We start from the raw sequence: 72,089 nt of genomic DNA, 5'->3' as shown, positions 1-72,089 counted from the left end.
GTATTTGAAAAATCACACAACTTAGTGTTTTTTAGACATAGCAATGAAGCAAGCAAATGAGTAAACATGTTTTTGTGTTTTTGTAAAAAAATAGAAGTGGGGGAGATGAAAACGAGAGGTAAAGGCGAATAAAAAAGCAAATAAAAATTAGAGAAAGTAGATGATAGTTTGTGCGAAGGTACTTGATAGGTTTTGATGATGTCTCCACGGCAACGGCGCCAGAAACTCTTCGTGCTACTTGTGAGATGTGTTGGGATTTTTCCCGGGGAGGAGAGGAGATGCAACACGCTAGAGATAAGTATTTCCCTCGGTGAGAACCAAGGTATCAATCGAGTAGGAGAATCACACAAAGCCTTGAGCTGGGCAAGAGGGTTGTCAATCCCCTTGAACTGGTTACTTGCAAGAATTAATTCTCATAGTGGTAGATAGAAAAGTAAATTGCAAAACAAAATAAAAGAAATAAAATTACAGCAAGGTATTTTTGGATTTTTTAATATATGATAAAAGTAGACTCGGGGGGCATAATTTTCACTAGAGGCTTCTCTCTCGAGCACATAGCATACCATGGGTGGACAAATTACTATTGGGCAATTGATAGAAAAGCGCATAATTATGACGATATTCAAGGCAATAATCATGTATATAGGCATCACGTCCGAGACAAGTAGACCGACTCCTGCCTGCATCTACTACTATTACTCCACCCAACGACCGTTATCCAGCATGCATCTAGGGTATTAAGTTAGTGAAAAACAGAGTAACGCCTTAAGCAAGACGACATGATGTAGACAAAGTAAACCCAATCAATATGAATAAAACCCATCGTTTTACCCTTAATGGAAACAATACAAATATGTGTCATGTCCACTTCTGTCACTGGGATATAAAGCACCGCAAGATTGGACCCATTACAAAACACCTCTCCCACTTAATATAAATTAATCTAGTTGGCCAAACCAAACGGATAGATCAGTGAGAAATACAAAGCTATACCAATCATGCATAATAAAGTTCATAAAAGACTCCATTACTTACCATAAATATTCAGATCATAAACCCACAATTCATCAGATCCCAACAAACACACTGCAAAAGAAGATTACATTGGATAGAACTCCAAGAACATCGAGGAGAACACTGTATTGAAGATCAAAGAGAGAGAAGAAGCCATCTACCTACTAGCTATGGACGCGTAGGTCTGTGGTGAACTACTCACGCATCATAGAAAGGAAGAAAGGATGATGCAGAAGCCCTCCATGATCAGTTCCCCTTTCGACAGAGTGCCGAAAAAGGCCTCCAGATGGGATCGCGGAAAGAAGAAACTTGCGGCGGCGGTAAAAGTGTTTCAGGTGGGTCTCTGTTGATTTCTCAATATTTAAGAATTTATAGAAGTGAGATTCTGGCCAGACGGAGCCTCGAGGGGCCCATAAGGCATTAGGGCCTGCCCCCCTGGGCGCTCCATGTTGCCTTGTCGTCTCCTTGTACATCCTCTGGCCTCCTCCCAAAGCTACCAGGGTCTCTTATGTCCATCAAAAATCGTGAAAAAGTTTTGTAACGTTTGAACTCCGTTTGGTACTGATTTTCTGGGAAACCAAAAGGGGGCAGAAAACAGCAACTGGCACTGGGCACTAGATTAGTAGGTTACTCCTAAAAAATGATATAAAATAGCATATAATTGCATATAAAACATCCAAGATTGATACTATAATTGCATGAAACGATAAAAAATGCATACACATTGGAGACGTATTAGGTGTGTATACGTTTAAAGGAATGTGTGTACGTACGTGTTTGTCAGTATGTGCGTCTATACTTTGTTACTTGAAGGAAACACCCCTTTCCTTCCTCGCGGTGTAATGATACGTCTCCAACGTATCTATATTTTTTTATTGTTCCATGCTATTATACTATCTATCTTGGATGTTTTATATGCATTAATATGCTATTTTATATCATTTTCTAGGACTAACCTATTAACCTAGTGCCAAGTGCAAGTTGTTGTTTTTTCCTTGTTTTTGTCTTTTACAAAAAATCAATACCAAACGAAGTCCAAAAGGAACGAAACTTTTTGAGGATTTTTCTTGGACCAGAAGACAACCACGAAGCTTCAGGAAGAGGCCAGAAGACCCATGAGGTGGACACAAGCCCTAGGGGCACGCCCCTAGGCTTGTGGGCCCCTGTGGCTCTTCTAACCCTAATCTCAGCTCTATAAATACCCAAATATTCCCCTTACATCAGGGGGAGCACCAAAAATACTTTTCCGTCGCCGCAAGCTTCTGTTCTCGTGAAATCCCATCCTGGGCCCTTTTCCGGCACTCTGCGAGAGGGGGATTCGATCACGGAGGGCCTCTACACCAACCTTGTTGCCCTTCCGATATGTGTGAGTAGTTTACCACAGACCTACGTGAAGGAAATATGCCCTAGAGACAATAATAAAGTTGTTATTTATATTTCCTTATGTCATGATAAATGCTTATTATTCATGCTAGAATTGTATTAACTGGAAACTTGATACATGTGTGAATACATAGACAAAACATAGTGTCCCTAGTATGCCTCTACTTGACTAGCTCGTTAATCAAAGATGGTTAAGTTTCCTGACCATAGACATGTGTTGTCATTTGATGAATGGGATCACATCATTAGGAGAATGATGTGATGGATAAGACCCATCCGTTAGCTTAGCATAATGATCGTTAAATTTTATTGCTATTGCTTTCTTCATGACTTATACATATTCCCCTGACAATGAGATTATGCAACTCCCAAATACCAGAGGAACACCTTGTGTGCTATCAAACGTCCCAACATAACTGGGTGATTATAAAGATGCTCTACAGGTGTCTCCGAAGGTGTTTGTTGGGTCCGCATAGATTGAGATTAGGGTTTGTCACTCTGAATATCGGAGAGGTATCTCTGGGCCCTCTCGGCAATGCACATCACTATATAAGCCTTGCAAGCAATGTGACTAATGAGTTAGTTGCGGGATGATGCATTATGGAACGAGTAGAGAGACTTGCCGGTAACGAGATTGAACTAGGTATGAGGATACCGACGATCGAATATCGGGCAAGTAACATACCGATGACAAAGGGAATAACGTATGTTGTTATTGCGGTTTGACCGATAAAGATCTTCGTAGAATATGTAGGAACCAATATGAGCATCCAGGTTCCGCTGTTGGTTATTGATCGGAGATGTGTCTCGGTCGTGTCTACATAGTTCTCGAACCCATAGGGTCCGCACGCTTAACGTTCGATGACGATTTGTATTATGAGTTATGTGTTTTGGCGACCGAAGATTGTTCGGAGTCCCAAGATGAGATCATGGACATGACGAGGAGTCTCGAAATAGTTGAGAGGTAAATATTGATATATTGGACGATAGTATTTGGACAACGGAATGGTTTCAGGACGTTTCCAATATTTATCGGAGCACCGAGGGGTTACCGGAACCCCCCGGGGAAAGCAATGGGCCTACATGGGCCATAGGGGAGAGGGGAGGCAGCCCACAAGGGGTGGCCGCACCCCCCTCCCATAGGGAGTCCGAATTGGACTAGGGGAGGGGGCGCGCCCCCCTTTCCTTCTCCTCTTCCCTCTCCCTTCCCTCTTTCCCCCTCCATGAGAATGAATAAAGGGGGAGCGAATCCTACTAGGACTGGGAGTCCTAGTAGGACTCCCCCCTCTTGGCGCGGCCCCTAGGGCCGGCCTCCTCCCTCTCCCTCCTTTATATACATGGGCAGGTCACCCCTTGGAGAGACACCAATTGTTCCAATCCGTGTGCGGCGTCTATCTCCACGATTTACTCTTCCAGTCATATTCACGTAGTGCTTAGGCGAAGCCCTACGTGGATCACATCACCATCACCGTCACCACGCCATCCTGCTGATGAAACTCTCCCTCGACCCTCAGCTGGATCAAGAGTTCGAGGGATGTCATCGAGCTGAACGTGTGCTGAACTCGGAGGTGCCATAAGTTTGGTACTTGATCGGTTGGATCGCGAAGACGTTCGACTACATCAACCGTGTTAAACTAATGCTTCCGCTTTCGGTCTATGAGGGTACCTGGACACACTCTCCCCTCTCATTGCTATGCATCTCCTAGACAGATCTTGCGTGATCATAGGATTTTTTTTTTTTGAAATTGTATGATACGTTCCCCAACAGTGGCATCCGAGCTAGGTCTATGCGTAGATGATATGCACGAGTAGAACACAAAGAGTTGTGGGCGATAATAGTCATACTGCTTACCACCAACGTCTTATTTTGATTTGGTGGTATTGTTGGATGAAGCGGCCCGGACCAACCTTACATGACCACGCTCATGAGACCGGTTCCACCGACAGACATGCAACTTGTTTTGCATAAAGGTGGCTGGCGGGTGTCTGTTTCTCCAACTTTAGTTGAATCGAATTTGACTACGGCCGGTCCTTGTTGAAGGTCAAAACATCACACTTGACGAAAAATCGTTGTGGTTTTGATGCGTAGGTAAGAACGGTTCTTGCTAGAAGCCCGTAGCAGCCACGTAAAACTTGCAACAACAAAGTAGAGGATGTCTAACTTGTTTTTGCAGGGCATGTTGTGATGTGATATGGTCAAGACATGATGTGATATAAGTTATTGTATGAGATGATCATGTTTTGTAAAAGTTATCGGCAACTGGCAGGAGCCTTATGGTTGTCGTTTTATGGTATGAAATGCAATCGCCATGTAATTGCTTTAGTTTATCACTATGCGGTAGTGATAGTTGTAGAAGCAATAGTTGGCGAGACGACAACGATGCTACGATGGAGATCAAGGTGTCAAGCCGGTGACGATGGAGATCATGACGGTGCTTTGGAGATGGAGATCAAAGGCACAAGACGATGATGGCCATATCATGTCACATATTTTGGTCGCATGTGATGTTTATCTTTTATGCATCTTATTTTGCTTAGTATGGCGGTAGCATTCTAAGATGATCCCTCACTAAATTTCAAGGAATGAGTGTTCTCCCTGAGTATGCATCGTTGCTACAGTTCATCGTGCCGAGACACCACGTGATGATCGGGTGTGATAAGCTCTATGTTCACATACAACAGGTGTAAGACAGTTTTGCACGTGCAGAATACTCAGGTTAAACTTGACGAGCCTAGCATGTACAGACATGACCTCGGAACACTGAGACCGAAAGGTCGAACGTGAATCATATAGTAGATATGATCAACATAGAGATGTTCACCATTGAAAACTACTCCATCTCACGTGATGATCGGACATGGTTTAGTTGATATCGATCACGTGATCATTTAGATGACCAGAGGGATGTCTATCTAAGTGGGAGTTCTTTAGTAATATGATTAATTGAACTTAAATTTATCATGAACTTAGTCCTGATAGTTTTTGCATATCTATGTTGTTGTAGATCAATGGCCCGTGCTACCGTTCCCTTGAATTTTAATGCGTTCCTAGAGAAAGCTAAGTGGAAAGATGATGGTAGCAACTACAGACTGTGTCCGGAACTTGAGGATTATCCTCATTGCTGCATAGAAGAATTACGTCCTGGAAGCACCGCTAGGTGCAAGGCCTGCTGCAGGAGCAACTCCGGACGTTATGAACGTCTGGAAGCTAAATCTGATGACTACTCGATAGTTCAGTGTGCCATGCTTTAAGGCTTAGAATCGAGACTTCAAAGACATTTTGAACATCATGGAGCATATGAGATGTTCCAAGAGTTGAAGTTAATATTTCAAGCAAATACCCGAGTTGAGAGATATGAAGTCTCCAACAAGTTCTATAGCTGCATGCCCCAAGTATTTGGCGGATAAGAAGGATGGCAAAGTGAAAGGTATATTTGATATACATGTTATTGATGTGTACCTTACTAATGCTCGTAGTAGCGTCTGGGTATTTGATACTGGTTCTGTTACTCATATTTGCAACTCGAAATAGGGGCTACGGATTAAATGAAGATTGGCTAAGGACGAGGTGACGATGCGCGTCGGAAATGGTTCCAAGGTCGATGTGATCGCCATCGGCACGCTACCTCTAGGTCTACCTTCGGGAATAATTTTAGACCTGAATAATTGTTATTTGGTGCCAGCGTTGAGCATGAACATTATATCTGGATCTTGTTTGATGCGAGACGGTTATTCATTTAAATCAGAGAATAATGGTTGTTCCATTTATATGAGTAATATCTTTTATGGTCATGCACCCTTGATGAGTGATCTATTTTTGTTGAATCTCGATCGTAGTGATACACATATTCATAATAGTGAAGCCAAAAGATGCAAAGTTAATAATGACAGTGCAACTTATTTGTGGCACAGCCGTTTAGGTCATATTGGTGTAAAGCGCATGAAGAAACTCCATGCAGATGGGCTTTTGGAATCACTTGATTATGAATCACTTGATGCTTGCAAACCATGCCTCATGGGCAAGATGACTAAGACTCCGTTCTCCGGAACAACGGAGCGAGCCACTGACTTATTGGAAATAATGCATACTGATGTATGATGTCTGATGAGTGTTGAGGCTCGCGACTGGTATCATTATTTTCTGACCTTCATAGATGATTTGAGCAGATATGGGTATATCTACTTAATGAAACATAAGTCTGAAACATTTGAAAAGTTCAAAGAATTTTAGAGTGAAGTGGAAAATCATCATAACAAGAAAATAAAGTTTCTATGATCTGATCACGGAGCCGAATATTTGAGTTACGAGCTTGGTCTTCATTTGAAACAATGTGGAATAGTTTCGCAACTCACGCCACCTGGAACACCACAGCGTAATGGTGTGTCCGAACGTCGTAACCGTACTTTATTAGATATGGTGCGATCTATGATGTCTCTTACCGATTTACCACTATCATTTTGGGGTTATGCTTTAGAGACGGCTGCATTCATGTTAAATAGGGCACCATCTAAATCCATTGAGACGACACCAAATGAACTATGGTTTGGCAGGAAACCTAAGCTGTCGTTTCTTAAAGTTTGGGGTTGCGATGCTTATGTGAAAAAGCTTCAGCCTGATAAGCTCGAACCCAAATCGGAGAAATGTGTCTTCATAGGATACCCAAAGGAAACTGTTGGGTACACCTTCTATCACAAATCCGAAGGCAAGATATTCGTTGCTAAGAATGGATCCTTTCTAGAGAAGGAGTTTCTCTCGAAAGAAATGAGTGGGAGGAAAGTAGAACTTGATGAGGTAGTTGTACCTTCTCTCGAATTGGAAAGTAGTTCATCACAGAAATTAGTTCTAGTGATGCCTACACCAATTAGTGAGGAAGTTAATGATGATGATCATGAAACTTTAGATCAAGTTACTACCAAACCTCGTAGGTCAACCAGAGTACGTTCCGCACCACAGTGGTACGGTAATCCTATTCTGGAAGTCATGTTACTAGACCATGATGAACCTACGAACTATGAGGAAGCGACGATGAGCATAGATTCCGCGAAATGGCTTGAGGCCATGAAATCTGAGATGGGATCCATGTATGAGAACAAAGTGTGGACTTTGGTTCACTTGCCAGATGATCGGAAAATCATAGAAAATAAATGGATCTTCAAGAAGAAGACTGACGCTGACGGTAATGTTACTGTCTACAAAGCTCGACTTGCTGCGAAAGGTTTTCGACAAGTTCAAGGAGTTGACTACGATGAGACTTTCTCACCCGTAGCGATGCTTAAGTCTGTCTGAATCATGTTAGCAATTGCCGCATTTTATTATTATGAAATTTGGCAAATGGATGTCAAAACTGCATTCCTTAATGGATTTCTTAAAGAAGAGTTGTATATGATGCAACCAGAAGGTTTTGTTGATCGTAAAGGTGCTAACAAAGTGTGCAATCTCAAGTGATCCATTTATGGACTGGTGCAAGCCTCTCGGAGTTGGAATATACGCTTTGATAGTGTGATCAAAGCATATGGTTTTATACAGACTTTTGGAGAAGCCTGTATTTACAAGAAAGTGAGTGGGAGCTCTGTAGCATTTCTAATATTATATGTGCATGACATATTGTTGATTGGAAATGATATAGAATTTCTGAATAGCATAAAAGGATACTTGAATAAGAATTTTTCAATGAAAGACCTCGGTGAAGCTGCTTATATATTGGGCATCAAGATCTATAGAGATAGATCAAGACGCTTAATTGGACTTTCACAAAGCACATACCTTGATAAAGTTTTGAAGAAGTTCAAAATGGATCAGTCAAAGAGAGGTTTCTTGCCTGTGTTACAAGGTGTGAAATTGAGTCGGACTCAAAGCCCGACCACTGCAGAAGATAGAGAGAAAATGAAAGTCATTCTCGATGCCTCAGCCATAGGTTCTATCATGTATGCAATGTTGTGTACCAGACCTGATGTGTGCCTTGCTATAAGTTTAGCAGGGAGGTACCAGAGTAATCCAGGAGTGGATCACTGGACAGCGGTCAAGAGCATCCTGAAATACCTGAAAAGGACTAAGGATATGTTTCTCGTTTATGGAGGTGACAAAGAGCTTATCGTAAATGGTTACGTCGATGCTAGCTTTGACACTGATCCGGATGACTCTAAGTCACAAATCGGATACATATTTATATTGAATGATGGAGGTGTCAGTTGGTGAAGTTCCAAGCAGAGCGTCGAGGTGGGATCTACGTGTGATGCAGAGTACATAGCTGCTTCGGAAGCAGCAAATGAAGGAGTCTGGATGAAGGACTTCATATACGATCTAGGTGTAATACCTAGTGCATCGGGGCCAATGAAAATATTTTGTGACAATACTCGAGCAATTGCCTTAGCAAAGGAATCCAGATTTCACAAGAGAACCAAACACATCAAGAGACGCTTCAACTCCATCTGCGATCAAGTCAAGGAGGGAGACATAGAGATTTGCAAAATACATACGGATCTAAATGTTGCAGACCCGTTGACTAAGCCTCTTCCACGAGCAAAAAATGATCAACACCAAGACTCCATGGGTGTTAGAATCCTTACAATGTAATCTAGATTATTGACTCTAGTGCAAATGGGAGACTGAAGGAAATATGCCCAAGAGGCAATAATAAAGTTGTTATTTATATTTCCTTATATCATGATAAATGTTTATTATTCATGCTAGAATTGTATTAACCGGAAACTTGATACATGTGTGAATACATAGACAAAACATAGTGTCCCTAGTATGCCTCTACTTGACTAGCTCATTAATCAAAGATGGTTAAGTTTCCTGACCATAGACATGTGTTGTCATTTGATGAACGGGATCACATCATTAGGAGAATGATGTGATAGACAAGACCCATCCGTTAGCTTAGCATAATGATCGTTAAGTTTTATTGCTACTGCTTTCTTCATGACTTATACATATTCCTCTGACTATGAGATTATGCAACTCCCGAATACCGGAGGAACACCTTGTGTGCTATCAAACGTCACAACATAACTGGGTGATTATAAAGATACTCTATAGGTGTCTCCGAAGGTGTTTGTTGGGTTGGCATAGATCGAGGTTAGGATTTTTCACTCCGAATATCAAAGAGGTATCTCTGGGCCCTCTCGGTAATGCACATCACTATAAGCCTTGCAAGAAATGTGACTAATGAGTTAGTTGCGGGATGATGCATTACGGAACGAGTAAAAAGACCTGCCGGCAACGAGATTGAACTAGGTATGAGGATACCGACGATCGAATCTCGGGCAAGTCACATACCGATGGCGTATGTTGTTATTGCGGTTTGACCGATAAAGATCTTCGTAGAATATGTAGGAACCAATATGAGCATCCAGGTTTCGTTGTTGGTTATTGATCGGAGATGTGTCTCGGTCATGTCTACATAGTTCTCAAACCCGTAGGGTCCGCACGCTTAACGTTCGATGATGATTTGTATTATGAGTTATGTGTTTTGGTGACCGAAGATTGTTCGGAGTCCCCGGATGATATCACGGACATGACGAGGAGTCTCGAAATAGTAAAGAGGTAAAGACTGACATATTGTACAATAGTATTTGGACACCGGAATGGTTTCGGGGCATTTCGGATATTTATCGGAGTACCGAGGGATTACCGGAACCCCCGGGGAAAGTAATGGGCCTACATGGGCCATAGGGGAGAGGGGAGGAAGCCCACAAGGGGTGGTCGCGCCCCCTCCCATAGGGAGTCCGAATTGGACTAGGGGAGGGGGTGTGCCCCCTTTCCTTCTCCTCTTCCCTCTCCCTTCCATTTTCCCCCTCCATGAGAAGGAATAAAGGGGGGGGCGAATCCTACTAGGACTGGGAGTCCTAGTAGGACTCCCCCTCTTTGCGCGCCCCCTAGGGCTGGCCTCCTCCCTCTCCCTCCTTTATATACGTGGGCAGGGCACCCCTTTGGAGACACACCAATTTTTCCAAGCCATGTGCGGTGTCTCTCTCCATGGTTTACTACTCCGGTCATATTCATGTAGTGCTTAGGCGAAGCCCTGCGCGGATCACATCACCATCACCGTCACCACGCTGTCATGCTGATGAAACTCTCCCTCGACCCTCTGCTAGATCAAGAGTTCGAGGGACGTCATTGAGCTGAACGTGTGCTGAACTCGGAGGTGCCGTACGTTCGGTACTTGATCAGTTGGATCGCGAAGACGTTCGACTACATCAACCACATTAAACTAACTCTTCCGCTTTCGGTCTACGAGGGTACGTGGACACACTCTCCCTCTCTTGTTGCTATGCATCTCCTAGACAGATCTTGCGTGATCGTAGGAAATTTTTTGAAATTGCATGCTACGTTCCCCGACACCACGGGTCCATAGCTAGTAGCTAGATGGCTTCTTCTCTCTCTCTCTTTGATCTTCAATACAATGTTCTCCTCGATGTTTTTTGAGATCTACTCGATGTAATCTTATTTTGCAGTACGTTTGTGGAGATCCGATGAATTGTGGATTTATGATAAGATTATTTATGAATATTATTTGAGTCTTCTCTAAAATCTTTTATGCATGATTAAGATAGCTTTGTATTTCTCTCCGATCTATCGATTTGTTTGGCCAACTAGATTGGTATTTCTTGCAATGGAAGAGGTGCTTTGTGATGGGTTCAATCTTGTGGTGTCCTCACCCAGTGACAGTAGGGGTAGCGAGGCACATAATTGTATTGTTGCCATTAAGTATAAAAAGATGTTTTTTTACCATATTGATTGGATCTATCCATCTACAACATGTCATCTTGCTTAAGGCGTTACTCCATTCTTGTTAACTTAATGCACTAGATGCATGTTGGATACCGGTTGATGTGTGGAGTAATAGTAGTAGATGCAGAATCGTTTAGGTCTACTTGTCACGGACGTCATGCCTATATTCATGATCATTGCCTTAGATATTTTCATAACTTTGTGCTTTTCTATCAATTGCTCAACAGTAATTTGTTCACCCATCATATGTGTTATTTCAAGAGAGAAGCCTCTAGTGAAAACTATGGCCCCTGGGTCTATTTCTCATCATATATATCTTCATATCTATAAAATCAAAAACCCAAAAATATCTTGCTGAAATTTATTTATATTTACTCTATTTTTCCTTTTACTTATCTTTTATATCTATATCTATTATATTGTAGCGACCCGACCTCAGACGGTCAAGTCTCTGTGCTTCAGTGTCATCCCTGGATCGGTAATGCTGACATACACAGTACTCGAATGGATTTATAACAGAGTAGCAATCACACACTTATTACATCGATAGTCTCAAGAGAGAACTTAATACAATAAATATGGCTTAAGGCCATCTAATTAAGATAACAGCGGAAGGCATGGAAGATAAAGTGAGTCCATCAACTCCAATGGCATAGCTGAGTGCACGACAACGACCTAGCGCACCTTACTCTTCGTCTGAAAAGTCTGCAACATGATATGTTGCAGCCCGAAACGGGTCAGCACATGGAATATGCTGGCAATATAACACAGTAGAGCAATGAACAGAATAAATGTTATCACTACATGCATATATGGCTGGTGGAGGCTCTATTGTTATATTGTTTTGCAAAAAGCCAATTTTTCCCTACTACAAAGGAATATATTTTATTTAACTATCATGGTGGTTGAAACATTGAGAAGGTTCCTCCAACTCAATCCCAATTAAAAGTAATTAACAACCCAAAAATTAATTTAAAGTGATGAGATCAAATCAATAATTCAAGTACCAGATACTCAAGATGTCCATAACCGGGGACACGGCTAACCATGATTAGTTTATACACTCCGCAGAGGTTTGCGCACTTTTCCCCACAAGACTCGATCTCCTCCGTTGGATTTCTTGCACTACATGGTGTTTGAGAAACGGATGACCGAGACACAGTCTTTCAAAAACATTAACTCTTTACTCTGGGTGGACAGTTACACCTACTTTCCCCTACATCTGCTAGCCCACCACTAAAAGAGGTCATGCATCATACTCAACTATGCTAGAGCCCATAATAGCTTATGGCTGGACACGGAAGTTTCTAGCATGAATAATCTTATGATCCCTTTGAGCCTGGGTGGCGAACGATAGGATGATCACACGGGTACTCTGGGATATCCTAGGACAACACTGGATTCTCCAGGTGCCCTGACAACCAATCCACCCAGATGTGTATTTAAGTAGCCACCTTAAGTTAACCATTAATTAACAATCTCACATCTGTCATGGAATACACTCAAACCCAATCCACGTCTACGAGCATAGCATGGCAATATAAGCATAACGTAGAAGTGACTCCCAAGGGTTTGATAATAAAAGGTAATAGGTTCTACCTCATCAAATACTTCCCAAACCCACATGTTAAGAGATCCTACTCATGCAATGTTTGAGGGGTGTAACTAATGCATAAAAACTGGGTATGAAAAGAGTATGATCAATGTGTTACTTGCCTTGCTGACGATCCGCAAATCCTAGAGACTCGTGCATGCTTCGCACTCCGGGAATTCTATCGCAAACAAACAATAGCATACATAAGCACTCAAGCAATGATGCATGGGTAAAACTAAAATAAGAAGATCAAATCTGAAAGTTCAACTGAAGAGATTCGATCTGCAAAAAGAACCGATTGAATCGGACCTACGGAACTGAAACTACGGTCAAAGGAACTTCAAAAACAAATCTGCTTGAAACCAAATTTTAAATTGTCAAAACCTTGTTTAAGTTGATTAAACATAAAGAGGGGCTCGATACGAAGATTTTGGAGTTGGTTTCACTTGATGTGGACAAACCGTTTAGAAACGGCGAAGGTTTGAAGATCAGGGGCTAATTTGCGATAAAAAATAATCGCGGATAGGTCCCTGGCGGAAAAAGAAAATAAAAAGAAAAGACTAACGAATGGACGTTCGCTGTCTGAACCTAACCGGCGAACAACATTCATTAAAACGAACGATCGGACGAACGTCTGCTAAATAAATAAACCGACGAAAAACCGAACCGATCTATTAAAAACATATCTAGGGTTTTTTGAAAAAAACCGAGACGGTTTTTACCTAACCGAGCGAAAAGACCGGCGACGGCTAACTCCGGCGGGGCTCCAGCGGCGGCGGCGTCGGCGGGCGGCGGCGCGGAAACCGCGGCCACGGTGGCGCGGAAAACAAGGCGCGGTGGCGGCTTGGGCTGGCGGGGCGGTCGGGCCTCGCCTTTTAAAGGGGCCGACCGGGGAAGTCCGGCTCGGGCACGGCCCGTAGGTCGGTTTGTTTTGTTTTTTTAACGGACGGAGTAAAATAAATAAAAGAAATACCAAACGAAGTCCAAAAATCCTAAAATAAATTTTCTTGGTGCTCTAATAATATTTCGGACAAAGTGAACATTTATTTGGGCTAAGAATGAAATTTTGAGAAATGCATATTTTTTCCTAATTCAAATAAAATAGCAATAAAATCCAAATAAAAATATTTATTTGATTTTAACATCCCCCCCCCCCCAATATTTCATTTATTTTGGAGAAGTCATATTATCTCCCCTCTTATATTTTAATTTGAAATATTTTTGGAGAGAAAAATAAATAAAAATCAAAATGATCCCTCTTTCAATATTTGAGAAAATTCAAATATGAAAATAATAAAATCCCCAACTCTCTCCGTGGGTCCTTGAGTTGCTTAGGATTTTTAGGATCACACCTAAAATGCAAATAAAATATGATATGCATATGATGACCTATGTATAACATTCCAAATTGAAAATTTGGGATGTTACAAACCTACCCCCCTTAAGAAGAATCTCGTCCTCGAGATTCGGGTTGGCTAGAAAATAGGTGTGGGTGGTCTTTCCATAGATCCACCTCTCGTTCCCAGGTGGCTTCATCCTCGGTATGGTGGCTCCACTGAACTTTGCAAAACTTGATAACCTTGCTGCGTGTAACTCGGCTGACAAACTCGAGGATCTTGACTGGTTTCTCCTTGTAGGTCAGATCACTATCCAACTGAATTGCTTCCAGGGGTACTATATCTCTCAGAGGAATATCGGCCATCTCAGCATGGCCCTTCTTCAACTGGAAAACATGAAACACATCATGAACTCCTGACAGTCCTTCGGGTAACTCCAACTTGTAGGCCACTTCCCCCATACGTTCCAAAACTCGGTATGGTCCTACAAATCTCGGGGCTAACTTTCCCTTGACTCCAAAACGTTTAACTCCTCGTAGAGGTGATACATGAAGATATGCTCTGTCTCCGATTTCATAGACTACCTCCTTGCATTTTGAATTTGCATAACTCTTCTGCCTGGACTGAGCTACCTTCAGTCTATCCCGAATCAACTTAACCTTCTCTTTAGACTCTTTGATCAAATCTGGTCCAAACAACTGACGGTCTCTGACTTCATCCCACATTAACGGTGTTCTGCATCTCCTTCCATACAGGGCTTCGAAAGGTGCCATCTTCAAACTGGCCTGGTAGCTATTGTTGTATGAGAACTCCTCGTAGGGCAGATTGTCATCCCAACTAGATCCATAATCTAGCACACAAGCTCTCAACATGTCCTCCAGAATCTGATTGACTCGCTCGGTCTGTCCATCTGTCTGCGGATGAAAGGTTGTACTGAACTCTAGCCTGGTACCCAAAGCCTGGTGCAGCTGATGCCAAAACTTTGAAGTAAACTATGTTCCTCTATCTGATACGATGGTCCTCGGAACTCCGTGCACACATACGATCCTGGTCATATATATCTTGGCCAACTTTGCACTTGTATAGGTGGTCTTTACTAGGATAAAGTGAGCTACTTTGGTCAGACGATCCACTACTACCCAGATAGAATCGTATCCCGGTGGGTCCTGGGTAATCCGGTGATAAAATCCATGCCAAGCTTGTCCCACTTCCATTCGGGTATAGGCATAGGCTGCAGTAATCCTGCTGGCTTCTGATGTTCTACCTTCACTCTCTGACATACATCACATACGGCTACGTACTCGGCAATATCCTTCTTCATACCAGTCCACCAGAAACGCTCCTTCAAATCCAAATACATCTTGGTGTTTCCGGGGTGTATCGAGTACGGCGAGTCATGAGCTTCCTGAAGTATCAACTTCCTGATCTCGGTATTATTGGGCACATAAACACGGTCCTCAAACCACAAGGTGTCGTGCTCATCCTCACGAAAACCTTTGGCTTTTCCTTTGCTCATTCTCTCTTTTATCTCGGCAATTTCCTTGTCATCCTTCTGAGCTTCTCGAATCTTTCCCAATAACATTGACTGAACTTCCATTGCTGCAACAAAACCTAGGAACTATCTCCAAACGAAGCTCCCTGAGATCCTCGGCTAACTCCTTCGGCAATCCTCCGCTTACGAGGGTATTGGCATAACTCTTCTGGCTCAAAGCGACTGCTACGACATTGGCCTTGCCTGGATGATAGTGCAGCTTCATATCATAATCCTTTATAAGCTCCAACCATCTCCTCTGCCTGAGATTCAGCTCCTTCTGTGTGAAAATGTACTTCAAACTCTTATGATATGTGTACACATCACAACGATTTCCAATAAGAAAATGTCTCCAGGTCTTGAGTGCATGCACTACGGCTGCTAACTCCAAATCATGTGTGGCATAATTCAACTCATGCGGTCAAAGTTGTCGTGAGGCATATGAAACAACTCTTCCGTCTTGCATAAGTACTCCTCCCAGTCCTAAGCGAGAAGCGTCGCAATACACATGGAAATCCTTGCGTATATCCGGCAGAATCAACATTGGGGCTGTAACCAAACGTTTCTTCAGCTCCTGAAAACTTGCCTCACATTCTTCAGTCCATTTGAACTTAGTGTCCTTCTTCAACAACTCTGTCATAGGTTTTGCAATCTTGGAGAAATTCTCAATGGATCTCCGATAGTATCCCGCGAGTCCAAGGAAACTGCGGATCTCTCCTACTGAGGTGGGTGCCAACCACTCAGTGACTGACTGAACCTTGGTGGGATCCACTGCTATACCTTCTCCTGATATAACATGTCCAAGAAATCCAACTTCCTTCAACCAAAACTCACATTTGCTGAACTTGGCATATAACTGATGTTCCTTGAGCTTCTCGAGAACTAGACGCAAATGCTCCTTGAGTTCCTCCTCATTCTTCGAGTATACCAAGATATCATCAATGCATACCACGACAAACTTATCCAAGAACTCCATGAACACCTTATTCATCATACTCATGAAATAGGCAGGGGCATTAGTCAATCCAAATAACATAACCGTGTATTCATATAGCCTGTACCTTGTGGTGAAAGCTGTCTCTGGTATATCCTGTTCTCGGATCTTCAGCTGGTGGTATCCCCATCGCAGATCGATCTTGGAGAATACTTTAGCTCCTTGCAACTGGTCAAACAAATCATTGATCATCGGCAGTGGGTACTTGTTCTTGATTGTCACTTCATTCAACGCACGATAATCAACAACCATTCTCAAGATCCATCCTTCTTCTCAATCAAGAGCACTGGGGCTCCCCACGGTGACGAACTTCGTCGAATGTAACCTTTCTCCAATAACTCCTTAATTTGCTTCTTAATCTCCTCCAGATCATTTGCGGGCATCCGGTATGGTCTCTTTGATATCGGTCCGGTGCCTGGCAACAGCTCTATCAAAAACTCAGTGTCTCGATCTGGCGGCATGCCTGGTAACTCCTCTGGAAATACATCTGGGTAATCCTTCACTACAGGCACTTCCTCCTGAACAACTCCTGAGAGGGAATTTACTTGGGTTCTCCTTGGCGCATGCCTGGATACATACTTGATCCTTTTTCCCTCCAGTGTAGTGAGTAAAATTTACTTACTGGCGCAATCGATGTTTCCCCTATACATCGATAGCCAATCCATGCCTAGTATCACATCCAATCCTTGTGACTCCAAAATTATCAAGTCTGAGGTGAAAACATGCCTACCTATGGTCAATGGCATCTGAAAACATCCTTGGCTTGCCATATACTCCGCTCCTAGCGAGCTTACTAACATAGGTGTCCTAAGAACTTTGGTGGGCAACTTATACTTATCCACAAATCCCCTTGAAATGTATGAATGCGATGCACCAGTATCAAAAAGAACGATTGCAGTAAATGACTTAACCAAAAACTTACCGATAACTGCATCTGGCTGCTCTTCAACCTCCTCCACGTTCACGTGGTTCACTTGTCCCCTGTTGAAAGGGTTGGGCTTCTTTCCAGAGCTTCCATTGTTGTTACCATTCTTTGCTTCAGAACACTCGGTGGCGTAATGTTCAGTCTTCCCGCACTTGAAACAAGTAATGTGACTTAGATCCTTCTTGGCGGGTGTAGAGGGGTTAGAACGGTTCTGATTGCTGCCTGCTCCATTCCTGTTTCCATTCTTGGTGCCACTGTGGTTGTGTGCACTTCCTCCATTGTGCATATAGCCTCCATGGTTATGGGTATATCCTCCCGGGTTCGGGGTAAAACGAGGCTTCTGCTGAGCTCCTGAATTGTACTTCCCTTGTCCATACTTCCTTTTGCGGTTCTCAATTTGCTGATGCTTCCCTTCAATCATAAGAGCCCTGTCTACCAACTCCTGGTAGTTAGCGAATGTCGCTACCATCAATTGCATGCTCAGCTCATCATTCAGCCCTTCCATGAACTTCTCCTGCTTCGCGGCATCAGTGGCCACATCATTTGGGGCATAGCGAGCTAACTTGCTGAACTCATCCACGTACTGCCCCACATACGGTTTCCTTGGCGTAAGTTGCGAGACTCATGCTTCTTCATGCTCATAGCTCCAGTTGAGACATGAGCAATGCAGAATGCTTGCTGAAACCGGTCCCAAGTGATATTGGCTATAGGGAAGGTGGCCGTGTAATTCTGCCACCATGAGGCTGCAGGTCCATCCAATTGATGTGCGGCAAAATGCACCTTCTCAGCATCTGTGCAACCTGCGGTGGTCAACTCCCTTCCTATCTTGTGTAGCCAGTCATCAGCAACTATCGGCTCGGTGCTACTGGAAAACACCGGCGGCTGCAACCGCAAAAAACAGGCTAAGTTGTCAACTGGAGGTGGTGGCGGTGGGGTTTTGTTGTTGTTGTTGTTGCCTTGGTTCTGGACTAGTAGCTGCATCAAGGCATTTTGTTGTTGGATCAACTGAGTGAGCTCCGGTGGGAAGACAAATCCGGTGTCACGTCTCGGAGGCATCTGATGGATTTAGAGGGGAGAGATTAGAATAGAGTGAGGTCTAGTGAGAAAGCACTACCCATATGCACATGAGACAAACACAAACATATCACACCAAAATCAATTCAAGCAAGGGCAGACAATCGGTCTAGAACTATCGTTACAAAAGTGCTCGGACTACTACTATATACATGGGGGAATACTACTAATCATATGGTGGTCTACTAGAAATTTTGATCGGTGGAAGACTCCATGATATCCGCTCCAGCTTCATCTTCATAATCATCATCACTATCGTCGGGGTCGGAGTCGGTGTCGTCGATGATGATGTAGTCCTCTGGATGGTCGTCATCTCCTCCTGGCGCAGGGTCTCCCATGAATACTCCTAGCTTCCTTGTCAGGTCGTCATTCTTCTCCACAAGTATTGCGATTTCCTCCTCATATCCGTCGCGTGTAGACTTGAGTTCCTCTTCTAGCTCCGTGTTCCTAGTCATCGCCTTCTTCAAATCCATCATGCTTGCGCACATCTGGTTCTCCTGGCGATGAATGTGCTGGTTTAACTCCTGGATGAAAGTTGCAATGGACCTGTCCCTCCTGGTGCTGATCATCTCCCATTCCTCGTCTCGGCTCCCACATATCTGGTAGATAGTGTCCTTAAGATCCTTGTGGTAAACTTCGCCAATGTATCCCATGGCGATGTGGGCTGCCATGCTCTTACCTAGACTCCAGGATGGTGCATCAAAGGAAAACTATATGGGCTCAGTGACTGGCGTGAACGTCCTTCCTGGAACTTGAACTCGAATCATCCAACGCTCCTCTTCTGGTAAAGTGGCGGTATAGGTCCCGGTGAAGCTTGGTATTCTGATGTTCAGGTACCTAGTGACTTCCTTCAAGTGTCGTCCAAAGGGTGTGTCTTCATCCGGTTGTGCAAACTTGTTCCTTGAGTCTGCCATCCTAAAGAGTAGAAAATGGAGAGGAGTCAGAAATGAGCAGAGAAGAGTGACCTATGGCTCATCTTAGTGGTCGTGTCCTACATTCAGCGTGTGCTCTGGTACCATCTTGTAGCGACCCGACCTCAGGCGGTCAAGTCCCTGTGCTTCAGTGTCATCCCTGGATCGGTAATGCTGACACACACAGTACTCGAATGGATTTATAACAAAGTAGCAATCACACACTTATTACATTAATAGTCTCAAGAGAGAACTTAATACAATAAATATGGCTTAAGGCCATCTAATTAAGAAAACAGCGGAAGGCTTGGAAGATAAAGTGAGTCCATCAACTCCAACGGCATAGCTGAGTGCACGACAACGACCTAGCGCACCTTACTCTTCGTCTGAAAAGTCTGCAACATGATATGTTGCAGCCCGAAACGGGTCAGCACATGGAATATGCTGGCAATATAACACAGTAGAGCAATGAACAGAATAAATGTTATCACTACATGCATATATGGCTGGTGGAGGCTCTATTGTTATATTGTTTTGCAAAAAGCCAATTTTTCCCTACTACAAAGGAATATATTTTATTTAACTATCATGGTGGTTGAAACATTGAGAAGGTTCCTCCAACTCAATCCCAATTAAAAGTAATTAACAACCCAAAAATTAATTTAAAGTGATGAGATCAAATCAATAATTCAAGTACCAGATACTCAAGATGTCCATAACCGGGGACACGGCTAACCATGATTAGTTTATACACTCCGCAGAGGTTTGCGCACTTTTCCCCACAAGACTCGATCTCCTCCGTTGGATTTCTTGCACTACATGGTGTTTGAGAAACGGATGACCGAGACACAGTCTTTCAAAAACATTAACTCTTTACTCTGGGTGGACAGTTACACCTACTTTCCCCTACATCTGCTAGCCCACCACTGAAAGAGGTCATGCATCATACTCAACTATGCTAGAGCCCATAATATCTTATGGCTGGACACGGAAGTTTCTAGCATGAATAATCTTATGATCCCTTTGAGCCTGGGTGGCGAACGATAGGATGATCACACGGGTACTCCGGAATACCCTAGGACAACACTGGATTCTCCAGGTGCCCTGACAACCAATCCACCCAGATGTGTATTTAAGTACCACCTTAAGTTAACCATTAATTAACAATCTCACATCTGTCATGGAATACACTCAAACCCAATCCACGTCTACGAGCATAGCATGGCAATATAAGCATAACGTAGAAGTAACTCCCAAGGGTTTGATAATAAAAAGCAATAGGTTCTACCTCATCAACTACTTCCCAAACCCACATGTTAAGAGATCCTACTCATGCAATGTTTGAGGGGTGTAACTAATGCATAAAAACTGGGTATGAAAAGAGTATGATCAATGTGTTACTTGCCTTGCTGACGATCCGCAAATCCTAGAGACTCGTAGTAGCACGCTTTGCACTCCGGGAATTCTGTCGCAAACAAACAATAGCATACATAAGCACTCAAGCAATGATGCACGGGTAAAACTCAAATAAGAAGATCAAATCTGAAAGTTCAACTGAAGAGATTCGATCTGCAAAAAGAACCAATTGAATCGGACCTGCGGAACTGAAACTACGAAAACAAATCTGCTTGAAACCAAATTTTACATTGTCAAAACCTTGCTCAAGTTGATTAAACCGAAAGAGGGGCTCGATACGAAGATTTTCGCGTTGGTTTCACTGGATTTGGACAAACCGTTTAGAAACGGTGAGGGTTTATTGATCAGGGGCTAATCTGAGATAAAAATAATCGTGGATAGGTCCCTGGCAGAAAAAGAAAATAAAAAGAAAAGACTAACGAACGAATGTTCCCTGTCTGAACCTAACCGGCGAACAACGTTTGTTAAAACGAACGATCGCACGAACGTCCGCTAAATAAATAAACCGACAAAAACCGAACCGATCTATAAAAAAACAGATCTAGAGTTTTTTGAAAAAAAACCAAGACGGTTTTTACCTAACCGAGCGAAAAGACCGGCAGCGGCGGCGGCTAACTCCGGCGGGGCTCCGGCGGCGGCGTCGGCGGGCGGCGGCGGCGTCAGCGGGCGGCATCGGCGGCGGCGTCGGCGGGCGGCGTCAGCGGCGGCGGCGCAGAAAACGAGGCGCGATGGCGGCTTGGGCTGGCGGGGCGGTCGGGCCTCGCCTTTTAAAGGGGCCAGCCGGGGAAGTCTGGCTGGGGCACGGCCCGTAGGTCGGTTCGTTTTTTTAACGGATGGAGTAAAATAAATAAAAGAAATACCAAATGAAGTCCAAAAATCCTGAAATAAATTTTCGCGGTCCTCTAATAATATTTCGGACAAAGTGAACATTTATTTGGGCTAAGAATGCAATTTAGAAAAATGCATATTTTTCCTAATTCAAATAAAATAGCAGTAAAATCCAAATAAAAATATTTATTTGATTTTAACATTTTTCCCCCAATATTTCATTTCTTTTGGATAAGTCATATTATCTCCTCTCATATATTTTAATTTGAAATATTTTTGGAGAGAAAAATAAATAAAAATCAAAATGATCCCTGTTTCAATATTTGAGAAAATTCAAATATGAAAGTAATAAAATCCCCAACTCTCTCTGTGGGTCCTTGAGTTGCTTAGGATTTTTAGGATCACACCCAAAATGCAAATAAAATATGATATGCATATGATGACCTATGTATAACATTCCAAATTGAAAATCTGGGATGTTACATATATCTGGGATGACATATGATTGACAACCCCTTTTTCGCGTTGTGTGCAAGTGTTTTGTTAGTTTGTGCAGGTGCATATATTGGGGACTTTCCTGTACCTCCTACTGGATTGATACCTTGGTTCTTAACTAAGGGAAATACTTATCTCTACTTTGATGCATCACTCGTTTCTCTTCAAGGAAAAAAATCAACGCAGGCTCAAGAAGTAGCAGGAAGAATTTCTGGTGCCGTTGACGGCGAGGTTCTACATCAAGCCTACCAAGTACCTATCATAAACTCTCATCTCTTGCACTTATATTATTTGTCATTTGCCTCTCGTTTTCCTCTCCCCCACTTCTAAAACATTTTGAGAAAAACACAAAAATATTTGCCTTTTTATTCACCTTCTTTTCATTCGTTTTTTCGTTTGCTTTTTGTTTGCTTGTGTGCTAGATTGCTTGCTTTGTCACGTTGTCTCAAGAAAATACCAAGTTGTGTGATTTTTCCAACACTTATAATAATGATTTTATTAGTACTCCAATTGCTCCCACCACTAGTGCGGAATCTTATGAAATTAATGCTGCTTTGTTAAATCTCGTTATGAAAGAACAATTTTCTGGTAGTCCTAATGAAGATGTTGCATCTCATCTAAATACTTTCGTTGAGTTTTGTGATATGCAAAAGAAAAAATATGTGGATAATGATATTGTCAAATTAAAGCTATTTCCGTTCTCACTACGACATCATGCTAAAACTTGGTTTTCATCTTGGACTAAAAATACTATTGATTCATGGAATAAGTGTAAAGATGCTTTTGTTTCCAAGTATTTTCCTCCCACCAAGATCATCTCCCTTAGGAATGATATAATGAATTTTAAGCAACTTGATCATGAACATGTTGCACAATCTTGGGAGAGGATGAAATTGATGATAAGAAATTGCCCTACTCATGGTTTAAGTTTATGGATGATCATACAAAAAATTTATACTGGATTGAATTTTGCATCTAGAAATCTTTTAGATTCCGCCGCGTGAGTTACTTTTATGGAAATAACATTAGGAGAAGCTACTAAACTCCTAGATAATATTATGGCAAATTACTCTCAATGGCAAACCGAAAGATCGTGTACTAGTAAAAAAGTGCATGCAATTGAAGAAATTAATACTTTGAGTGGAAAGATGGATGAACTTATGAAATCGATTGCTAGTAAGAATGCTCCTATTTATCCTAATGATATGTTTTTTTCCACTTTGATTGAGAATAATAATGAATCTATGGATGTGAATTTTGTTGGTAGGAACAATTTTGGTAATAACGCGTATAGAGGAAACTTCAACCCTAGGCCGTTACCTAGTAATTCCTCTAATAATTATGGTAATTCCTACAACAATTCTTATGGAAATTCTAATAATATACCCTCTGATCTTGATAACAATATTAAATAATTTATTAATTCTCAAAAGATTTTCAATGCTATGGTAGAAGAAAAATTGCTTAAGATTGATGATTTGGCTAGAAACGTTGATAGAATTTCTCATGAGATTGATTCTTTTAAGATTAGATCTATGCCACCCAAGATTGATATTAATGAAACTCTAAAAACTATTAAAATTTCTATGAATGAAAGTAGAGAGAGAACCGCTAGGATGCGTGCTAAGAGAGATTGGCTAGAAAAAGCATGTTCTTCTAGTTTTCGTGATAATAATGATGAATATCTTAAAGTGATTGGTGTGAATACTATTGAATCTTCGTTTGCTAATATAAAAATTCATAAAGAAGGGACTGGAGATGAGTCAACTTTAGCTAGAAGGCATCCCAATAATTTGGAGGGTGAAGATCTTAATGAAAAAATTGATAAAAGTGGGATTGGATGGGTAAAAACTTTAGGTAGCGATGAACCCACTCTTTTGGATTCCAAGGACTTTAATTATGATAATTCTCTTTGGTAGATTGTATTTCCTTGTTGCAATCCATTCTTAATTCACCTCATGCTTATAATCAAAATAAAACTTTTACTAAAACATATCGTTGATGCTATGATGAAATCTTTTGAAGAAAAACTTGAGTTGGAAGTTTCAATCCCTAGAAAGTTTTATGATGAATGGGAACCTACTATTAAAATTAAGATTAAAAATTCTGAGTGTTATGCTTTGTGTGATTTGGGTGCTAGCGTTTCCACTATTCCAAAAACTTTATGTGATGTGTTAGGTTTCCATGAACTTGATGATTGTTCTTTGAATTTGCACTTAGCGGATTCCACTATTAAGAAATCTATGGAAAGGATTAATGATGTTCTTATTATTGCAAATAGGAATTATGTTCCCATAGATTTTATTGTGCTTGATATGGATTGCAATCCTACATGCCCTATTATACTTGGTAGACATTTCCTTAGAATGATCAGTGCAATTATTGATATGAAAGAAGGAAACATTAGATTTCAATTTCCATTAAGGAAGGGCATGTAACACTTCCCGAGAAATAAAATAAAATTACCATATGAATCTATTATGAGGGCACTTATGGATTGAATTCCAAAGATGACAATACCTAGGGGCATAAAACAATAGTGCTTGTTGGGAGGCAACCCAATTTTATTTTGAGTTTTTTTTGCTTATGTTTTTCATTAAATACACAATATTACTTCTGTAACTAGTAAATGCGCACGTGCAATCAACGTGTAATCTTAATCCGGCTTGAAGATATACCTGAATTTTCTTTATAGAAGTAGCATCAAAAGAAATAGTTTGTGTAAGTATCACCAGCCGCAGGTCCATCTCTTCCTTCAAATGGGTTGAAAATTGTACTAATCCAACGTAGTTAATGGTATATGCAGTGACCAGGGGAGGGGGCACATACCTTGTCCTCACGCCGCTAAAAGAGAAATCCAAAAATCTAAGCACAATCCATTGAAATCAGCACACCTGATCTGCTACCCAGGTGCTACCAAAAGTTCCATATCATTGTGTAACCTAGTTGTTTCATAGCGTACATTGGTAACGAAGCTTAATAACTGTTGAATGTGTGCACACGAGGCTGCTTTTGATTCGGTTTTACGAAGCCTGATTTGGGTTCAATTTTTAGTGCATACAGGCAGCTTTTCTGTTCAGTGAAACGTGAATCAATCTTCTCCAGAAGAAAAGAAGAAAGCAGAGATGAAAAACCTCTGGCCAGGCGACCGCGTGTTTGACGGCGGCGTGTCCCCTGATGACAGCGCTGACGACCTAGGCCCGACGGATAGGGACGGGCAGGCGGTCCAGGCAGTGTCCATGATGGTCCGACGGCCCGACGCCAACGGACGGCCATGCGGTGTCCCTGACAGGTCCGACGGCGATGGGCGGTCCAGGTGGCGCCTCCGACGCACCCTCGCCGGTCAGCCAAGCGTTCTAGGCAGCGTCCCCGACAACCGCATCCTTGAAGTTGCGGCGACGTTGCTACGGCCGAGGTCACGCAAAGGCGATGGGTAGAGGCGGCACGGAGATGTGAGGGGCGGTGTCCTTGAAGCTGCTGCAGGTCGAGGTGATGGGGGCGGCATGCGTCGCTGAAGCGAGGTGATGGGGTGGCGTTGTGGGGCGGTTCGTTGTGGCAGTTTCCTTTCGTGTGAAAGGGTACGTAAGGAAGGGGACCGCACGACGGTTCGCTGTGGGAGTTTCCTTTCGTGTGGAAGGGTACGTAAGGAGGGGATCGCACGACGGTTCGTTGTGGCAGTTTCCTTTCGTGTGAAAGGGTACGTAAGGAAGGGGGTCAGGGAGAGAAAGGATTGATTAGCAGTAAATGCGTTTAGCGCTAAATGTGTTTGGTTGCTCACCATTAGGACAATAAAGACTGTCGGATTAACACTAATGGATGGCCGAGATCTGTTGGATCTGCCCCACTGGGTCTTTTTATATTGGTATAGATAATTGTGTTTTAGTGTTTTAATTAGTGTTTGAGCCAAGTAAGACCTTCGGGATGATCTATGGTGATAGTTGATTTGATTTTGCTGAAACAGAAACTTTTGCGCCCAGTAACAGAATTGATCTGAGCTGCTGGAACGTGATAAATTCATGAATTTTTTACACAAGATTTATATAAAAATTGCCTATGTTTTCCTAATTTTTCAGAATTCTTGGAGCTAGAGGCGCATATGAAATTTCCAGATTACTACAGACTGTTCTATTTTTGACAGATTTTGTTTCCATTGTGTTGTTTGCTTGTTTTGATGAATCTATGGGTAGTATCAGGGGGTATGAACCATGGAGAAGTTAGAATACAGTAGATATAATACCAATATAAATTTAGAATGAGTTCACAACAGTACCTAAAGTGGTGATTTGCTTTATCATACTAACGGATCTCATGAGTTTTGTGTTGTGAAGTTTTCAAGTTTTGGGTAAAGATTCGATGGATTATGGAATAAGGAGTGTCAAGATCCTAAGCTTGGGAATGAACAAGGCACCCTAAGGTAATATTCAAGGACAACCAATCATCTAAGCTTGGGGATGACCCGGATGGCATCCCCTCTTCTGTCTTCAATCCATCGATAATTTTAGTTGAGGCTACATTTTTATTCACCACATGGTATGTATTTTGCTTGGAGTGTCTTGTATTATATGAGTCTTTGCTTTTTAGTTTTCCACAATCATCCTTGCTGTACACACCTTTTGAGAGGGACACACATTAATCGTGAATTTATTAGAATACTCTATATGCTTCAGTTATATCTTTTGAGCTAGGCAATTGCTCTAGTGCTTCACTTATATCTTTTTAGAGCACGACGATGGTTTTATTTTGTAGAAATTGATGTAATCTCATGCTTCACTTATATTATTTTGAGAGCCTTAAAAATAGTATGCCAATTTTCTTAGGTTATGAATTTGGTTCTAATATGATGGGTATCCAAGAGGGATATAATAAAAACTTCCATAAAGAGCATTGAATATATGAGAAGTTTGATTCCTTGCATTTGTTTTGAGATATAAAGATGGTGATATTAGAGTCATGCTAGAGAGTAATTGTGGATTAGTAGAAATACTTGTGTTAAGGTTTGTGATTCCCGAAGCATGCACGTATGGTCTATCGTTATACGTTGAAGTTAGAGCATGATTTATTTTTTATTGTCTTCCTTATGAGTGGCGGTCGGGGACGAGCGATGGTCTTTTCCTACCAATCTATACCCCTAGGAGCATGAATATTAGTACTTTGCTTTGATGGCTAATAAATTTTTGCAATAAGTATGTGAGTTCTTTATGACTAATGTTGAGTCCATGGATTATACGCACTCTCACCCTTCCACCATTGCTAGCCTCTCTAGTACCGCGCAACTTTGGCCGGTGCATTAAACCCACCATATACCCTTCCTCAAAACAGTCACCATACCTACCTATTATGGCATTTCCATAGCCATTCCGAGATATATTGCCATGCAACTTCCACCGTTCTGTTTATTATGACACGCACCATCATTGTCATATTGCTTTGCATGATCATGTAGTTGGCATAGTATTTGTGGCTTGGCCACCGTTCATATTTTTTATACATGACACGCTAGATCATTGCACATCTCGGTACACCGCCTGAGGCATTCATATAGAGTCGTATCTTTGTTCTAGTATCGAATCGTAATTGTTGAATTGTAAGTAAATAAAAGTGTGATGATCATCATTATTAGAGCATTGTTCCATGTGAGGAAAGGATGATGGAAGCTATGATTCCCTCACAAGTTGGGATGAGACTCCACACTTAAAATAAAAAAGAGGCCAAAGAGCCCAAAAGAAAAAAAATGAGAGAAGGGATAATGTTACTATCCTTTTCCACACTTGTGCTTCAAAAATAGCACCACGTTCTTCATGATAGAGAGTCTCATATCTTATCACTTTCACATACTAGTGGGGATTTTTCATTATAGAACTTGGCTTGAATTTCCAATGATGGGCTTCCTCAAATTTCCCTAGGTCTTCGTGAGCAAGCAAGTTGGATGCACACCCACTTAGTCTTCTTTTAAGCTTTCATACACTTATAGCTCTAGTGCATCCGGTTGCATGGCAATCCCTACTCACTTGCATCGATATCAATCGATGGGCATCTTCATAGCCCATTAATTTGCCTAGTTGATGTGACACTTTCTCCTTTTTTGTCTTCTCCTCACAACCTCCACCATACTCTATTCCACCTATAGTGCTATATCCATGGCTCACGCTCATGTATTACGTGAAAATTGAAAAATCTTGAGAACATTAAAAGTATGAAACAATTCCTTGGCTTGTCATCGGGGTTGTGCATGATAAATACTTTGTGTGATGAAGATAGAGCATGACAAGATTATATGATTTTGTAGGGATAACTTTCTTTAGCCATGATATTTTGAGAAGACATGATTGCTTTATTAGTATGCTTGAAGTATTATTGTTTTTTTATCAATATTAAACTTTTTTTTGAATCTTATGGATCTGAACATTCATGCCACAATAAGAAAAATTACTTTGATAAATATGTTAGGTAGCATTCCGCATCAAAAATTCTGTTTTTATCATTTACCTACTCGAGGATGAGCAGGAATTAAGCTTGGGGATGCTTGATACGTCTCCAACGTATCTATAATTTTTTATTATTCCATGCTAGTATATTATCTATCTTGGATGTTTTATATGCATTAATATGCTATTTTATATCATTTTTTGGGACTAACCTATTAACCTAGTGCCAGTGCCAGTTGTTTTTTTCCTTGTTTTTGTCTTTTACAGAAAATCAATACCAAACGGAGTCCAAACGGAACGAAACTTTTTGAGGATTTTTCATGGACCAGAAGACAACCACGAAGCTTCGAGAAGAGGCCAGAAGACCCACGAGGGGGCCACAAGCCCTAGGGGTGCGCCCGGGGGGCCTAGGCTTGTGGGCCCACCGTGGCTCTTCTAACCCTAATCTCAGCTCTATAAATGCCCAAAGATTCCCCTTACGTTAGGGGGAGCACAAAAAATACTTTTTTGCCGCCGCAAGCTTTTGTTCTCGTGAGATCCCATCTTGGGCCCTGTTGGGGAACGTAGTATTTCAAAAAATTTACCTACGCACACGCAAGATCCATCTAGGTTATGCATAGCAACGAGCGGGGAGAGTGTGTCCACGTACCCTCATAGACCGAAAGCGGAAGCGTTTAGTAACGTGGTTGATGTAGTCGAACGTCTTCGTGATCCAACCGATCCAAGTACCGAACGTATGGCACCTCCGTGATCTACACATGTTCAGCTCGGTGACGTCCCTCGTACTCTTGATCCAGCTGAAGCCGAGGGAGAGTTCCGTCAGCACGACGGCATGGTGACGGTGTTGATGAAGTTACCGATGCAGGGCTTCGCCTAAGCACTACAACGATATGACCAAGGTGGAAATCTGTGGAGGGGGGCACCACACACGGCTAAGACAACTGTCAACTTGTGTGTTCTAGGGTGCCCCCTGTCCCCGTATATAAAGGAGCAAGGGGGAGGCCGGCCGGCCCTCATGGGGAGCGCCCCAAGTAGGATTCCTACTAGGAACCCTATTCCTAGTAGGTTTCCAACAAGGGAAGAGAGGGGGAAGGAAGGAGAGGGAGAGAGGGAGAAGGAAAGGAAGGGCGCCGCCCCCCCCCCTTCCCTTGTCCTATTCAGACTCCAAGGGAGGGGTGCGGCCTGCCCTGGCTGCCCTCCTCTCTCTCCACTAAGGCCCATGGTGGCCCATTAATTCCCCCGGGGGGTTCCGGTAACCCCTCCGGCACTCCGGTTTTACCCGAAGCAACCCGGAACACTTCCGGTGTCCGAATAACATGGTACAATATATCAATCTTTATGTCTCGATCATTTCGAGACTCCTCGTCATGTCCGTGATCACATCCGGGACTGCGAACAACCCTCGGTACATCAAAACACATAAACTCATAATACCGATCGTCATCGAACATTAAGCGTGCGGACCCTACGGGTTCGAGAACTATGTAGACATGACCGAGACTCACTTCCGATCAATAACCAATAGCGGAACCTAGATGCTCATATTGGTTCCTACATATTCTACGAAGATCTTTATCGGTCAAACCGCATAACAACATACGTTGTTCCCTTTGTCATCGGTATGTTACTTGCCCGAGATTCGATCGTCGGTATCTCAATACCTAGTTCAATCTCGTTACCGGCAAGTCTCTTTATTCGTTCCGTAATGCATCATCCCGTGACTAACTCATTAGTCACATTGCTTGCAAGGCTTATAGTGATGTGCATTACCGAGAGGGCCCAAAGATACCTCTCTGACAATCGGAGTGACAAATCCTAATCTCGATCTATTCCAACTCAACAAACACCATCGGAGACACCTGTAGAGCATCTTTATAATCACCCAATTACGTTGTGACGTTTGATAGCACACTAAGTGTTCCTCCGGTATTCGGGAGTTGCATAATCTCATAGTCATAAGAACATGTATAAGTTATGAAGAAAGCAATAGCAATAAACTAAACGATCATAGTGCTAAGCTAACGGATGGGTCAAGTCAATCACATCATTCTCTAATGATGTGATCCCGTTCATCAAATGACAACTCATGTCTATGGCTAGGAAACTTAACCATCTTTGATTAACGAGCTAGTCAAGTAGAGGCATACTAGTGACACTCTGTTTGTCTATGTATTCACACATGTACTAAGTTTCCGGTTAATACAATTCTAGCATGAATAATAAACATTTATCATGATATAAGGAAATATAAATAACAACTTTATTATTGCCTCTAGGGCATATTTCCTTCAGGCCCTTTTCCGGCACTCTGCCGGAGGGGGATTCGATCACGGAGGGCCTCTATACCAACCTTGTTGCGCTTCCGATGATGTGTAAGTAGTTTAACACAGACCTACGGGTCCATAGCTAGTAGCTAGATGGCTTCTTGTCTCTCTTTGATCTCCAATACAATGTTCTCCTCGATGTTCTTGGAGATCTATTCGATGTAATCTTCTTTTGCGGTACATTTGTTGAGATCCAATGAATTGTGGATTTATGATCAGATTATTTATGAATATTATTTGAGTCTTCTCTGAACTCTTTTATGCATGATTAAGATAGCTTTGTATTTCACTCCGATCTATCGATTTGGTTTGGCCAACTAGATTGGTTTTTCTTATAATGAGAGAGGTGCTTTGTGATGGGTTCAATCTTGGGGTGTCCTCACCCAGTGACAGTAGGGGTAGCGAGGCACGTATTTGTATTGTTGCCATTAAGGATAAAAAGATGGGGTTTTTATCATATTGATTGGATCTAACCCTATACATCGTGTCATCTTGCTTAAGGCGTTACTCCGTTCTTGTTAATTTAATACACTAGATGCATGCTGGATAGCGGTCGATGTGTGGAGTAGTAGTAGTACATGCAAAATCGTTTTGGTCTACTTGTCACGGACGTGATGCCTATATTCATGATCATTGCCTTAAATATCGTCATAACTTTGCGCTTTTCTATCAATTACAGTAATTTGTTCACACATCGTATGTGTTCTTTCAAGAGAGAAGTCTCAAGTAAAAACTATGCCCCCAGGTCTATTTCTCATCATATATTTTCATATCTATAAAATCAAAAACCCAAAAATACCTTGTTGCAATTTATTTATATTTACTTTATTTTTCCTTTTACTCATCTTTTATATCTATCTCTATTAGATCTCACTCTTGCAAGTGACCGTGAAGGGATTGACAACCCCTTTTCGCATTGTGTGCAAGTGTTTGTTAGTTTGTGCAGGTGCATATATTGCGGACTTGCTTATACCTCCTACTGGATTGATACGTTGGTTCTTAATTGAGAGAAATATGTATCTCTACTTTGCTCCATCACCCTTTCCTCTTCAAGGGAAAAATCAACGCAAGCTCAAGAAGTAGCATGTAAGCATGTGGTGGGGGAGTCTTGGCCCCTTTGCTGCGCTGCGTGGCGGCCGACGTCGTCGTCGATGGTTCTTCTCCAGCGGCAGGTCAAGGCGGGGTGACAGCCCCCTTCCCCTTCCCGTGCGGGCTCTCCTGGGTGGGGGCTCGAATCGGAGATCACGACTCACCAAACCTGGCCGGCGCGGTCCAAATCGGGTTCGCGTGCGTTCGTGGGACGGTCGGCTCGGCCGGGCTGTGTTATCCGGCGAGTCGTGTGGTGATGATGTGCAGCGGCTCCGTGGCAGTGCGGTAGGGCGGGCGACAGATCTGGCCGGTTGGTTAGTTTTGGCTCACCTTTGCAGGCGGTGAGGATGGAGGTCGCCTGACGTGGTTGATGTGCTTGATGTGCTCGGGGTGTGCGGGCCAGTGGCGGCACCTGTGTGGGGTTGGTGGCCACGCTGCTCAGGGCGAAGGCCGGTGGCGGCGGCGCCCATGGGCGTCGCTGTACTTCTTGGAGGCGTTGTTTGGGAGCTCAACGCTTCCTCAACTCAAACTCATGGGCAAGTTCTTCAAGCGAAAGTCTAGATCCGTTGGATCAGGCGGCGGCGGCGTCTCCATCATCACGATCCCTCTCTGGGCACAGTCTTGAAGATCATGGTCCTATTGCCATTGCTTGTAGGCTGGACGTGCACGGCATCGCGGGCGGCAGGTGTCCGATCAGCGGCGTCGAAGGTTGGAGTTGCGACTTGTGTGGCGGCGATGATGGTGGCGAGATGTGCATGGTCATGGCGTGCCTTCGTCGTTAACAGTCGACGGGTTCATGAGCGTAAAGTCGGAGCTGCGGTGTTGTAGGGCTACGCGGCGACAACGATGCCAGGCGATTGGCAGTCGGGACTCTATAGGTGCCAGGCATGCTCCTTTTCTCCTGTGAGGCTTGTTATCAAAGTCGAAGCTGTCTGGTCCTCGACGTCGCCAAACGATTGTTTGGCTTTGGTCGGCAGGGTTCTGTGCCTCGTTCGTCGGAAGGGTCGGCAGCTTCAAAGTTGGAGTCGCTTGCTGGAGTAAAGGTGGTTCCATGGCTCGTTCGTTCGAAAGGGTCGGCGGCATCAAAGTCGGAGTCGCTTGCTGGAGGAGAGGTGATGACGATGACATTGTAGACAATCTCGACGGTGTGCTTGGGTCCTGTGGGTGCCATGTCGGTCGGAATGCCCTCTTTGCAGGCATGTTGTAACAGTTTTCACTCGGTTTTCTGCTAATTAACCGGGCAACTCTATTCTTCTTTTCTAAAAATCGAGATCCTCAGGCCTTGTACAATGCTAGGTTCTTAGGAGGTGCTTTGAAAAATAAAGCGGTTTTTCTAAAGCACCAGTGCGAGAAATGCCTAATTAAGCGTCTATCCTGTACAAATAAGTATCGGTGCTTAAGAAAAATCTAATTTATTTCTCGAAGCACCTCCCCTAAGCACCTTGCATTGTATAAGGCCTCATGGGGCCGAGTTTCCAAAATAAAAACACTGCACGTCCACAAAAGTACCTGCATTTTGCACCATAAATCCAGTTCCAGGAGTACGCAACTGAACGACATGGCAAGAAAAATACTTCACAATTTAGCGTCAAAATCATCACAAGCACATTCAAACTTGTACCAGTTGAGTCCAGATGCTGATGCTTCATATCATAGTCAAAATAAACTATGCCGGGACACAGAAACCAACAACTAGCTTGTCCGACAAAAGCGTCCGGCTTCCACAAGCACAGGCTGCACAACATAGCTTCACTACAGTTCAAGCGATACAAGCATATGGGTACACACTATATGGGGACTTGCCAGGGAGTTTCTCATTATTAAAGAGAAATCATCTTATTTTGCCTCTGTGTACGCTAGATTACATATCCTTGGTTATTTTTGTCGACTAACGGCGCGGGCTTGTAGGGCTGGTGAAACCAAGTGCAGGTCGTGTGCGCTTCGGCTTATTTGCTGCTTGTCTTGATTATCTTATGGAGTGCTCTCTTGGCCTCCTCTAGAGTCTCCACCTTGTATGGTACATCAAATGCAAGTCTCTGGATGTTGAACTGCATAGAATAAATTGCAAACTGAAGGCAGTGGAGAGAAGATTTTCTTCCTCAGAGAATAGCGTCTCTACTAGTGACGGCAATCTGAATAAAGTTTACCTGTGCACCCTGGCGAACCCGAATGTCTATCCCTTTGCTGTCTACGGATATAAGAGCAGCATCGTCAACCTCCCCTTCAGCAGACATGAACTCTCTAAGTGGTTTAGAGAAAATAGCGTTCAACTCCTACATGCAGAGCATCCATCAAAAGCGGTCGAGGTTTTACTGTACTCACATATTACATGTACGGGCACATAACTAATATGATGATCCAGCTAATCTGCTGATAATGGCATTCATAGTTTACCTTTAAGCTTTGTTCGCCGCCGTCAACTGCTATCTTGTCAGGTTGAATAGTTTCATACTGTTTCACATCTACCCATGCAACAGTGCCAAAGCCTCCAATAAAATATATGTCGCTGTGATTATCGCAAATAGTTTGTGACAAATCATAAGTTACACAAGCATCTATGAGTAACGGATGGGAGAAGAGATGTGCATCTGTGTAAACGATAAATGGATTCATCAACCTGAAATGATGGAAGAGTATAACTCATCAAATCAAATCACAGACCTGATATTCTGCATCCTGTAGTAGTAAAAATTTCCCCACTGTTGAGACGCCCATTGTTGATGTTTTGCAACATATTGCTTATGTGCCCATTCCTGGCGGATACATGTATTCACCGTCAGTTCATGAAATCTTTTAAAACCACAAATGGAAGAACAAATCTCCATTCACTCTTAATGGTCATGCATATCAATCATGTATTCTGTAACAGCCATGACAGAACATCTATTCTCTTTCAGCCCATGCCATGAGAAAAGTGCAGCCAAAAAAAAGGGAAGACCAAAAACCAACCTCAACAAACATTACTAACTCAGAGAATTTATAATTTGAAAACTTAGTCCACAGATGGTTTTCACACAATGGGAGGAGCCAAATTCTTAATGATTGACATGCCAGCTATCCATAGGAAAGAGAAAAAGGAAGTGACCCTAGCTAGCTCACTTGGGTTCTAGAGGATGTACAATCCCATTTAAGTCCTCATGGACGTGTATTTTAGGTTCCTATTCATACTGTTGGAGTTTCCTTACATTTTTCTTTCAAAAATATTATCCATAGAAAAGTAATTACCTAGATGACTGCACTATCAATTATCAAGCAACAAAGGCAGCTAAATAGGAACCTGTTGTTCAGCTGACAAAGGGTAGACATCACCAAATATTGTGACACGAGCATTAGACAATCCACTCCATCCAGGTACCTGTAATGAAGGACTAGATGTTGTTATCCTATTATTAGCAAGCAAGGAACCTTTATACTTCCAGTAAAACATGCCGAGAAACTTCATACCTGGACAACAAGTGTGCATCTTGGATCAGAGAGCAAGTTTCTGGTGTGGATTGCTAAGGGTGACAGAGAAAATATTGGGTCTGCGCAAGACATCAACACAAAATAATTACCCAAGGAGGTCAAACAGAGTGTACAAGTTATATCCAAAATGTAACCAAAGTAGCTATCTTACGGCCCATTGAGTCATTAGCAAAGTCAACAAGTGAACCAAATGGATATCCAGCACGTCGATGATGCATGCCAGACATGACAGTGCATAGGTGAGCAAATCGCGCCTAGTGAGCACAGTAAGACAGGAATAAGCATCCAGCCGGCTAGAAAATAGCCCAATGGCCAGGAGATAATTAACAGAAGCTACCTGTTCCATTAAATTGCGAACAGCCAAAGCCGGTGGAGGTAAACCATGGGCAAAAGTTGCGCTCTGCACACCACCAGATATAGGGGTTCTGAACAAGCCAGCTCTGGATCCGCTTGAGTCGGGAGTTGAATTGGTTGATGAGGTCGTGCGTGACTTGTCAGTTGCGACCGGACCGAGAGCTCCATTTTGACTTGGATCAACCTTCGACTGTCAGGCAATTTAGACCTTCGACTGTCAGGCAATTTAGTACAAACAAACCAAAGATATGTGACCCATTAAAGGCAAACTAAAAGAAAATGACCTGATTCACTCCTGAGTTTCAAAATATAAATACAGGATCACCTTTAAAAAATCTAGCAAGAAACTAAATAATATCTTTGCGAACCCATATGCATAGACATGATTTTCAACTAATTATCATTCGGAAGTTTTAAGTTGATTGGTACAAAAGGAAGTTTATTTTCATGACATCCACAAAACTTCCCGACCGAGTTCAAAGATATCAAGCTTCGGAAAATAGTCACCTAGTAATAACAACACAATGGAACAACCCAGGTCTAGGTAGGCCCCGGGCCTCGCATCTGAAAGAAATCCCTAAACCCAACATGTTCTACACTGCCACACCCATCTCCGAGCAACCACTACCCGAACAAAATCTTCGTCACTTCTCACTCTGCATCACGTAGCTTTCACGCACTGTTTGTTACCTTGACGACGGGGGTCCCGTTCGGCTTGGCGGCGTCGTCCTTGCCTCCGCCGCCGCCGGCCGCGCGGATGGGCCCGCAGGGGCGGGCGCGGAGCGCCACGCGGGAGTGAGGCTGGTGGGCGGGGAAGGCCGGGAGGAGCGCGGACGAGGCGGCGGCGCCGGCGAGGGCCTCCATTAGACGGATGGGAGAAGAGTGAGGGAGCGCACGCGGAGGAGAGAGAGACAGAAAGGAGGGGCACACGCGCGACGGTGAGGAGAGAGAAAAGCTGCGGGGCCGAAGGAAGGCGGCTAGAGAAGGGGGGAGAGGGATTTTTAGGGAGGAGGTGGGAAAGAGAAAAAGACGTGTCGAATCTGGAGGCGTTGGATTGAAGATGGACGTCGATCCGTTCCACTAAGGGATTCTTCCACTTCCCCCTTTGCCTGGGCTGAATGCCTGAACTGAATCATGATGGATGCAGAAGAAAAATTGCACGGTTAGGTCAAAAAAAGGTTGTTCTTTTTTTCTGAAAATAAAGGAAAATTGCATACTGGTTCGCCAAAATGGTAACAAAGGCTTATCCCATGAGTGGAAAGTATCCCGTGTTTTCAAGACTTAGGGCCTCTTTGATTCGTAGGATTTCCAAAACGCGGGAATAGAAAAAACAGGGAGTTAGAGTGGAATGTCGTCTTGAATCCTACAGGATTGTACGAGTGTTTGATTGTGCATAGAAAAAACGCAGGATTCTTTCAAAGAGGTCTGAGTGGATGGGATGTTTCCTATGAAATCTAGTGCAAATGAATCCTATGGAAAAATTCCTATGGTTTACAATCCTACGAATCAAACAACCAAGATAGGAAAAATTCCTAAGGATTAGAATCCTCCAAAATTCCTTTGAGAATCCTTTGAATCAAAGAAGCCCTTAGGCAACTCCAACGCACTGACCTAAATTGTGTCCTTTTTTTTAACATTTTATCCATTTGGATCGGCAAAACGGACAGCGGACACGACATGGACAGCGACATGGTTTGTGAATCCAACACGAGCAACCCATTTTTGAGCGGACATGGCCTTTCTTTTGAAAAAACAACAACAAGAGCTGCTGGCGGGGGGCTTTTGCGGGTGCTGGCCGGGATGAGCGTCGCCTGCCTGTGGGGACAAGCGCTTGAGGGAACGGGCGCCAGCGGGGCGAGCTCCTACAGGGACGGGCGCCTCCGACCACCTACGGGGACGAGCGCCGGCGGGGACAAGCTCCTGCGAGGACGGGCACCTCCGGGGGCCTGCCTCCGCACAAATCCAACCGACCGCCTACGGGGACGAGCGCCGGCGGGGACAAGCTCCTGCGAGGACGGGCGCCTCCGGGGGCCTGCCTCCGCACAAATCCAACCGACCGCCACTGCGACGCTGGAGGGCACCAGAGAAGCGCCACCGCGCCGCTGGAGGCCGCCGGAGGGAGTGTCCCACAACTCTTGCCCGGCTGGCGCGTGGGTGGGTGGGTTGGTGGTCGTGGTGGGCCAGGGAAGGGAAAGAAAAGGAATAGAGATGGAATGGGGGAGGTGGATGACAGACAAGTCAGGCCAGACACAGACGAATGAGGTGGATGCAGAGAACGTGTTTGTGTCCGCTTCCGACCCATATCTGACCCAAATTTGAGGTGGAAATGCGTCCGAGCAGACACAAACCGGACAGAAAATGGGAACTGTTGTGGGCACTTTTTTTGTGTATGCTGACACATGCCCTGTTTGAATACTCTAACTCAGTTAGAGGTTAGAGTTAGATTCTAACCTTGAATTAACCCACTAACTCTAACCAAAGAGTTGTTTGGATGGTAGGGTTAGATTGAGAATAAATATTCTTTCTCAATCATTTGACTACTTTGGACACTATTTGGATGAGAGGGGTAACTTTTTTTACTATTTTTTTCTAGTGGGCCCAGGAGAACTAACCCAAATAAGCTCCTCTAGTGTGGGCTAGTTTTTTGGGGTGGGTTAGATCCAACTAACACAAACTAACCCATCATGTTTGGATACTTTTGGGTTATTTGAGCCCCAACTAACTAAAACTAACTCTAACTTAGGGATCCAAACAGGGCCACAGACGGACGCTGTTGCTCTTAGACACACCATGCTCCCAACTCTCAAAAGTCAAATTTAAAAGTTTCAAATAAAATCAGAAAACATTGTGAATGTTCACCACATATGTGTCGACAATTCATAAAAAGTTGAAGTTTCTCTTTTGAATTTTTTAGAAATTGTAAACACATGTTGTGAACATCCAGAAAAAGAAAACTTCTGAAAGGTGTTTTCAATTTTTTTAGGGGTTCTAGGCAATATGTTGTGAACATCCACAAATTTCCCCAGATACTTTCCCGTCCCACAAGATTATGGCTTTTCTTTATGTAGAAAACCTAGATCATTTTCTCTAAGATTTCCCACACTCCGAGCGGGTCCTATGTTCCGTGAACACGGAAGTAAATTCTACACAAAATCGAAAGACATGAAAACAACACATTCATTTCTATTCCAAATTCGATGATCGAAGAAGCAACATCCTTAGCTGTAATTTTGCTAAATTGTTGCCAACAACGACAAAAATCAAGAGTTACAAAATGTATTCCCTACATTATTTGCTACACTGGTTATACACGATGATCCAAAAAGGTTATAATATGTGATCATTTGTCTGCTTCATTGACCTCGGCCTTCAAGTCCACTCTTGCACTGTCGTTCTCCTGCATAACAATGTAAGATTATTCAATAACTAGTCATATGAAGAGTTCAGGAAGCAAGTTCGGATGATTATGACAAGCTTGTCAACGGCTAACCTTTATACAGACATAAATATAGTGAACATCAGGTTTTGGGCCAAGAAGGTTGATAATCGATGTACTATCATCTTGTAAAGGCAGTGGCTCCGTCAGGTCCCATGTCTTTTTGGAACTTCTCTCCCACCTATCTGCTATGTCGATTGTGTATGTAAAACCATAAAACAGATAACACTGTTATTTAGAGCTTCAGAAAATAAAAGAAATGGATCAAAAGGGTCAAGAGTAGGGCATTGTTAAGTCAAACCGGTGGCAAAACCCACTAACCTATGACGTGAAGCTTTACTGTCCAAAATTGGAGGTCCTTCAGAAGATTCAATCGATAACTTGGATCCCCATAAGTGATCTGCAGCATTGTGACGCTCAAAGAAGTTTATAGACACAAGAAGAAAACCACAGAGTTACCATGTTAATAATACTATCAATTACCATAATGTAGACCCCCTTATCGTTGAGGATTCTGCAGATAGAAGAAACAAATAGAAAGCTATAGTCAAATAAACAGAGATATCACAACAAATATCAGTCTATTATTTACCTGTTCACCTCCCCTAGCATCTTCGCTGCATGCTCTTGTGAATTTTGGCCGCACTACAATACAAGAAACACGGCTCTGAGTATGGCATGGGAAGAATATCTGAGTATCCTGGCAACAATTGACTCACCATAATAGAATCTAGTGTTCCTGCAAATAACAGAATGGTTTAGAACCCAATGGCATGTTACATACGCATGCATAGATGTTCCATAATGCTGGCAACCATTACATTTACATCGTAACAATACCTTTGTCAATAACAGCATCAAATGAACCAGACTCAAAGTCTGACATGTTTCTTACATCCATCTTCGTGTCTGTAAATTGCAGGAAATAATACAATAGTAAGCCATAGATACTCCGCAGGGATTCAACGTCTGAATGGTGGGAACAAAGATTATACATTTTAGTTGAGGCTTATCATGGTATTTCTTCTTCATTTGTTCAATCACCACAGACGATATATCAATGTTGACAACGTCCTGGTAACCATCCTGAACCATGTTTTCACCAAAAACTGTGAAACATCGAAATAGATTAAAAACAAATAATTCCAACTAAACCAAGAATAAACAGGCTGGCAATAATATAACCACTGCATCTAAATTCAGAAATAAATCATATAGTCTGAAACTGCATAGCAAATTAGTGATAAAAACATCTCAATCAACAATACAACCAGTCTCAAAAGGGATAAGAATAATTCCGTCATTATCTATGCCTAACAGTCAATACAATAAGTAGTAGACAATAAAAAATGAGAATGGACTGTGTAACTCCCCAATTCCATGCTAATTATCAGACAGTAAGTTTTCATGAACCCAAGACGGTGCACCTAAATGGATCCAGGAGGCCAGGATGCTTCAACAACTCTCAACTAGGACCAAAATATTATCAAAATTTGATAAAAGGAAATGTGGTACATAAATTTCCATATCAGCAGTAGTTCATTAAATCAAGTTAACTAGTACTCCGTATCCATTGACTACAAGGGGTCCGGCTTTGGGGAAGGGAGTCGCTAGGGGATCTGTCACACAACCCCATTTCACTTTTTTGCTGACATATGATCTGATACTGATAAAGCAACCGTCGCCCATACACGCATGTCACTTTTGCACATGATGTTTTGGCCAGGCATGGGGCCATGAACTGCAACGCACCATATTTTGCATATGCTTTTAGTGGTAATGGGGCACAGGGCCAAGAGGCCGGTTGTCTCAGATTGGTAATAAGTAACATATTGACTTGCTACATCACTAGTTGCTTTGATTGTATTGTTACCACGTAATCGCACTGATGGAGTACCATTGAGCAAATGCTGTGCGATTGAGGAAACCTTTGTGTCTAACAGCATTCGGTTCATTCTACAAAAACGTAAAGACTCCGTAGAGCACACATTCTACATTGCACTCCAGTTGATCGATCGAGTGAATAGTCTCCCGGCGATCCCAACCAGAGACGCTGGAGCAGGTCAACCAAGGTGCCCAGAGAAACTCCCTCCCTGATCGATCCCGCCCCGAGGGTGCATGGGCGAGTGGAGCAAAGATAGGTTACTCACCGGAGTTGCCGCATCCGACGAGGAGGAGGCGCTGGTGCGGGCGCACGTAGAGGCGGAGCAGCGGCGCGAGGGCAGGGTACTTCTGGTACCAGTCGAAGGGCCCCGGCTCCTTGCGGTACCGCTCGTCCCAGTACCACGCCTCCCCGTACGCCTGCGACGCCGCCCCCGTCATCCCTCCGCTCGGATCTGGTCGCGGGCGCGCACTGGCTTCGATCGATGGACGATGGTGACCGCGCGCGCCGGCCGGGCGGCAGGGGAGGGGAAACTCGTTACTTCGTGGAGGATTCCGGATCCGCGGGGTGGGGAGGGCGGGTGGAGTCCAGTGGGGACTTTGGGAGTGGTTCGCGCAGTGCGATGCGATCCCGGTGCGCTGGTGCACGTGCGGAAACGGAGTGCGATAGACGATGGGGAGAACATTTTCAATCATGCTGATCCGACTGCCCCCAACTGACGTTTGTTTTTGTCCCAATTTTGTCCATTTGAGTAGCGTGAGAGCAACTCCAATACGCCGGCCCATTTCGTTCATGTGTTCGTTTGGGTCACTATATTACGTCGCGGACAGAAAAGTCGGCACAATGCGCAACGCGCCGATCCAAACGAACTCGCGTCCGCTTTACGTCCGCCTGTCCACTCATTTCCTGCCCAAATTTGAGTCTCATTTGCCTCGACGCGGACATAAAACGGACGCGCGCGACACGCGCCTACTCCTCCCCCTACCCCGCTAGTCGGTGGCACGGCGACCACCATTTCCCTCCACTTTCCCAAAACCCTCCCGGACGCTCGCCATGGACGACGAGCCGACCCTTGATGTTGCCGCCGGTCTTGACGAGGACATATACTGACGATAGGGTCACAGGTCTGACCTACAGACCCTACCCAAGGACACCATGCACTGAAACTAGGCCCAGGGCCAGGTTACCGTTCGTAATTGCTGCAACCTGAGAACCACTCGAAAGACAGCAACCACTCAGAGTACAAGCAATCCACTCGACCAGCTCGTCTCACTCAGAGTACTTGAGTCCACTCAGACAAAGAAGACCAAGAGTCTCATCAACATCGCAACAGTCACGACGTGCGTCCACCGCCTTAAAGAACAGTCAATATACATGTAACTGTCACCTTTAACCCCCCCCCCTAACCCTTAGTTATGGGAGCATTCATCAGGGGCCAGGCGTACTCTATATAAGCCACCCCCAGCTCCATAACAAGGGTTCACAATCTCTTGTAAACTATACACTCCAGTCAATCAAGCTCCAGAGCACCGAGACATAGGGTTGTTACCTCCTCCGCGAGGGGCTTGAACTCGTAAATCTGAGTGTAACAACTGCGTCGTAGCAAGACTCTGCCCTCTAATCCGTACCCCCATACACTACTGTCAGACCTATTCCCACGACAGTTGGCGCCCACCATGGGGCAAGCTATAAGTGACTTCCGGCGTAGTTGCAATTTCCTCATCTTCACCATGGTTTCCGACGTCGGGCTATCATTCGGCCACAAGATCCGTCTCGGCGCCCTCAGCTTCGTCGCTGATGATTCGGCGTGGCTCCAGGAAGCCCCGTTGGACGTCGAAGCGCTGCCCGTTCGCGGGGCAGCGCACTTTCGCGCGAGTACCTTCGGTGTTCTCCTTCGTCAGTCGACAGATCCAGCGGCTTCACGCTGCTCCGTTGTTCGACGTCGCAAGCACTCCGGACGCTCACGACTCCAGCGGTGGATCAAGCACGCGGTGGCCCTCCAAGTGGCGGCCCCGTAGATCGCGGCGATCGAACCCGACGAGTCCATCCTCGACTTGTTTGACTCCCTGCGTGATCACTCGGACGACGCATCCGAGTGTGAAAGCAGCGATCATGCTTCTGAGGTGCTTATGGCCGGCTCCCAGCACAGCCCGCCCAGGTATTCTCGTGGTGGCGCGGGAGTCGATGGCCCGTCACATGGTGACATCGATGGCGGCGGGGGCCGTCACAATGACGAGTACTATCCTCAACCCCTCAACCCTCAGCAAAGGGAAGAGTTGCAGCACAGAAATGAGCACGCCCTCCGGACACCCATCGTTGGGACGACTCTTGAGGCTCAGGCCTTGGAAGCCGTGCGTTTGGCCAATTTGGCTGAGGGCGCTCATCTGGAGGAGCTCCAGAAATCGCTCGATGACCGCGCGCAGAAAGCAACAACCCAGTTCCAGTCGACAGCACCGGCAGCTGTTCTTGAGTGATCCGCAGCGCGACTACCAGGTATTCCGCACCCCAATTCAGAATTTGGCGGCTGCCACTCGGATAGAAGATTCCATCCATTTGTCCCAATCGGAGGCAGGGGAAGGTCTCTAGCAGATCAGAGCCCTACTCAAAGCAGCTGAGAGCAGAATTCGGCTGTCTCCCAGTAGCGTAACAGAATCCATAGCAGATCCGTCAGGGCCGACACTGTCCAGTCGGCCCACAGCCCGGGAGCCCTTAGGAAGGAGAGGCAGTCGCCTACGCAACGAGACGATTGAGGTCACCACCAGGATCAGTACCTGGATCAGGGCCACGATCGGTTTGCTCCTCAGCGACACCGCAATGACCGCCGTCGGGTACACCCGCCCCCTCTGAGGGATGACTCGTACGCGCCCCAGCCGTACGACGATAGGCGTCCGTATGGCGACTGATACGTCTCGAACGTATCTATAATTTATGAAGTATTCATGCCATGTTTACAACAATTTATACCGATTTTGTATGATTTGCATGGAACTAACCCGGAATGAAGTTGTTTTCAGCAGAACTACCGTGGTGTTGTTTTTTGTGCAGAAATAGAAGTTCTCCAAATGCAACGAAATTTTTTGACGATTTTTTTGGAATAAAAGAGGCACTAGAAGCTTCGTGGGAGTACCAGAAGGTGAAGGAGGTGAAAAGCACAAGATACCTGGGCGTGCCAGGAGGCCTAGGCGCGCCCAGGTGGGTTATGCTCACCTCGAGGCCCATCTTCGCGTGAAACCAACGCCAAAAATCCTATAAATATAGAAACCCCCACAAATAACCCTAGATCAGAAGTTCCGCCGCCGCAAGCCTCTGTAGCCACGAAAAACCAATCTAGACCCCGTTTCGGCACCCTGCCGGAGGGGGAAATCATCACCGGTGGCCATCTTCATCATCCCGACGGCCACCATGATGAGGAGGGAGTAGTCCACCCTCGGGGCTGAGGGTTTGTACCAGTAGCTATGTGTTTAATCTCTCTCTCTCTCTCGTGTTCTTCAGTTGGCACATGTCGGATGTGGGGTTCCGGCAAACCCTTAAGGTTCGAACACTGGGGTGCGCGCGAAGTCTTTCCCTCCTACCGATCTACGCTCTAGCTCGCTAAGATCTCGCGGACGAACTCGATGAACTCGCAACACAGAGAGACACGAGATTTATACTGGTTCGGGCCACCGTTGTGGTGTAATACCCTACTCCAGTGTGGTGGTGGTGGATTGCCTCTTGGGCTGATGATGAACAGTACAAGGGAAAGAACAACCTCATGAGGTTGAGGTGTTCTTGTGCTTGGTGTCTTGGCGGGTGAGAGCTAGGTGAACTGCTCGATGCCCCTACTGTGGTGGCTAGCTCTACTTATATAGGCCCTGGTCCTCTTCTCAAATATTGAGCGGGAAGGAAGCCAACAACGGCGGGCAAATTTGAAGGGGGACAGCTAGTACAAGCTATCCTGACAAAAGTGGTCTTCGCCTGCGAAAGGCTCTGATGGTGACGCCGTCTTGGGCTCCACGATGACCTCCGCCTTGCCGTCCTCCTGGTCTTGGTCTCGTTGCACCGATATAGCAACCTTTGCCTGATGCCCCAGTACTCCTCGCCTGCGATGGCCTCCTTAGCACTAAAGAGGAAAAAAGGACGCTGCACGCGTTGGCGCCCGCCTGGTGTTGATCGTCATGGCTCACGTCACGAGAGCCTCGTGAGGTTTGCCCCGCCTTGATATCTCCGCTCCTCGTGAGCCTGCCTGACTAGGCCACTCCTGAGGAGGTCTTGCGTCGTCCGCCTCGCGAGGCTTGGCCCCTCGCGAGGGTCTTGGATGCCTTGTTGATGAAGATGGGCCGTACGGCCTGCTGACTTAGCCACGCCGCGGGCCGCAGGCAGGCAAGTCTGGGGACCCCCGTTCCCAGAACGCCGATAGTAGCCCCCGGGCCCAAGGTGCGCTCGGGCTTGGCTTCGCGGCGAAGCCAAGGGCAAGTACGGAGCACCGCGGGCCCCAAAAGCCTGCGGCCTCGGTTGACGCGTGGCAGTTGATTGGACGTGGGCGTCTCCGCTTCCCCACGCTGCCTCGGCAACTGCTTGACCTGACAAAAGGCTGGCGCAGGCAGCACTTGCCTTCATTGCTTCTTCCTCGCCTCGCTCCAGATCCCCTTTCTTGCTCCTCGCCACCGCTACCTCCAGATCCGCTCCAATCTCATCCTGCATCCGCAATCCATGGCGCCACGCAAGGTCAAGACTTCCTCAGCACCAGCTTGGTACGAGCCGGCCCTTGAGGCGCCCACCGTCACGGAGAAGAGCCTCGCCTCCGTGCGCTTGCTGACGGCGGGTGAGAGCAATGAGTGGGGGGAGACCGGGCTCCGGCTTGCCTCCGACGTGCCGGAGCCCGAGGAAAGCACCTTCTTCCCCTTCTTCTTGATCAGCGTTGCCGTCGGGTTGGTTCCTCCCTTCTCTGATTTCTTTTATGAAGTCCTCGACCACTACGGCCTGCAGGCGTTGCACCTCCATCCCAACTCTGTCCTCCTCCTGTCCATCTTCGCCTACTACTATGAGGCGTACCTGGGCGTGATGCCGTCCGTGGCGCTCCTGCGCCATTTCTTCTTCCTCCGTGTCAACGAGACGCACATCTCTGGATGCGCTAATTTCATCGCATGCGGCAAGGCCAACTCGATCTCGAGCACCGGGAAGAGGACCGACAACATTCGATCCAAATGGGTCATGATGGACGCCAGGCGCGCCGACCCGCGTCTGGCGTTGCCAATGGCGGCGCCCTCTTCCAATGGGGGGTGGCCCAAGGCGGAGCTCGCCGATGAGCGGGCATCGTTAGTGTTGGGGCAGATGATCACCGACTTGAAGCCGGGCAATGCGAGGGCGGCCAAGGTGACGGGGGTCATGCTCCTGAGGGAGTTCTTGACGTTGCGAGTTGCCCCGCTCCAGGCGCACGCGCGCCCCCTGTGGGAGCTTGAAGAAGAGGGAAACAAGGCCCGCCTGAGGCCGGGGGCCCTGCCTGACGATGAACTGGCTGCTGTTCTGCGCCTCATAGTTGGGGACAACCAGGAGTACCCGCCAAGCGCCTTCGTTCCCTTGTTCCAACGCAGGGACCGGGAAGAATTCGTCGCCTCCAGGCCGGCCTTTGACGCGCGTGGGATGGTGCCGCCGGTGCTCCTGGGAGCCCCTGCGGCACCGAAACCGGTGGAGGTGTCCTCTGACGAGTCGGGGAAGAGGAGGTGGACTCAGAGAAGACTCTGGAAGAGGTGGGGGAGACTTCCCCTCTGAGTAAGGCCGAGATCCTCCACGCCCTTCCTGACGATGCCGAGGCCGACGCTCGCTAAGGGGAGAGGGAGCAGCCCCTCATCCCGACGAGGGGAAGGTCGTCGCTGGTGCCTCGCGATGCCGCCTCCATCCCGACACCTCCTGGGGCTGGCTCCGGCTCTGCCTCCGCACCGCTTGGCGCCGCCGGAGCCCAAACGCCTGCTCCTCAGGTCCCGATGCTGTCAGGCTTCAAGCTCCCCAAGCGGAAGTATGTTGCGGTGGATCAGTAAGTGTCTTAAGCTTCATCTTGTCCCTATTTGTACTCGTCATTTCCTGATGCTCGCCCTTGGTTGATCAGGCCGACATCTTCGGCGAAGAAGAGGAAGGAGGATACGACGGCCGTGCCTCCCTCCGCAGAGAAAGGAGGCAGCAGCGCCCGCATCTCCCCAGCCCGGTCGTCCTCGCGGGGCCAAGAGGAATATCGCCGCATGGAATCAGCCCCCATGGCCCCGCTGGCTCCGGAACTACCGGCGCCTGGCGCGGCTGATGAGGTCCCAGCTGCTCCGGAACCCGCGATCTCCCAAGCCCTGGTGACGATGTCGCTTCTTCCAACTGCCGTACCTCCACTCCCAGGTTCTTCTGCTCCTGCTGCTGCTCTGGAACGTGCTCTTTCGGAGATGACCCGGCTGCAGGCGGATCTCCTGAGAGCGGACCCACGCCTTGTGGCCGGGCGCCTGGAGCTGGCCTCAGGCTGGCTCCACTCCGACTTGGCTGTTCGCGCGGCGCTGGGCTAGGCCGCTGCGGCTTCTGAGAAGGAGAAACAGAGTGCCGCCAACCCGCGGCCGATCGTGAGGCGGCATTGAAAGACGCCAAGGCCGCCCGTGACCGCTGCCAGGTGCTGGAGGACGAGTTGCAGAGCCTGCGCGACAAGCACGCCGAAGAAACGCGCTGCCATCAAGCGAAGGAGGAGGAAATGAAGGCTCGGGAGGACGCCATCAAGAACCGTGATGCTGAGCTGGCGGAGTTGGGGAGGACGCAGGCCGCCGAGCACAATCGGTTGGAAGAGCTGGAGCGGAAGGCGATGGCGAGGGAGGCCGATCTCGACGCCAAGGCGCGAGTCCTGACCGAAGACCGCGCGGCCTTTGCCGACCTCGAGGAGAGATCCCGCAAGGCACTGAAGACGCTCTATGAGCACGGCCTGGAGAAATCGCTGGCCACCGATGAGGACGGCCCCGCCCGGCTGCTTCCTCTCTTGGTGAAGGCGCTCGAGGAAGTCGTTGATGGCGTTGGTCCCGTGGCGGAGGTGGAAGCTCGCGTCTTGTCTTCAGCTGCATTGACCCGTGTCTTCGGCCACCTGCACCTTCGCGACCCCAGCGCTTGTCTTGATGGGCTGCTGGAGCCTGTGGATGAAGATCAATACGAGGCCGCCGCCGCAGCCGTGCAAGGTCAGGTGGAGGCTTTGCTGAAGAAGTTCCGCGGCTTTGTCTCCGCTCCTCTGTCCGGCGATGTCGCCGATCCTGCAGCTGGTGGTGAAGGTGAAGACAACGTTGCTCAAGAAGTGGCACCTTCCGCAGGTGATGGCGGCGTCCAGGGGTGACCTGCGGCTATTCTCCTGTTTTGTTCCTGCAACATGCATTGGGCCTCGTGGAGGCGTTTAGACTTTTCATTTGGTATCGTGAGAACAATGTGTTTGTAATATTTGCTTCGAGATTTTGCGATTTCCTTCCTATTTGCTATGCGTTCTGCGTCGGCAGAGCCCGGCCCCGCGCATACCTCAACCGCCATTGGGCTGACCGGAGACCAGGGCGGACCAAGGAGTGAGGGGCTACATGACCAGTTAGGCTCCTGAGTCGCGATGCTCAGGAGTCCCCCTTGATGCGCAAACAGCTTATAGGGAGAGTTCGCGAGGATAGATTTATGTTCTACGTCGGCAGAGCCCGGCCCCGCGCATACCTCAACCGCCATTGGGCCGACCGGGGACCAGGATGGACCAAGGAGTGAGGGGCTACGTGACCAGTTAGGCTCCTGAGTCGCGATGCTCAGGAGTCCCCCTTGACGTGCAAACAATTTCCATACCTTCCCTCGCCGAGGCCTTGGGAGGGGCGCGCGACGCCCAGGTCCGGGAGACCTGGTTGGGTGACGTCTGCTTGGGTGCGACCCGAGCGCAGCCCCCGTGCCCAGCCCCCTCACGCGGCTCTCCCGAGGGGAGGCGTTGCGGTGAGGCTGGACGCTGAGCTCTGGGCCCCCTAAGGTTGGTACGACCGTGGGGCCGCCCTCAGTTGTTTATCACCAGCGCGGAGCATAGTGCTTCCGCTTGTGCACGGGCATAGCCGCTCCTCGGCAGTGTTGACAGCCAGCGCGGAGCATGGTGCTTCCACTTGTGCGTGGGATGGGGGCCCCCTCCGGGAGGAGCCCCCGGGGCGTGTACAGCCCCGCCCTGACATGTGGCTTGCACGGCAGGGCTGCGAGGTGTATCTGGGCACTCGTGAGCCAGTGCGGGACTCACGAGGCCCTACCTCAAGGCGGGTTGCGCCTGGTCTTGAGTCTTGGTGACTGTGTGTTCCTGCAAGGCGGTTAGGTGCAAGCACTCTACGTCCTCAGGTCCCGGCCCTCGAGCGAGCTCAGCCGCCGCTGGTATGCCAGGTCGCGATGCCATGGTCAAGGCCAGGGGGTGAGGGCTGGAGAGCCAGTAAGAGCTCCTGAGTCGCGATGCTCAGGAGCCCCCCATTTAACGCGCAAGCGAATTGCACAGGGTGAACGGACCCGTGGCGGGTGGCGATCGAGCAGGCGATAACCGTAAGCAGGTTAAGCATGGAAAGCAACTCAACTTAGGTAAATGCAGGAAGATACATGCCACTGGGTCCGGCCCGAGCGGCTTGGGGATGATGCAGCCCGAGGGACGCCCCCAGCAAGGTAAGCTAAAGACATAAGCAAAAGGGATACATGCTGCAGGGACAGACCCACGCGGGCTGGGAATAATGCAGCCCGAGGGGCGCTCCCAGCTAAACGAGCTTGGAAGATGTCACCTGGTTCTGTAGATGAAGTAGAGTTGGTGCAGCTGAAGGCGTACGTCGAAGAAATGACTCCTCACGAGCCACCGGAGCCCTGAGCCTCGGGAGGCTCTGGGGGCTCGGGAGGTTCCCTGAAGATCGTCTCCATTTCCTCCAGGACAGCGTGGTACCTGGCCTCCTGAGCCGCCAGGACACGCCACATGTTGCGCTGATAGGTTGACGCCACGCTCGGCAAGCCGAAGGGCATGCAAACGTAGCTGTGTGGCGGGCCCTCGCAGCGGCCCACACGCGAAGGCCAGAAGCGCTCCTGAGATGCGGCCCTGTTGAGCCCGAGGACGTCGATGCAGACACGCAGCCCAGCATCCTTGCCAGGATGGGGAGCCGCGCCTCGTGAGCGGCTGTCACCGCGCATGGCTCTTGCGTCTTGCAGTTCCTGAGTGGTCTTGGTGATGAACTCCTAAGTGGTGGGCACTCCTTGCCTTGTGCTCTCCTGAGGGACATGTGCCGCGAAGCACGCCTCCAAGTGGTGCCCAAACGCCTCCCTCGTGAGGTTGGCAAGGTCTGAGGCCCTCCAGAAGAGAGCCCTCGAGCCCTGTCCAAGGAGGGCGCCGGGTGCGCCTTCCTATGCGATGGAGGGAGGCGTCCCTGGGACGGACGCTGATCCTGATGAGGCTCCTGCTGCGTCGCCATCCTCCTGAGGTCCTGCGTGGCGCAACTTCTTCTTCTTCTTGGGGATGGCCTCCAGAGGGCCCTCACTTCTGCTGTCGGGGTCGTCGATTGCTGCAGCTTGGAAGGCGCGCTCAAGGGAGCACACCGCATCTCTCTCTTCACACGGGACCGTGATGATTCCTTCGCTTCCTGGCATCTTGAGGACGTTGTAGCCATGGTGGGTGACTGCCATGAACTTGGCCAGGGCCGGATACCCGAGGATGGCGTTGTACGGCAGGCGGATGTGCGCGACGTCGAAGTCGATGAGCTCGGTGCGGTAGTTCTTGCGTTCTCCAAAGGTGACAAGCAGGCGGACTTGCCCTATCGGTGTGGTGGAACCGTTGGTCACTCCTAAGAAAGGTTTGGTAGGCTGGAGCTGCTCGTATGGCACTTGGAGGTTGTCGAACATGCTGACGGACAGGACGTTGAGCCCTGCGCCGCCGTCGATGAGGGTCTCGGTAACCTGCACATTGTTGATGACTGGGGAACACAACATCGGGAGGGCGCCGGCGGTCGCCGCGCACTTGAGCTGATCTGCCGAGTTGAAAGTGATGGCGCATTGGGACCACTTGATCGGGCGCGTGGCTTCGAGCTTGGGGAGCACCGCGTTCACCTCGCGAGCAAACTATTTGAAGATGCCCTGAGAGGCTGGGGCCTGGGCGCCGCCCAAGATGCAGGCGATTGCACGCGGCTCCTGGAATCCCCCAGCCCCCTCGTCCTGATGGTGGTCGTCGTTCCTTCTTGGTGGTGGCAGCGGGGGAAGACTGGTGTTACCTTGGGGCGATCCTCACGAGGCTGGTCCCTCCAGGCCCCCTCGCGAGGATGGTCCTGCCAGCGGTCCTCACGAGGCCTGTCGCGCCACTCGTGGCGCGGGCCACGGTCGTTCCAGCGTCCGCCTCCACGTCCTCCTCCACGGCCGTAGCCCCGGTCGCTGCGCTCGGGGCGTCGACCAAAGCGTCCTTCTCGTATGGCTCTGAGCTCTTGACAGTCGCTGGTGTTGTGGGTGTTCAGGTTGTGGAAGGCGCAGAACGGTCGGTCGTTCTTGGATGACTCGGGCTGATCTCTGCCCCGCTTGGTGTCGGGCTCCACTGCCAGTACTGTTGCTTCCTTGCGCTTCACGTCCTTGGCCTTGGCTTTCTTCTCCTCCGCTCCTGCAGCTGGCAGCTCGAGAAGGGAGAGACGCCCCTCCTCAGCTCTTGCGCACTTGGTTGCCAGGTTGAACAGCTCCTAAGATGTGCAGAGCTCCTCATGGATAGCGAGCTCTTCCTTCATTTTGACGTCACGGACGCCGTCGGAGAACGCGGAGATGATGGCCTCGTCCGTGACCTTGGGGATCTTGAGGCGGGTGTTGTTGAAGCACTGGATGTACTTCTGGAGGGTCTCTCCTAGTTGTTGCTTGATGCGGCGCAGGTCACCTGCGGCCGGCAGGCGGTCGCGAGTGCCCTGGAAGTTGGCGACGAAGCGGTCGCGCATCTCGTCCCAGGAGGAGATCGAGCCGTGCTGCAGGTTCAGGAGCCAGGAGTGGGCTCCATCCTTGAGAGCCATGGGAAACCAGTTCGCCATGACTCTCATCGCCGTTGGCTACTTCGATGCTCAGCTCGTAGAGCTGCAGGAACTCCGCGGGGTTGGTGGTGCCGTCGTAGCGAGGAGGCAGATCCGGCTTGAACTTGCCTGGCCAAGCGACGCTACGCAGCTCGGGGGTGAAGGCGCGGCAGCCAGCCGTGGTTGCTGGGGCCCGCTTTGGAGGTGGAGCTTGGTCTTGGCGAGGTCCACGCGGCGCCGCTGCGGGCGGCGCGGGAAGCGCGGGCGCAACTTCTCGCGGCCGAGGGATTTCCTGGCAGCTTCTTTCTTCGCGCACGGGCACCGGGCGTGGCGGATCACGCCGTGGGGCCGCGCGCCTTGGTGCCAAGGCACCGTCTTGGGGCAGAGGTGGTGGAGGCGCGCCATGAGCCTCATCGCCCGTGGCTGGCTAAGGGTGAGGTAGAGAGGGACGGCACCGGGGAGCCCCCTGCGGCGCGGACGAGCTCGGCGACGCGGTCGAGCCACTCCTCGTAGAGGTCGTCGACGGGGCGGTAGCGCAGGAGTTCGTTTGCGGCGAGGAGTGCGGCCCGTGCCTCCATGGGAGCGTGACGAGCGTGAGACGAAGAACCGGCCAGGATCAGCGATGGAGTGGCGGCGCGGCCGTCCTGCCGCACCAAAGGGTGCAGCGAGGACGCCTGTTGCTCATTCCCCGCCGGGCCAGTGGCAGCGTTGGCGGCGGGAGACGGAGAACGACGAGGTGGCCCGCCGATGGGAGCCGTCTGAGCAACGCGGGCGGTGAGGGCAGCCCGACGCTCAGCTCGAGCACGGCGAGTGTCTGCCATGGAGACGACGGAGCGACGGAGCGACGAACTGATGGAAGGGAAGCTACGGCGCACCCCTACCTGGCGCGCCAAATGTTAGATGTGGGGTTCCGGCAAACCCTTAAGGTTCGAATACTGGGGTGCGCGCGAAGTCTTTCCCTCCTACCGATCTACGCTCTAGCTCGCTAAGATCTCGCGGACGAACTCGATGAACTCGCAACACAAAGAGACACGAGATTTATACTGGTTCGGGCCTCCGTTGTGGTGTAATACCCTACTCCAGTGTGGTGGTGGTGGATTGCCTCTTGGGCTGATGATGAACAGTACAAGGGAAAGAACAGCCTCCTGAGGTTGAGGTGTTCTTGTGCTTGGTGTCTTGGCGGGTGAGAGCTAGGTGAACTGCTCGATGCCCCTACTGTGGTGGCTAGCTCTACTTATATAGGCCCTGGTCCTCTTCCCAAATATTGAGCGCGAAGGGAGCCAACAACGGCGGGCAAATTTGAAGGGGGACAGCTAGTACAAGCTATCCTGACAAAAGTGGTCTTCGCCTGCGAAAGTCTCTGGTGGTGACGCCGTCTTGGGCTCCACGATGACCTCCGCCTTGCCGTCCTCCTGGTCTTGGTCTCATTGCACCGATATAGCAACCTTTGCCTGATGCCTCTGTACACCTCGCCTGCGCTGGCCTCCTTAGCACTAAAGAGGAAACAAGGATGCTGCGCGCGCTGGCGCCCGCCTGGTGTCGATCGTCATGGCTCACGTCACGAGAGCCTCGTGAGGTTTGCCCCGCCTTGATATCTCCGCTCCTCGTGAGCCTGCCTGACTAGGCCACTCCTGAGGAGGTCTTGCGTCGTCCACCTCGCGAGGCTTGGCCCCTCGCGAGGGTCTTGGATGCCTTGTTGATGAAGATGGGCCGTACGGCCTGCTGACTTAGCCACGCTGCGGGCCGCATGCAGGCAAGCCTGGGGACCCCCGTTCCCAGAACGCCGACAGCACGATCTTGATGTATCGCGAGCTTTGTTAATATAGTTGGATCATATGGTGTTTCTCCCTCTCTATCTTGTTGTGATGAATTGCCCTTTGAGATTTCTTTTTGTCCGATTGAATACTTTTATGGATTTGAGAGCACTTGATGTATGTCTTGCTATGAATACCCGTGGTGACTTATTTACGGAGAATTATTTTGGAATATATAAAAATATTGGGCGAAGAAAATACCAGAGGGGACCCACCAGGTGGCCACAAGCCTGGGGGGGCGCGCCCTACCCCCCTGGGCGTGCCCCTAGGTTTTGTGGGCCCCATGTCAGGTCTCTGGTGCCCATCTTCTGCTATATGGAGGGTTTTGACCTAAAAATGTCATAAGGAAGCTTTTGGGACGAAGCGCCACCGTCTCAAGGCGGAACCTGGGCATAAGTAATCTAGGGCTCCGGCGGAGCTGTTCTGCGAGGGAAACTTCCCTCCCGGAGGGGGAAATCGAAGCCATCATCATCACCAACGATCCTCTCATCGAGAGGGGGTCAATCTCCAACAACATCTTCACCAGCACCATCTCCTCTCAAACCCTAGTTCATCTCTTGTATCCGATCTTTGTCTCAAAACCTCATATTGGTACATGTGGGTTGCTAGTAGTGTTGACTACTCCTTGTAATTGATGCTACTTGGTTTATTCGGTGGAAGATCATATGTTTAGATCCTTAATGATATTTATTACCCCTGTGATTATGAACATGAATATGCATTGTGAGTAGTTACGTTTGTCCCTGAGGACATGGGATAAGTCTTGTTATAAGTAATCATGTGAATTTGGTATTCATTCGATATTTTGATGTTGTATGTTGTCTTCCTCTAGTGGTGTTATGTGAACGTCGACTACATGTCACTTCACCATGATTTGGGCCTAGGGGAAGGCATTGGGAAGTAATAAGTAGATGATGGGTTGCTAGAGTGACAGAAGCTTAAACCCTAGTTTATGCGTTGCTTTGTAAGGGGCTGATTTGGATCCACATGTTTCATGCTATGGTTAGATTTATCTTAATTCTTCTTTCATAGTTGTAGATGCTTGTGAGAGGGGTTAATCATAAGTTGGAGGCTTTTCCAAGTAGGACAGCACCCAAGCACTGGTCCACCCACATATCAAATTATCAAAGTAACGAACGCGAATCATATGAGCATGATGAAAACTAACTTGACAGTAATTCCCATGTGTCCTCGGGAGCGCTTTGCTTTACATAAGAGTTTGTCCAGGCTTGTCCTTTGCTACAAATAGGATTGGGCCACTTTGCTGCACTTTAGTTACACTTGTTACTTGTTACCCGTTATGAAATATCTTATCACAAAACTATCTGTTACCGATAATTTCAGTGCTTGCAGAAAATACCTTGCTGAAACCGCTTGTCATTTCCTTCTGCTCCTTATTGGGTTCGACACTCTTACTTATAGAAAGGACTATGATAGATCCCTGTTAAGGCATGTCTCTCTCTAAGTAGTTTTGGTGATTGCTGACAATGCTTTTGCGGACTAATCGTGTGCATTGAGTATTTCAGAGATTCATTCATTGGCACGAGACGATTCCTTCCCCTCGGAGTTTTAAGTGAAGACGGTGTAGTTTCTTTCGTTTCGGTTTTGGTGGACTTGATTCATAGGAGTCACTGTACTATCAAGAGGGGGTCCGCATTGGAAAGTCGAGGGTGGATTATACACGTACAAATCTCATTTGCACCCACTGATCCTTCCCGCTTCAATGGAGGATTTTTCATTGCCTCTTCTGTGAGCTTGTTTTGGCCCCAGCGGTAGTACTGCAGCTCCCAGCGGAAGTACCACTCAAGAGTCACAGGCGGCAGTACCGCTGTCCAGCGGTAGTACCGCCTGGGGACTCCCAGCCGTAGTGCCGCTGAAGTGATGTGCTACCACTGCCTCGACTCGAAAGTGTCACCTCTTGTGCCGGGTTGTGCGGCACTGGCAGCGGCAGTAGAGGCGGTAGTAGCACTCTCAAGCGGTAGTACCGCCCCTACCACCGCTGCTAGTACCACCCTGGGTCTAGATCTCGCCCCGCCTCTGGTTTTCTTCTGTCTACACGGCAGTACCGTGTGGGGGAGCGCCCAGCAGTAGTATCGCTACCCCCAGCGGTAGTACCGCTCTGTGCGAGCTGAATGGGGGGTAACGGTTGGATTGGTTTCCCACTATAAAAGGAGGTCTTCTTCTCCAAGTTGACCTACCTATTTTCCCCCAAGCTCCATTGTTGCTCCAAAGCTCATTTTCGCCCGATCTCTCTCCCTAGCCAATCAAACTTGTTGATTCTTTAGGGATTGGTTGAGAAGGCCCTGATCTACACTTCCACCAAGAGAAATTTGATTCCCCCCCACTAATCCCTTGCGGATCTTGTTACTCTTGGGTGTTTGAGCACCCTAGACGGTTGAGGTCACCTCAGAGCCATATTCCATTGTGGTGAAGCTCTGTGGTATCATTGGGAGCCTCCAATTGAGTTGTGGAGATAGCCCCAACCTTGTTTGTAAAGGTTCGGTCGCCGCCTTCAAGGGCACCAATAGTGGAATCACGGCATCTCGCATTGTGTGAGGGCGTGAGGAGAATATGGTGGCCCTAGTGGCTTCTTGGGGAGCATTGTGCCTCCACACCGCTCCAACGGAGACGTACTTCCCCTCAAAGGGAAGGCTTCGGTAACACATCCTCGTCTCCACCGGCTCCGCTATTGGTTATCTCTCACCTTTACTTGTGCAAGCTCATTTTGTGTTGTATCCATTGCTTGCTCATGTGCTTGTTCTTGTGCATCATATAGGTTGCTCACCTAGTTACATCTCTAGACAACCTACTTTGATGCAAAGTTTAATTTGGTAAAGAAAAGCTAAAAATTGTTAGTTGCCTATTCACCCCCTCTAGTCAACTATATCGATCCTTTCAATTGGTATCAGAGCCTCGTCTCTTTATTAAGGACTTTGTCGTCCGAAGAGTATGGTTGACACCGTAGATGGTGGGGAGGAGCACCCCGGTGTCATTTCGTCATTATCTACGGCCGATGGGGGATCCTCGGTCTCTCGTGAGGATTTCAATGCGGCTTTGGACACATTAAAAACCTCCATGACGACCGAGGTTGAAGGCATGTTCAATAAGTTTCTAGAAGGCCTTAAATTATCCATCGCACCTATGAAGGTGGGTGATCCCGCTAACAAGGTGATGGTTGCTAACTCCGACAAGGGCGAAGCTACTAGTGACAAAGTTCCTTTATCTAGTGGTAGAAGTGGAAATGGCATCTTTTCCCATGTTGAACCTCCTCTTACTTATGGAGGACCGGTTCCTTCCACTCATTTGAATCATGTTGGTCCTCCTCCTAAGCTTGTGAAAAATGAGGATTTTGCCTCTTGGGCCTATTGCTTTAAATGTCATTTAAATCATAGTTCTACTAACCTTTGGAGAATTATTGAGCAAAGTATCTACCCACATGACCCAAGCAACTTCACTCCTAGAGAAGCCGCTGACCATCAATTCAACGAGTCCACTCTTTGCATTCTCCAAGAGGCCATCCCTCCCGAGGATATTGACCTTTCACCATGGCCAAGGAAGCATGGCAACATGTTGTTTCCATTTACAAGGGAAGTGTAAGCATTCAACGCTCCAACTATGAAGTGGTTCAAGATGAAGCCGATGAGTTTGCAATGAATGAAGATGAAGAACCTCGTGAGCTTTACCGGAGATTAACCACTCTCGTGGTCTCACTCCGAGATCATGGGAGCAAGGATACGGATGACAATTGGATCAAGCGTAAGTTTCTCAAGGCCATGATGCCTTACCATAAGGCCATGTCTTCCATCATCCGTCAAAGGCAGGACTTCCACACCTTGTCCTCAAGTGAAGTGTTGGATGAGTTTGTGGCAATGAAGATCTTGGACAAGACCGCCGACAATGCGGTGTTGCATTCTCAACACGCAAAGAAGCCCAACCTTGCGTTGAAGGCCAAGACTAGTGTGGAAGAAGAGGATGAAGAGGAAGAAGAGGAGAATAACCCCGAAGATACAAAATATGCCTATCATGAGCACATGGCTCTCGCTTCAAGGCAATTTTGGAGCAAGAAGAACTCAAGGCCCAACTTCAACAAGAACAACTCAAGTGGCGCCAAGGGCAAGCAACGTGTGAGGACATGCTATAATTGTGGAAATGTGAGCCACTTTGTTGCGAAGTGCCCTTGTGAGAAAAGAGAAGACAACAGTGGCAAGCTCATCCAAAAAGACAAGGCCAAGTCCTTCCCCAACAAGAACAACTTCACCAAGAAGACTCCTCCCAAGGGGTTGGTGGCACAAGAAGAGTACAATGAGGAGGATGATGATGATGAAGACGGTGAGACGGTTGCCATGGCCTCCGTTGCCATTGCAACAACTCCACGGGTGTCCCTCTTCGACTCACCCAACGAGAACATCATCGCCAAGTGCCTCATGGATAAAGCCACCAACAAGGTAACCCCCAACGTCAAAACTACCATCACTACTAATCCCTCTTTGACGGATTGCATTGATGAAAGTGAAGGGTCTAATGAGGAAGAAAGTGAATTTGAGTCTTTTATGAGTAAGCTCGAGGGTAAATCCAAGAAGCACTTTGTTGCTCTCTTGGAACAACTTGGTGAAGCCAATGACATGATCGAGGCTCATGAAGACACCATCTCTAAGATGGAAGGGCATAGTCGTGACTATGCTGATGAGATATCGGATCTCTCTAATGCGCTTGAGGAAAAGCGTGGTCATCGTTTGGCTCTTGAGGAGTCACACAATGATGAGCATGCTAAATTAAAGAAAGATCTTGATCATGCTCTTGTTGTATCTCGTGTGCTCAATTCTGAGAAGGCCAAACTTGAGGTTGATCTTGCTAGACTCAAGGAGGAGTTTGATATACTTGACAAGGCTCACAAGGCCTTGAAGGGTGCTCATGCTAACCTCAAAGAGTCTCATGATCAACTCCAAGTGAAGCTAACCAAGGAAAAATCCACTTTTCCTCATATGGTGTTAATTGATAATGAAAATGCTACTAACCCATGTTGTGAGCATGTGCACCTTGTGGAGGAGAATGCAAAGTTGAAGGAGCAACTTGAGAAAGGCCTTGTGTCTTGCATACAAGGTGAGAAGAATCTCAACGACCTTTTGAGCACTCAAAAGGAAGTGGTGGGCAAGGAGGGAATTGGGTTTGCACCCAAGTCCAAGAACAAGAAGAAGAATGACAAGGCCAAACGACCTCCTCCTCTCAAGCAAACGTTTGTGAAGGAGGGAGAGGGTGCTCCTAAGGAGAAGAAGAACAATGAGAAGGGTGGTGGTGTCAAGAAGGGCAATGCCACTCCTTCCAACAAAGCCGGCAACTTTAACCCTTCTTATGTGTTATGTCGTGCTAGTGATGGACATGTTTATGCTAAATTTGTTGGTTCTCCTTATGAGTACATTGAATGGTCTATTTGGGTTCCTAAGACCCTTGTTACTAACATCAAAGGACCCATTACAAAATGGGTACCTAAAACCAAGCATTGATCTCTTGTAGGTGTTTGCTTCCGGTGGGGGATCATTGTTCTCGATAGCGGAGCCACAAATCATATGACCGGAAGCAAGGACTTGATGGTGGACGTGCACAAGATTTCATCTATGCCCACCAATGTAGAGTGGGGTGATGCCTCATCTTCTAAGGTATTGGGTCTCGGCAAGGTTGTCATTTCTCATGATCTCACGATCGAGAAAGTCATGCTTGTTGAGTCCCTTGCATACAATTTACTTAACGTTCGTCAACTTGCTCTCATGGGCTTTGCCACTTTCTTTGATATTGATACCGTGGCCCTCTTGTGGAGCAAGACTCTTAAAGTAGCCTTTGTTGGGCATGTCGAGAACGGTCTTTATGTGATTAACTTCTCGAAGCGACCCACTAAGACGGCGACATGCCTAATGGCTAAAGTTGACGTGGGATGGCTTTGGCATCGCTGTTTATCCCATGTCAATATGAGATCTTTGCAAAGTCTTCTCAAGGGGGACCATGTCCGTGGACTAACAAATGTTAGTTTTGCCAAAGATCGTGCTTGCAGTGCCTGTATCGAAGGAAAGTTACATGAGAAGGCTCACCCTCCCACGACTATCATCTACTCGAAGAGGCCTTTGGAGCTCCTTCACTTGGATCTCTTTGGGCCTCCATCCTTTAATAGTCTTGGGGGTAGAAAGTATTGCTTGGTGATTGTGGATGACTACTCAAGATACACTTGGGTATACTTCTTCAAGAGGAAGAGTGAGACCCAACAAACCGCCATTGACTTTGCAAATGAAGCTCAACGTCAACACAATACAAAGATCTTGACAATAAGAAGTGACAACGGCACCGAGTTCAAGAACTACACCTTGGATGAGTTTCTTAGTGATGAGGGGATCAAGCATCAATATTCCGCACCTTACACCCCTCAACAAAAGGGTGTAGCTGAGAGGAAGAACCGGACGTTGATGGATGCGGTAAGGACCATGATGGCGGAGTTCAAGTCTCCATACAACTTTTGGGCCGAAGCCATCAACACCGCTTGTCATGCATCCAATCGGCTCTACCTCCGCAAAGGCTTGAACAAGACTCCATATGAGATACTCACCGGTAACAAGCCCAACTCTCAAGTACTTCTGAGTGTTCGGGTGTAAGTGTTTCATTCTCAAGAAAGGTGTTCGTTTGTCTAAATTTGAGGCTAGAGCTCATGAGGGCATATTTGTTGGTTATGCTACAAACTCTCATGCTTACCGTGTCCTTAATAAGTCAACGGGACTTATTGAGGAGACGTGTAACGTGGAGTTTGATGAGAATAACGGCTCCCAAGTGGAGCAAAGTGGTACTTATGATGTAGGTGATGAAATTCCTCCCCAAGCCATAAGAAGAATGGGTGTTGGTTATATCCTACCCATTGAGGAACCCCTTGTGGTTGAAGGAGAAGGACAATGTTCCACTCAAGTGGAACCATCACCAACTCAAGACCCACACGCTTCCGAAGAACAAAGTGAAGGCCCTCAACCAAATGAACAAGATCAAGGGCAAGATCAACCTCAAGATGGTGATGAACCACCAAGTGATGCCCAAGGTCAAGTTCTCAACTCCGAGCAAGTTCAAGGTCACGAGCAAGCTCAAGATCAAGAACAAGCTCAAGACGACACTCAAGACGATCAAGCTACCGCTCCTCAACTTATTCTTGAGGAGGAATTGGAGCGTCGTGCCGCCAAGATTGCATCCAAGCTCACAACCATAGATCATCTCATGAAGAATGTGCTTCGAAGCTTAAGAAAGGGGGTAAGCACTCGTAGATAATTAGCAAACTATTGTTTGTTTCTTGTGTTGAACCCCAAAAGGTCTATGAGGCGCTCGAGGATCCGGATTGGCTTAATGCCATGCATGAAGAACTCAACAACTTCGAGCACAACAAGGTGTGGAGATTGGTGCGAAGGCCAATGGGGAACCATAATGTCATTGAAACCAAGTGGATATTCAAGAACAAGCAAGATGCTCATGGAATTATCATTCGCAACAAGGCTCGCTTGGTAGCACAAGGCTACTCCCAAGTCGAGGGTATCGACTACGGTGAAACCTTTGCTCCCGTTGCTCTCCTTGAATCTATTTGTTTGTTGATTGCTTATGCTTCTCATCATAACTTCAAGTTGCAACAAATGGATGTGAAGAGTGCTTTTCTTAATGGTCCTATTAATGAGTTGGTGTATGTCAAACAACCCCCGGGGTTCGAGGATCCCTATTTCCCTGATCATGTGTACCAACTCGATAAGGCACTATATGGCCTTAAACAAGCCCCACGTGCGTGGTATGAGCACCTTACTGAGTTGTTGCAAGATCATGGGTTTGAAATTGGGAAAATTGACCCCACTCTTTTTACTAAGAAGGTCAAAGGGGAGTTGTTTGTATGCCAACTATATGTTGATGATATTATCTTTGGTTCCCCTAACATAGCTTTCAATGAGGAATTTTCCGCTCTCATGACCTCAAAGTTCAAGATGTCCATGATGGGAGAGTTGAAGTTCTTTCTTGGGTTCAAAATCAAGCAAAGAAGAGAAGGAACCTTCATGAACCAAGCCAAATATACTCAAGACATGCTCAAGATATTCAAGCTAAGTGATGTCAAGCCGGCTTCCACTCCAATGCCCGTCAAATGCCAACTTGACATAGATCCCAATGGTAAAGCGGTGGATCAAAAGGTATATCGCTCCATGATTGGCTCCTTGCTTTACCTTTGTGCATCTAGACCAGATATCATGTTGAGTGTGGGAATTTGTGCATGATTTCAAGCCGCACCTAAGGAAAGCCACTATGTGGCGGTTAAGCGAATCTTTTGATATTTGGCTCATACCCCAAACTTTGGCTTATGGTACCCAAGAGGAGCAAACTTCAACCTTGTGGGCTTTTCAGACTCAGATTGGGCGGGAGACAAAGTGGATAGGAAGTCAACTTCCGGAGGGTGCCAATTTCTTGGTTGCTCTTTGGTGAGTTGGTCTTCTAAGAAGCAAAGTTGTGTGTCTCTCTCGTCCACCGAAGCGGGGTATGTGGCCGCCGGTAGTTGTTGTGCACAACTTCTATGGATGAGGCAAACTTTAAAGGATTACGGTGTCATTTGTGACAAAGTGACTCTTTGATGTGACAATGAAAGTGCCATCAAGATCTCTCTCAACCCGGTGCAACACTTCAAGACGAAGCATATTGAGATTCGGTATCACTTTATCCGAGATCATATTAGTCGAGGGGAGATAGATCTCAACTATGTCAACACTCATGACAACCTTGCAGATATCTTCACGAAGCCCTTGGATGAAGCAAGATTTCGCGAGTTAAGGCATGAGCTAAATATCATTGATTCGAGCAATGTGGCTTGAACCCTTGCACACCCCACCATACTCATCTTGATGTCTTGTTTAGGTGTAGGCATGGACATAGGGGGAGTGTTGTTCTCTCAATGAACTCTCCCTCCCCCATTATGCATAAATTGATCACGTCTTTCACATTAGCCATTTTTTATGGTACTTGTGCTTCAAAGATGAGTTTTGGTCATGGACCCAAGGTTAAAATCTTCGCGGTGCCATACCACTTGACTCAAACATAGGTGGCCTCGGCCACCACCCTCTCGTTGAGAGTTGTGTGTTTCTTGTCCTCTCGTGGGTGTTGTTCTGCTTTTGTGGTTGCCCCTTCTCCTCGTCGTTTCTTTTTATTGTTTCTTGAGCTAAGCCTTCTCTGTCTAGTCTTCGAGTCTTGGCTGGGCGGTACTACCGCTAGATGCGCGCGGTACTACCGCTTGTGATCAACAAGGAGTACTACCGCCCGCCCGAGCGGTACTACCGCTGCGGGGCGGGACTAGGGGGTTATGTCAGGGCAGGGGGAGTTTTCTTTCTCCCCCACACCCATTCGCACAACCCACTCGTCCTCTTCATTTCGCCAGCGCCGAACTCGCCGCGGGAGGGCTCCGGCGGGCCGCCATCTCCGGGCCGTCCCTCTCCATTTCCTCTGGTGGAATCGATCCCCACCTCGTCCTCTTGCCATGGATGTCGGTATTGCCCCCGTCCCTCTTCTCCTTGTGTCTAGATTTCAGATCTAGTCTTTAGGGGCAATAGTTGTTGCATTTCTCGATTTTTGGCTAAATCAAGGCTTGAGTAGGTTGGAGAAGGTAGACTGTTTGGATTGATATTTGGTAGGATTATTTTTGAATTTGGCATCCTGGTAGTGCCGGATTTGGTCACGACAGTAGGGAACCGCCGTTCCCCTGCCTAGAGCGGTACTACCGCTCCCCTGGAGCGGTACTACCGCTCAGGCGGTACTGCAGCTTCCAGATCGCGGTACTACCGCTGGATGCCTACTTCCACCATACTCGTACCCAATATCGATCCATGTTGTTTTGTTTGGTGTCTTATGCTTGTTCTTTCGTGTTGTTTCTTGTGTCCTTGTGTTTGGTTCCAGGTGATGGCCCTTTTGAGCAACATGTCCGCTGTGTCAACCCTGGGCATTCTACTTCAAAGCGCTATCGCACCTCTGAGACAGCGGCTGCCTCCTCAAGTGTTCCTCCTCCTCCTCAGCCGAAGAAGTCTATTGCGAACAAGACCAAGCCTAGGGCCAAGTCTGTGATAGAGATGTCTGCAAAGGAGTTCTGGGAAAAGCGCCAGTGGAACTCATATACGGAAGATCAAGAACCCACTTTGGTCAACCGTCCTTTCTGGAACCGCTTTCAGTGGGCCATCTACTTTGATGTGATCAAAGCGAAGAAGAATCTCTATGTTGATGTTCGCACCATCGACACTGACTATTTGGAGAAGGATCCTGCCTACTTTGGCGAAGCCATACAGATGTGTTCTCAGCTGAACATTCTCAGGATCATGCAGTTCAACAAGGATTTTGATGCAGATTTGGTGGCTCAGTTTTATGCCACGGTCCATCTTGGAACAGATGAGGAAAGAACTCTGACTTGGATGACAAATGGCAAGCTGCTTTCTGTCAAATGGAAGGCTTTCATGGAGTTACTTGGGATTGAAGATCCAGGACTTGCAAACCCAGTTGGCTTTCGCCCTCACCGCAATACAACTTCCACTCACAAGCAATCTCTTTGGCCATACTGTACTTTGAAGATTCACCCCGAGACTCAGAAGGAGACCTATGAGCTGCCTGCCTATCTGGACATACTTCATCGCATCTTCAGAGAGACTCTCTTCCCTCGCATTGGGAACTTGGATATGGTTCACTCCTTTCTCGTGGACATGCTTCTTTTCTGCCAGCGTGAGAAGGAAGAAAACACTGGAGAATCCTTGGATATCTCTCATGTCATGTGGTCTGAACTGGTCTCCGCTATCTCTGAGCGCAAGTCCCCTATCTATGGTCCGTTTATCATGCTGCTTATTGAGAAGGCTTGGGCGCGCGTTTATCCTAATGTTATGCTGGAGACTGGCGAGTTAATCTCTCATGAGATCAAGCGTCTGAGAAAGAAGGAGAACTGGGGCACCTCGGCTTCGAGGTCTGGAATTCCATCTGGAGCTGCTGACTTTGAGACAAAGGCTGATGCTGATGATGACGATGACTATGAGCCCTCTGGAGCGGAGCCCTCATGGGCAAAGAAGCTCAAGCGCAAAATGAAGAAGCTCTTCTGCATGGAGTCTCATAGACAGTACATGGCTCATGTGTCTGAGAAGAAGGCCAGGAGCCATCACAAGGAGCTCTAGCGTCAGTTGGGTGCGACAGTTGCTAGCAGATCTGAGGGCAAGATCACCGATGAGGAGGAGTGGGTTCAGAAGCACTGCCTGTGTACAGATTCAGGCAGCGAGCAGTTTCCTGTTGATGACAGCGGTGCAGACAATCCCGCTGGGATGTGATGATGGAGATCCTCAGTTTGCTATCACCTGGAGCCGTAGCAGTGCTCTTTGCCTCTTTGGTGTCTCGATGCCAAAGGGGGATAGAGTTTAGGGATTTGTCGTGGTCGAGTTGCGAGCGTGTGTTTGTTTGGCGTGTTTGCCTTGCCTTTCTCTCTCGCAAACTCTTTTCTCGTCATTTGCTTTGGTTTGGTCTGTGCTTGTGAGACCTGGTACCCTATCATATGGTGTGAGACATATGCTACCTTATCCTTTTATTACCTATATTTGTCGAGTACTTTGGTAGTATGTGAGTTGCATGCTTATCCTGTTATATACTTTGCTCACTACTACTCAACTGCATCCGAGCTATATATATATATATGTCCCATTCTTGTTGCAAATGTTCTCAAACTATAAAATATAGGGGGAGTGTTGAACCTAATGTGTGTGCCTTGCATTCCAAAGGCACCTCTAATTAGGTGCACACATTCAGGGGGAGCTCGTCTATATTTGTAGTTATGGGATTCGATTACTTTCATGTCTTACCTTTGTGCAAATCCCGTGTTGTCATCAATCCACCAAAAAGGGGGAGATTGTTAAGGCATATCTCTATCTAAGTAGTTTTGGTGATTGATGACAATGCTTTTGCGGACTAATCGTGTGCGTTGAGTATTTCAGAGATCCATTCATTGGCATGAGACGATTCCTTCCCCTCGGAGTTTTAAGTGAAGACGGTGTAGTTTCTTTCGTTTCGGTTTTGGTGGACTTGATTCGTAGGAGTCACCGTACTATCAAGAAGGGGTCCGCATTGGAAAGGCGAGGGTGGATTATACACGTACACATCTCATTTGCACCCACTGATCCTTCCTGCTTCAATGGAGGATTTTTCATTGCCTCTTCTGTGAGCTTGTTTTGGCCCCAGCGGTAGTACTGCAGCTCCAAGCGGAAGTACCGCTCAAGAGTGACAGGCGGCAGTACCGCTGCCCAGCGGTAGTACCGCCTGGGGACTCTGAGCCGTAGTGCCGCTGAAGTGTTGTTCTACCACCGCCTCGACTCAAAAGTGTCACCTCTCGTGTCGGGTTGTGCGGCACTGGCAGCGGCAGTAGAGGCGGTAGTACTGCTCTCAAGCGGTAGTACCGCCCCTACCGCCGCTGCTAGTACCGTCATGGGTCTAGATCTCGCCCCGCCTCTGGTTTCCCTCTGTCTACACGGCAGTACCGCGTGGGGGAGCGGTAGTACCGCGACACCCAACAGTAGTACCGCTACCCCCAGCGGTAGTACCGCTCTGTGCGGGCTGAATGGGGGGTAACGGTTGGATTGGTTTCCCCACTATAATAGGAGGTCTTCTTCTCCAAGTTGACCTACCTCTTTTCCCCCAAGCTCCATTGTTGCTCCAAAGCTCATTTTCACCCGATCTCTCTCCCTAGCCAATTAAACTTGTTGATTCTTTAGGGATTGGTTGAGAAGGCCATGATCTACACTTCCACCAAGAGAAATTTGATTCCCCCCACTAATCCCTTTCAGATCTTGTTACTCTTGGGTGTTTGAGCACCCTAGACGGTTGAGGTCACCTCGGAGCCATATTACATTGTGGTGAAGCTCCGTGGTATCGTTGGGAGCCTCCAGTTGAGTTGTGGAGATAGCCCCAGCCTTGTTTGTAAAGGTTCAGTCGCTGCCTTCAAGGGCACCAATAGTGGAATCATGGCATCTCGCATTTTGTGAGGGCGCGAGGAGAATAAGGTGGCCCTAGTGGCTTCTTGGGGAGCATTGTGCCTCCACACCGCTCCAATGGGGACGTACTTCCCCTCAAAGGGAAGGAACTTCGGTAACACATCCTCGTCTCCACCGGCTCCGCTATTGGTTATCTCTCACCTTTACTTGTGCAAGCTCATTTGTGTTGTATCCATTGCTTGCTCGTGTGCTTGTGGTTGTTGCATCATATAGGTTGCTCACCTAGTTACATCTCTAGACAACCTACTTTGATGCAAAGTTCAATTTGGTAAAGAAAAGCTGAAAATTGTTAGTTGCCTATTCACCCCGCCTCTAGTCAACTATATCGATCCTTTCAATCCCCTTGTTGGAAATATGCCCTAGAGGCAATAATAAAATACTTATCATTATATTTCCTTGTTCATGATAATTGTCTATTGTTCATGCTATAATTGTATTAACCGGAAACCATAATACATCTGTGAATACATAGACTACAACATGTCCCTAGTGAGCCTCTAGTTGACTAGCTCGTTGATCAATAGATGGTTGTGGTTTCCTGACCATGGACATTGGATGCCATTGATGACGGGATCACATCATTAGGAGAATGATGTGATGGACAAGACCCAATCCTAAGCATAGCACAAGATCGTGTAGTTTGTTTGCTAGAGCTTTTCTAATGTCAAGTATATTTCCTTAGACCATGAGATTGTGCAACTCCCAGATGCCGTAGGAATGCTTTGGGTGTATCAAACGTCACAACGTAACTGGGTGACTATAAAGGTGCACTACAGGTATCTCCAAAAGTGTCTGTTGGGTTGGCACAAATCGAGACTGGGATTTGTCACTCCGTGTGACGGAGAGGTATTTGTGGGCCCACTCAGTAACGCATCATCATAATGAGCTCAATGTGACTCATAATGAGCTCAATGTGACTAAGGAGTTAGTCACAGGATCAAGTGTTACGGAACGAGTAAAGAGACTTGCCGGTAACGAGATTAAACAAGGTATAGGGCTACCGACGATCGAATCTCGGGAAAGTAACATACCGATGGACAAAGTGAATTGTATACAGGATTGATTGAATCCCCGACATCGTGGTTCATCCGATGAGATCATCATGGAACATGTGGGAGCCAATATGGCTATCCAGATCCTGCTATTGGTTAGTGGCCGGAGAGGTGTCTCGGTCATGCCTGCATGGTTCCCGAACCCGTAGGGTCTACACACTTAAGGTTCGGTGACGGTAGAGTTGTTATGGGAAATTGTATGTGGTTACCGAAGGTTGTTCAGAGTCTCGGATGAGATCCCAGACGTCACGAGGAGTTTCGGAATGGTCCGGAGGTGAAGATTTATATATGGGAAGTCCAGTTTCAGTCGCCGGAATAGTTTCGGGGGTTATCGGTATTGTACCGGGACCACCAAAAGGTGTCTGGGGGTCCACCGGGTAGTGCCACCTGCTTCAGAGGACTTAGTGGACTGAATACGGGTGGGGACCAGCCCCTTAGTGGGCTGGTGCTCCCCCCAAGGGCCCAAGGCGCCTAGGGTTGGAAACCCTAGGGGGAGGGGCGCTTCCCACCTGCTTGGGGGGCAAGTCTCCCCCTCCTGGCCGCCGCCCCCTCTAGATGCATCTAGGGGGGCCGTCCCCCTCTCCCCTTCACCCTATAAATAGAGGGGGGTGGGAGGGCAGCTGCAGCCCTTGCCCTGGCACAGCCCCCCTCTCCAACACCTCCTCCTCCTCCGTAGTGCTTGGCGAAGCCCTGCCGGAGAACCACGAGCTCCACCACCACCACGTTGTCGTGCTGCCGGAGTTCTCCCTCAACTTCTCCTCCCCCCTTGCTAGATCAAGAAGGAGGAGACGTCCCCAGGCTGTACCTATGTTGAACGCGGAGGCGCCGTCCGTTCGACGCTTGGATCGGATCTTCCGCGATTTGAATCGCCACGAGTACGACTCCATCAACCGCGTTCTTGTAACGCTTCCACTTAGCGATCTTCAAGGGTATGAAGATGCACTCCCTCTTTCTCGTTGCTAGTATCTCCTAGATTGATCTTGGTAACACGTAGGAAAATTTTGAATTATTACTACTTTCCCCAACAGTGGTATCAGAGCTAGGTCTATGCGTAGATTCTATGCACGAGTAGAACACAAGTAGTTCTGCGTGATGATTTGTTCAATTTGCTTACCATTACTAGTCTTATCTTGATTCAGCGGCATTGTGGGATGAAGTGGCCCGGACCGACCTTACACGTATGCTTACGTGAGGCAGGTTCCACCGATTGACATGCACTTGTTGCATAAGGTGGCTAGCGGGTGTCTGTCTCTCCCACTTTAGTTGGACCAGATTCGATGAAGAGGGTCCTTATGAAGGGTAAATAGCAATTTGCATATCGCCGTTGTGGCTTTTGCGTAGGTAAGAAACGTTCTTGCTAGAAACCCATAGCAGCCACGTAAAACATGCAACAACAATTAGAGGACGTCTAACTTGTTTTTGCAGGGTATGCTATGTGATGTGATATGGCCAAAAGGATGTGATGAATTATATATGTGATGTATGAGATTGATCATGTTCTTGTAATAGGAATCACGACTTGCATGTCGATGAGTATGACAACCTGCAGGATCCATTGGAGTTGTCTTAATTTATTGTATGACCTGCGTGTCAATGAAAATGCCATGTAATTACTTTACTTTATTGCTAACCGTTAGCCATAGTAGTAGAAGTAATAGTTGGCAAGACAGCTTCATGAAGACACGATGATGGAGATCATGATGATTGAGATCATGGTGTCATGCCGGTGACGAAGGTGATCATGCCGCGCCTTGAAGATGGAGATCAAAGGCGCAAGATGATATTGGCCATATCATGTCACTTTATGATTTGCATGTGATGTTTGTCATGTTTACATCTTATTTGCTTAGAACGACCGTAGCATAAATAAGATGATCCCTCACTAAATTTTTTCAAGAAATGTGTTCCCCCTAACTGTGCACTGTTGCGAAGGTTCATTGTTTCGAAGCACCACGTGATGATCGGGTGTGATAGATTCTAACATTCACATACAACGGGTGTAAGCCAGAGTTACACATGCGAAACACTTAGGTTGACTTGATGAGCCTAGCATGTACAGACATGGCCTCGGAACACGAGAGACCGAAAGGTCGAACATGAGTCGTATAGTAGATGCGATCAACATGGACATGTTCACCGTTGATGACTAGTCCGTCTCACGTGATGATCGGACACGGCCTAGTCGATTTGGATCATGTATCACTTAGATGACTAGAGGGATGTCTATCTGAGTGGGAGTTGATTAAATAATTTGATTAGATGAACTTAATTATCATGAACTTAGTCTAAAATTGTCTTTACAATCTATCTTGTAGATCCAATGGCCCACGGTAATGTTGCCCTCAACTTCAACACGTTCCTAGAGAAAACCAAGCTGAAAGACAATGGTAGCAACTATACAGACTGGGTCCGTAACTTGAGGATCATCCTCATAGCTGCCAAGAAAGCATATGCCCTTGAAGCACCCCTAGGTGACGCGCCCATTTTCCCAGCAACTCAAGACATTATGAATGCCTGGCAGTCGCGTAGTGACGATTACTCCATTGTTCAGTGCGGCATGCTTTACAGCTTAGAATCGGGGCTCCAAAAGCGTTTTGAGCAACACGGAGCATATGAGATGTTCCAAGAGCTGAAAATGGTTTTCCAAGCTCATGCCCGGGTCGAGAGATATGAAGTCTCCGACAAGTTCTACAGTTGTAAGATGGAGGAAAACAGTTCTGTCAGCAAGCATATACTCAAAATGTCTGGGTTGCACAACCGCTTGTCTCAGCTGGGAGTTAATCTTCTAGATGACTCGGTCATTGACAGGATCCTCTAGTCGCTTCCACCTAGCTACAAGAGCTTTGTGATGAACTACAATATGCAGGGGATGGAGAAGTCCATTCCTGAGTTATACTCAATGCTGAAATCTACGGAGGTGGAGATAAAAAAGGAACATCAAGTGTTGATGGTCAATAAGACCACTAATTTTAAGAAAGGCAAGGGTAATAAGAACTTCAAGAAGGACGGCAAGGGAGTTGCCGCGCCCGGTAAGTCAGTTGCTGGGAAGAAGCCAAAGAATGGACCCAAGCCTGAGACTGAGTGCTTTTATTGCAAGGGAAATGGTCACTGGAAGCGGAACTGCCCCAAGTACTTAGCGGATAAGAAGGCCGGAAACACCAAAGGTATATATGATATACATGTTATTGATGTGTACCTTACCAGTGCTTGTAGTAGCTCCTGGGTATTTGATACCGGTGTGGTTGCTCACATTTGTAACTCAAAATAGGAGCTGCGGAATAAGCGGAGACTGGCGAAGGACGAGGTGACGATGCGCGTCGGGAATGGTTCCAAGGTCGATGTGATCGCCGTCGGCACGCTACCTCTACATTTACCTTCGGGATTAGTTTTAAACCTCAATAATTGTTATTTAGTGCCAGCTTTGAGCATGAACATTGTATCTGGATCTCGTTTAATGCGATATGGCTACTCATTTAAATCTGAGAATAATGGTTGTTCTACTTATATGAGAGATATGTTTTATGGCCATGCCCCGCTGGTCAGTGGTTTATTTTTGTTGAATCTCGAACGTGATGTTACACATATTCTTAGTGTGAATACTAAAAGATGTAAGATTGATAATGATAGTCCCACATACTTGTGGCACTGCCGCCTTGGTCACATTGGTGTCAAACGCATGAAGAAACTCCATACAGATGGACTTTTGGAGTCTCTTGATTATGAATCATTTGACACGTGCGAACCATGCCTCATGGGCAAAATGACCAAGACTCCGTTCTCTGGAACAATGGAGCGAGCAACCAACTTGTTGGAAATAATACATACTGATGTATGCGGTCCAATGAGCGTTGAGGCTCGCAGTGGCTATCGTTATGTTCTCACCCTCACTGATGACTTCAGTAGATATGGGTATGTCTACTTAATGAAACACAAGTCTGAGACCTTTGAAAAGTTCAAGGAATTTCAGAGCGAGGTAGAGAA

General features: G+C 47.0%; 2 protein-coding genes across 3 annotated transcripts; both read right to left on the bottom strand.

Moving 5' to 3' along the window:
• Positions 1-33,658: 33,658 nt before the first annotated feature.
• Positions 33,659-36,880, bottom strand: LOC109742499 (uncharacterized). The gene is made up of 9 exons (XM_020301589.3): positions 36,587-36,880; positions 35,880-36,086; positions 35,694-35,796; positions 35,522-35,601; positions 35,355-35,432; positions 34,739-34,830; positions 34,472-34,583; positions 34,225-34,350; positions 33,659-34,125 (listed from the first exon to the last, which is right to left on the bottom strand). The coding sequence occupies exons 1-9, from the start codon at positions 36,758-36,760 to the stop codon at positions 34,024-34,026; spliced, it is 1,074 nt and encodes a 357-aa protein (XP_020157178.1). The 5' UTR covers positions 36,761-36,880; the 3' UTR covers positions 33,659-34,023.
• A 2,179-nt stretch (positions 36,881-39,059) lies between these two features.
• Positions 39,060-41,865, bottom strand: LOC109742502 (uncharacterized). 2 transcript variants are annotated; one of them, XM_020301595.4, is made up of 9 exons: positions 41,483-41,865; positions 40,328-40,441; positions 40,173-40,241; positions 40,052-40,071; positions 39,925-39,977; positions 39,816-39,846; positions 39,654-39,732; positions 39,387-39,520; positions 39,060-39,293 (listed from the first exon to the last, which is right to left on the bottom strand). In XM_020301595.4, exons 1-9 carry the CDS (start codon positions 41,652-41,654, stop codon positions 39,237-39,239), a joined length of 729 nt encoding a protein of 242 aa, XP_020157184.1. In that variant the 5' UTR covers positions 41,655-41,865; the 3' UTR covers positions 39,060-39,236. The 2 variants fall into 2 exon arrangements, with proteins under 2 accessions (XP_020157184.1, XP_020157185.1); XM_020301596.4 differs by having other exon boundaries at positions 39,387-39,517.
• Between the last annotated feature and the right edge of the window lie 30,224 nt (positions 41,866-72,089).

The sequence above is a fragment of the Aegilops tauschii genome, chromosome 7 (assembly GCF_002575655.3).
Source record: "Aegilops tauschii subsp. strangulata cultivar AL8/78 chromosome 7, Aet v6.0, whole genome shotgun sequence".
Lineage (NCBI taxonomy): Eukaryota > Viridiplantae > Streptophyta > Magnoliopsida > Poales > Poaceae > Aegilops > Aegilops tauschii.
The sequence above is the reverse complement of the archived record's forward strand: the minus strand, read 5'-3'. Positions and strand labels throughout refer to the sequence as shown.

Coding starts and splice junctions, on each gene's coding strand:
- LOC109742499 (XM_020301589.3), bottom strand. CDS start 36,760: ATGGAGGCCCTCGCCGGCGCCGCCGCCTCGTCCGCGCTCCTCCCGGCC. Junction 35,797..35,879: donor TTCGCAATTTAATGGAACAG/GTAGCTTCTGTT, acceptor TGTGCTCACTAG/GCGCGATTTGCTCACCTATG. Junction 34,584..34,738: donor TACAGGATGCAGAATATCAG/GTCTGTGATTTG, acceptor CGATAATCACAG/CGACATATATTTTATTGGAG.
- LOC109742502 (XM_020301595.4), bottom strand. CDS start 41,654: ATGACGGGGGCGGCGTCGCAGGCGTACGGGGAGGCGTGGTACTGGGAC. Junction 40,242..40,327: donor TGATAAGCCTCAACTAAAAT/GTATAATCTTTG, acceptor TGCAATTTACAG/ACACGAAGATGGATGTAAGA. Junction 40,072..40,172: donor TGATGCTGTTATTGACAAAG/GTATTGTTACGA, acceptor TGTTATTTGCAG/GAACACTAGATTCTATTATG.